The sequence below is a fragment of the Solanum verrucosum genome, unplaced genomic scaffold (genome assembly GCF_900185275.1).
Source record: "Solanum verrucosum unplaced genomic scaffold, falcon-dt-bn FXZP01000603.1, whole genome shotgun sequence".
NCBI classification, from domain to species: Eukaryota; Viridiplantae; Streptophyta; class Magnoliopsida; order Solanales; family Solanaceae; genus Solanum; species Solanum verrucosum.
The window spans coordinates 1-69,368 of NW_026020644.1; the positions used below are offsets into that span (position 1 = coordinate 1).

At 31.8% G+C, this 69,368-nt stretch overlaps 2 protein-coding genes and 1 pseudogene across 2 annotated transcripts in view; 2 read left to right on the forward strand and 1 right to left on the reverse strand.

Moving 5' to 3' along the window:
- Nucleotides 1-3,200: 3,200 nt before the first annotated feature.
- On the forward strand, nt 3,201-30,522 carry LOC125812069 (putative late blight resistance protein homolog R1A-3; annotated as a pseudogene).
- Nucleotides 30,523-31,320: 798 nt separating this feature from the next.
- On the reverse strand, nt 31,321-34,039 carry LOC125812108 (zinc finger protein 4-like). Its single transcript, XM_049491602.1, has 2 exons — nt 33,921-34,039; nt 31,321-32,120 (listed from the first exon to the last, which is right to left on the reverse strand). The coding sequence occupies exon 2, from the start codon at nt 32,027-32,029 to the stop codon at nt 31,322-31,324; it is 708 nt and encodes a 235-aa protein (XP_049347559.1). The 5' UTR covers nt 32,030-32,120; nt 33,921-34,039; the 3' UTR covers nt 31,321.
- A 29,650-nt stretch (nt 34,040-63,689) lies between these two features.
- The window catches only part of LOC125812123 (histidine kinase 4), an 8,390-nt gene continuing 2,711 nt past the window's right edge, over nt 63,690-69,368 (forward strand). Inside the window, 9 exon segments of the mRNA XM_049491617.1 lie at nt 63,690-64,474; nt 65,124-65,357; nt 65,453-65,622; nt 66,081-66,299; nt 66,395-66,581; nt 66,673-66,724; nt 66,830-67,059; nt 67,260-67,358; nt 67,702-68,409. Coding sequence (XP_049347574.1) covers nt 64,142-64,474; nt 65,124-65,357; nt 65,453-65,622; nt 66,081-66,299; nt 66,395-66,581; nt 66,673-66,724; nt 66,830-67,059; nt 67,260-67,358; nt 67,702-68,409 — 2,232 coding nt within the window. The 5' untranslated portion in view covers nt 63,690-64,141.

A 69,368-nucleotide genomic window follows, 5' to 3' on the forward strand; every position in this document is an offset into this window, starting at 1 on the left:
AATTGTTGGTGCATCAACATCATAGCTTTTATTATTATTATTTTATAATAATAAATAAAATAATGTAATATTAAAATGCCATTTTTTTCTAGTCAACTTGCTTGATTAGGACCGTCGGAAATTATATAGGAAGACTTGGCTTTAATAATTCAAATTAAACAGAGGGAGTAGTAAACTTAAATTATCTATTAATTTCAGATCTAGACTTTGATAAACTAACCGAAAGTTCACATTTGCAGATCTAACAATAAGTGAATTAGGTTCTTCAACATTTGCTGCTTGCTTTTTGCTCACTCAATTTTCTCAATAAAAGTGTTGTAAATCTGCAACAAGGCAAACTACCATTTGAGAGGAATTATTAGCTTGGAAGGAAGTAAACAAAAAGGTATAATATAATTTTTTCTAGTTTTCATTTTACATGTATTTTTTATTTGAAAGAAACATACATAATAAGAATTAGAAAAATGATTTATACTTTTTACTTGATAATTATAGAATATATAGAATGATTTGATAATTTAAGATCGGTCTCCAACCCTCTTCCCTTCCCTTTTTACACTGTTTTTCATTCAATTTTCTCATGTTTAGTAAGTACGAAAGTCGAAATCCTTTGTACCAACCACACCCATATAGGGTCCAAGCTTGTAAAGGAAGATTAAGGTCACTAATCATGATATGAAGAAGACCTTTTAACGTAGTTTATGTAGATTTTACATTTAAGATCTTAATATATCATGATACGGGAAACACTTTAATATAATGTGTGTTCAGGAGGAAATATTTATATTTTTTTAATGTTTTCATGTTTGATTACTTAAATATTTTAGAAAATATATCAAACCACATAAAAACTAAAATAACAAACTCACCTAGTAGTTAAAAAAAACATTTTAAGAAATATTCTTTCATACCAAACCACTCATGGTTTGTGTAAATTTAGATTTCGTCTCTCTAGTACTTCCTCCATTTCATATTAAGTAAAAAAAATTAGATTTTTTTCATTGTTCAGAATAATTGAATTGTTAGTTTAAAATGGATGTTTGAAATTTTTCTATATTTACCCCTTTCATTTATTGGATTTTTATATTTTCTATGAGATAAATTACACTATTACAAAGTTATATTTATGATTTCTTAAAAGACAATAGTGAAAGTTATGTTCTTAAATGTTTTTCTTAATATCTATGTGTGCATTGTGTCACAAATTCAGTTAATATGGAATAGAGGAAGTATATATTATGGTCCAAATTCTTGAAATTTATTAGTGTGTGCCACTCTGAGTAACCTACCAAGTCTAATGAACGGAAAAATATATATATTTTGACATGCTATTTGTTACTTTCACCAATTCATGTATTTACTTAAAAAAGTAAATTATATTCTAGGTATAATTATAATTCAAAACCTATAAACTTAATAATTAACATTCTTAACTCTTGATTCTTGGCATTTCCCTTTACTTGTGCATGGATTACTATATTCTAATTTTTATCCTAATTAAATATGCATGTGATCATAAGTTGAAAAATCAATTCTTTAGAAATTGAAGGCTGGTTCGAGGTTGGAGATTCAATGGAAAAAGAAGGAAAGCCATCGGTATGTCTATCAATACAAATTTTACATGCTCCAAATTAGTAGTAATTAAGTTTTACATATAAATTATACTTATTTTTCTAGCAATTATTAGTTTTACATATTTTTGTAACAATTATTTTGAGAATGTGTGTTGCATGTTTGGCCCCAATTACGTATTAAGATTATTTTTAAAAAAAATTACTTATGCTAAAATCTTTAAACAACATTCAATAATCATATATAGTAACAAATTAAAACAATGATAACATCATATGATATGTTAAAATTGTCTAAGGGGTAGATAATATACTTGAGCTGATAAAATCCCATAAAATAACAAACTAATGATTACTATGTGTGTATATATATATATATGAATAATTGGACAGTACAATAAAAAACTTGTATCCAATAGTACATGTTCTATTAATTTATAAAAAATGACAAACTTAAAATAAAAAAATCATAAAAATTGAAATATAGAATGAGAGTTAAAGGGAAACATTTTACAATCAAGTCAATTAAAAAAAAAATACAATATATTTGTCGTCATATCATACAAAATGAATATATTAATAAGAAAAAAAGTGGCCAATGTATTAAAACTCATTAAGAAGTGGGAATTGGTAAGTCATATTTGACTTTTCGATTGATTGTGTACATAATTTCGATTGATTGTGTACCCCAAAAGTATCGTGGATCATGATGAGGTTATATGTACTGCTCCTCCCAACTTATTACAGAGGGTCCCGTAAATGTTTTTTTTTAAAATCGTCGGGAAACCATATCACCAAATTATTCATGGGTTAACACACGAAAAATTGAGAAAATTGCATAATTCCTATTAAGTGGCTCATAATTGTTTAACAATGTCGTGGATAATGATGAGGCTATATGTACGGCTCCCTCAACTCATTACGGAAGGTTCCATAAAGTTTTCTAAAAAAAATATCTCCCGGAAGCCATATCAGCAAAATACTCATGAGCTAACAAACATGAAAAACTCGGAAAATCGTCTAATTCCTGTTAAATAGCTCCTAAATGCCCTATAAGGTCATGGATCATGGTGAGACTATACATACTTCTCCCCCAACTCATTACGTAGGGTCCCATAAATATCGTCCGAATGTCGTATCAACAAAATATTAATGGACTAACATACATGAAAAACTAACAAAATCGCATAATTCTTGTTAAATGGCTCATAAATGCCAAAAGATATCTTTAATCATGGTGAGACTATACGTACTACACTCTCGACTCATAATGAGGGTCCTTCAAAAAATCACTCAGAAATCATATCACCAAAATATTTATGGGCTTAAGACACGAAAAAACTAAGAAAATGGTTTAATTCTTGTTAAATGGTTTCTAAATGCCAAAAAATGTTGTGGATCATAGTGAGACTATGAGTACTATTCCCACAACTCATTACGGAAGGTCCGAGAAGTTTTTTTTAAAAAAAAATATGGTATGAAAACCATATCACCAAAATATTGATGGGCTAACACACGAAAAACTAAGAATTAGGTATTTGGGCTAATTCAATTTGTCCAAGTACTCTTACTAAATTTTCATTTATTTACTTATTGAAACAACAACAATAATATTATGTTATAATTTAGGAGCTGCGACTTGAGGAAAAAAGAAGAAGAATCAGGAATCTTGTTGATGATTTCTTGAATGGGTTGAAGAAAATAAAGAATGAAGAAGAAGTATTCATTTATTCAAATTGGAAAGTCATTAAAAAGCTAAGAATGGAAGTGAGATCATTAAGAACATTTGTCCTGTTTGGGGATTCAAGTTTGGACGATGAATTTTATTACAGGATGTCCAAGAAAATAAACAAGTTCTGTCAAGATAATGATGAAGTAATTCTATGGAAATACAACATGGATAGTCTTATCCCTCCGCTGCTGGAAGAGATGCAAAGTTATTTGAGTTTGAAGAATGATAATTATGTAGCAATGACCACAGAGGAGAAAATGTTTGAATACCTCTTCACAACCCTTCATTATCTACCAAACAATATTTCTTATTTTATTTCACGATGTCCAAGAAAATAAACATTCTTTGCCAAGTATTCCGTCGTCTGACAGATTTCTATCCTATCCTCCTCGCCAACAAAACAACTACTACTCAATATCTCTTTCCTCGCTTCCAATTCATTGCTCAGACAGTTATGCAATTCTATTTTCGTATTTGGAATGGAGCCTCTCATTGCTCTTCCAAGATCACTTCTCTACTCATCGACATAATCCCTCTTGAGCTGGAGGTTTTATACATTTCTACTTCTAAGCTCATCAAAGAATCAACGTCAAGAGAACTAAAACAGTTTGTCAAGCAAATCGTAAAAGCATCTCCAAGGATTATTCAAAATCATCTCATTCATCTCCAAGGACGCATGGCTGGTGCTGTCAATTATGCCCCAACTCAAAGCATTAATGTCATGATCGAGTTCCTATTGATCTTTCTCACAGATATACCAAAGCGCTTTATCCATCCTGACAAATTGAACGATATGTTGGCACATGTCGCACTACTTACAAGGAAGATATCTATTCTGATGAAGGAGAGCTCTGAGAATAATATCAATGAAGCGGACTTTTCAGCTCCAGACTTGTTGCAAGAAATTGAACAAATGAAGGGAGATATCAAACAGAATTTTTTGAAATCCCCGGATGAGTCATCTCAACTTCGCTTTCCTATGGACGATGGTTTCCTCTTCACGAATCTTCTACTCAGACATTTAAATGATTTGCTCATTTCCGATGCTTATTCAGTTTCTCTCATAAAGAAAGAAATTGGGATGGTAAAAGAAAGCCTTGAATTCATAAGATCATCTTTCAAGAAAGTCAGGCAAACATTGGATGACAGTACTAGTGGAGTAGTTAAAGATTGTTGGTTGCGTGCTTTAGATGTGGCATATGAGGCAGAACATGTCATTAATTCCATTCTTGTCAGAGATAAAGCTCTCTCACATCTCCTCTTCTCACTTCCGAATGTCACTAATAAGATCAAGCTTATCGTGGCAGAAGTCACATGTTTACAGCTGGAAGATAAGAATGGGGATGACCCCCTTGATGCAAAGTCTTCCTACGAGCCAATTGAGTCAACCTCGTCATCTTTTGTTGAGGTAACAGTTGGTCATGAAGAAGATGAATTCAAGATGATTGACCAGCTCCTTCATAAACATGAATCTGAGCTTGATGTCATTTCCATTGTCGGAATGCCAGGACTCGGTAAAACTACTCTGGCCAAAAAAGTGTTTAACAATACATTAGTTGCTAGTCATTTCAATGTCCGTGCTTGGTGCACTGTTTCCCAAAAGTATAACAAGTCAAAGGTGTTGTGGGAGATTCTTCAGCAAGTTACTGCCTCGGAAAAAAAAAAAGTGAGGATGACCTTGCTAAAAAACAACGAAGAGTAGTAGAAAGTGAGGAAGACCTTGCTGAAAATCTACGAGTAGCACTGTACGATAAAAGGTACCTCATCGTTTTGGATGATGTGTGGGATATTGCAACAGGGGAGATGTTAATAGCATGTTTTCCAAAGATTGAGAGAGGAAATAGAGTTATCTTAACTAGCGAAAGTAGTGAGGTAGGTTTGAAAGTTAAATGCCGTAGTGATCTTCTCCGCCTTCAACTTTTAACACCTGGAAAAAGTTGGGAGTTATTCGAAAAAAGGGTATTTGGAAATGGAAGCTGCCCTGCTGAACTGTCGGATGTTGGACACCAAATAGTTGAGAAATGTCAAGGGCTTCCTTTGACTGTTGTTTTGATTGCTGGAGTAATTGTTAGAGGAAAGAAAAAGGAAAAGGATTTGTGGCTTAAAATTCAACATAATCTGGATTCCTTTGTTTCTGCCAACAACAATTTAGAGATTATGCAATTAAGTTATGACCGTTTACCAGACCACCTAAAGCCGTTGTTGCTTTACTTTGCAAGATCTCGAAAGAGCAAACGAACTCCAGTCTCTAAGTTGATGCAGTTGTGGATGGCTGAAGGGTTGGTGGATCATGATATCGGTTCGAAGAGTAGTTTAGAGGAAGCAACTCAAAGTTACTTGGATGCTTTAATTTCCAGTAGCCTGATAATGGTGGATCATATGCTCGCCGAGAAGAGTAAGCCTTTTTCTGTTATGATCAAGGTTTGCTATGTGCATGATGTTGTGCACGATTTTTGTTCAGTAAAAGCAAAAAAGGAAAAGTTTCTCAAGTTAATCAATCCAGGTGCTCGATTCCATGCTTCTGATTTCCTACACCATCGTCTAACCATTCATGCTGAGGCGGGCGAACTCCACAAAAAATCTGTTTTGTTCAATTCTAAAAATTGGTCAGTTGGTAGTAAGCATCTCATATCTTTGAAAGTTAGCGGTTCGTTTCTTAACTCCAGGTATGTGTTTTACACAAGACCCTTTGGACTTGTTAGAGTGTTGCAACTGAATAGCATTGTTTTGGAAGATTCTTTAATGGAAGAAATAGGGTCCCTATTTCATTTGAGGTTCTTAAGGATTCATACTCGAGGTGTAAAAGCTATCCCAGTGTCGTGGTTGAACCTCCAGAATCTGGAATATCTGTTGATCGGAACGGAATATCCCATCATCGTACTACTGCCCAGATTATTCAAACTGTCAAAGCTGAAACATGTGAAAATTGACAGGAGTAGTTTATTTGAAGAGGAAGAAGATGCAGACAATATTATGAATCAACCAATGTTAGAAGACTTGACAACTTTATCCCATGTTTATATCTCATATTTTGAAGGCACGAATGATGCTCTGAAGAAGTTCCCAAATCTTCAACACCTTGAGTGCATCATCAGGATACCCAAGGATCCTCTTACACACGATGATTGGTTTCCCAAGTTTGATGTCCTTAACAAACTTGAATCACTCTTTGTAGAATTCCCATGGAAAGATTATGTTTATCCCAATGAATATCACTTCCCTACCAGCTTGAAAGAGTTGCGGTTGTATAAGTTTCTCGTGAGACCTGCTTTGTTGTCAGCAATCGCGGAATTGCCTCAGCTTGAAATTCTGGAGTTTATGGAGTCTAATTTCGTTGAGGATAAGTGGGATGCAAGTGAGGACATGTATCCAAGTCTTAAGACTTTGACTTTGCGAGAGGTCAACCTTTCAGAATGGGAAGTTGATAGGGAAACTTTTCCCAAGCTTGAGGAATTAATAGTAGAATGTTGTTACGAGCTTACAGAGATCCCTTCTGTATTTGGGGATATAGACACTTTAAAGTCCATTCGTTTAATGTATATGAAGCGTGAGATTGGAGATTCATCCATTGAGATTAAGGAAGATGTGGCAGCTTACACAGGAGAGGACAGACTTCAACTCCATATATCAGATGTGTTGTATGAATTAGAAGCTGAAGAAGAGGATGAAACAGAGGTAATTAATTTATTACACCTTTACCCCTACATACATATATACTTCATTTAATTTAAATCATACTATATATAATTTGCAGAATGCCCAAAGGACACAAGGATAGAACAACAATGAAGAAAGAAATAGAGCGTTTGCATTTGCAGTCTCGGTTCATCTGTGTGGTTCTGGAGATGTTCAAAATTAATGTTTTGAGAGTTTTCTTTCATGTTTTTTGTTAGTTATGAATCTTATTTCGTATCTAATCTCTGATATAAGATTCTAGTTTTTTGTTTAACCTGAAAGATTGTGACTTTTGTGAAGAGTTGTGATTTTAATGAAAAATAAGGTTGTGATTTTTACGAAGGGTTATGACTTTTCACTTTTCTTAAAAGGATTGTGACTTTTTGATAAGGCACTATAAACACATGTCACACTATCATTTGTTGTCTATAAATAGAGAGGTTTACTTTTTTTTTAAAACAACGATTTTCTAGACTTCTTTTTCTACTAATAAATTCTAGTGTTCTAAATATATTTTACTGTTGTTGAGTGGTTCGATGACAGTTTTAGATATCGATACACCGGTACCTAAATCAAAGGAAGTTAAAAGTTTTCATAAATATTATGATGGAATGTATGAGTCCACTAGCTACAACAGGACCAAGTCCTTCAAACAGTCAAGATGCACAAAAGTAAATGCTGAAAGTAAAATGAACACACAATACTTTACGTGGAAACCTCATGGCTCATGGCTCATGGGAGTAAAATCACGACCTGTCTCACAGGATTTTCAAACTGTTTTCACTAATCTTCTCAAGCAAAAGTGAAACACAGTTTACAACCTCACAATGATATTAACCTCCTAATCTCAACGCTAAGTAATACAACCTATTACTTACTGAGCCTAAGCAATGCATTCATTGCCCACTATACTAACCTTCACTGATTAATATAGACTTTTGACCGTAAAACACAAAGTTACCCTTAACTATGTTCTTACAATGACTCACACAAAGTTTTGAAACGTTTCTAACAAGAGTGAAACTAATCCTACAAGTTAAACACAAATACAAACAATCAAAATAACAACAGGTTCAGGAAGCAATTCTTCAGTCAATGAGGTCCCTTGTTGTTTTGTTTGAAGCTTGAATTTTCTTTCTTTGAATGAATGAATTAATTTGTTGTTTGTCATGTTGATTATATCAACCAAAAAGAGTTATTGTCCATTAGACAAACAACCTCATCCATTCTGATTGGACGACCTCACCAACCACTGACAAAACAACTTTCCAGTTGTATAGCACATTGTCCTGGACGAGAATAATCTGCAGAGTACCAAGTCCCTACACTTGTGAGGATCATCAAAACATCTGAAAGCTTTATCATATTACAAAGACCAAATCCAACCTCCTAATAATTATCACTTCCATACAACAAGCTTCAAAGAGTTCTCTAATACCTGCTTTGTTGTCGGCAATCGTGGCATTGTCTGAGCTTGAATTTCTGGAGTTTATCGGCTATGATTTTCAAAGAGAATAAGTGGGATGCAAGCAGAGGCGAATCTAGGATTTCAAGAAGACGGGTGCACCATTATCAGGGACAGCTTTGCCCCTTTAAGAAAAAGGCAACTATTTTAGGCTTTCAAATTTGAAGGACCTCACTTATTTTAGCAACAACAAATATAGATTTTTCATAAGAAAAATATTAAATACGATCTGCAAAAAAAAAAAATTATATTAAGAGAAAAAGTTATTAGTAGAAATTTGATATACCTAGAGTACTATGTCACAAGAAAGATTAAATGCATTGGTTATATGAATTATTGATTAAAAAATAATTATTAAAAGAATTCGATTATAAAAAAAGATACAATTTTGCATCTCAAGAAATTTTAAAAGTAGATTTTATAAAAAGAATATTATTTTTTCTCAAAAGTTTAAGGCCTTAGTTTGATTTTGTTTCAGACCACTTGTGCGTTTGAGCCGCCGCTGATCATTGCACGTAAGATAAGATCTAAAATATTATAATTGATTTTGCTAGTTTGCTTACTAAGAATGGTGATTTCAGTTGAAAGAACGAAAAAGAAGGAAGAAAATAGGTTTTTTCAGCTGTGAAGTTAGAGGAAAAGAAGGTAAAAATAGGTTTTTTCAGTTGGGAAATTCGAGCGCTGCTTTGTGTTTTTTGTGAAATAAAATGCTTGCAATGGAACCTACTTTTAGATTATTATTTTTTTGTAAAAATAAGAAGTAAAAAGCAATGCTGTATTTTTAATTTAAAATAGGCCGACTGCAGTTCTTTTTTATAAAATGCTTGCAATGGAACCTACTTTTAGATTATTTTTTTGTAAAAATAAGAAGTAAAAAGCTATATTTTTTATGACTGGCTTTTAAAAAATTTTAAAAATAAATGATGCAATTGGGAATCGATCTGTAACATCCGACAAATTAAAATGAATATGAAGAAGCTTGAAATTGGAAGTAGTCATTTTTTTGGAAAAATTCAGAATCTGGAAAATTTGGCTAAGTGTGGAAATCAGTGAGTTTTTGGCCAACTTTGAGTAGTCGTAACTCCTACCTCAGGATGAGTTAAGAGTAGTTCCAGTTATTTTTGGAAAGCCCTTGGAACGATCTTTCCAACGCCACCGAGTTTGCTCGATTCCGAGTTTGTATGAGCGAGTTATGCCCTTTGAAAGTTGGGCAGTTGGCAGGGAGTCCGTCCGGAAATTTAAGGGCATTTTGGTCTTTTCACAAATCAATTGTTTTGGTTATATTAAAGTGTTAGACTGATTTTAGATCAGTTTGTCTCAATTTTTTTAAAGAGTAAAGAGTTAGGGTTCTTGAGAGTGAAGAAGAGAAAGAAGATAAGGAAGAGGAGAAAGAGAAGAGCAATCAAGGAGATCATAGTGGATTTTCGTCGGGGGTGATCCCTATCAAGGTATGTGAGTTCTTTGTGTGGGTTAATCCTTTCCCCCACACACCAAGCTCATTTTATGATTGAGAAAAGATTGGATTTGTTGTTGAAGTTGTTGAAGTTGTTAGTTGTTGTTGATGTTGTTAGTTGTTGTTGATGTTGTTAGTTGTGTTGTTGAAGTTATTGTTGGTTGTGGGACATGATTGGGTTGTGTATTTGAGTTGTAATCTATTGTATATTGAGGGATTTTATGATCCTTAGTGTTGGTTGGTTCATACCCAGAGGCGTATCCAGGATCTCAAGAACATGGGGGCACCATTATCTTCAAAATAGACAATTAATTCAATTATATAAATTTTACGGTGAGAACAAGTTGACGAGCAAGTAGGTAGTAGCAATCTTTATATAGTAATATATTAGCAAAAAACATCATTCACTTACATATGTACTTCATTGATGAGAATGCTCTTTCCATGCTTGCGGTAGCAACAGGAATAATCAAAGTTAGCTTCACAAGTAGATACACAAGTGACCAAGTTTGATCTAGTTTTGTCTCTATCATCACTTTTGCTAGATCCTTGATTCCCTTCAAGTTGAGAAACTTGCTATCACACTTTTGAGCATAGACAATAAAATCATCAAGTTGAAAATTGAGTTTCCGAAGCTCTTTATCACCAAACTCACTTGGGTAGTACTCGGCTAGTTTCATTATCCTATCCTTGTGAAAATTAGCAAATGAATCAACCGGACTCAAACTAGCCATACCGAGGAGCAAGTCACTAGTCACCATATCAAAACGATTATTGAGTTCTTGAAATGCCAAATCAATGACGGTATAAAATACTTCCACACGAAAGTGATGCAAATATGAAATATTGGACCTCTGACGCTTGGACTTCCCATTAGAGTAGTCTTCATTCATTTTGGGAATTGAAATACTATGCTTACCACAAAATAAGCTAACCTCATCCATCATAGAGTCCCATTCATCCTCTCTCATCATTTGCAATCGTTTCTTTGAAAGGTCAAGCAATCCCATAGCATTAACGATATCTTGATCTTTCTTTTGTAAAACTTTATTCAACTCATTCGTCAATAGCAACACCTTAAACATCAAGTGCAACATAAAGACAAATTCAAATTCACGAATCTTGCTCAAAAGATTTTCCGCCGCAAATCTATCAAGATGATATGGAAAATCACGTTTCATATCCTTAAGCACATTAACAATTGAAGAAAAAAGAATCATGAAATTGTCCAAGGTTTTAAAATGAGACCCCCAACGAGTATCACCCGGTCGTTGGAGGCCACGTTCTTGATTCAAACCTTGCCCTGTATGAACTTCTCCAAATTTAAGCAACTCTTCCAACTTATCTTCTTGATGTTGTCGAAGTGAATCTTTGCGTTTAAATGAAGCTCCAATAGTATTCAAAATATTAGTGAGAACATAAAAAAATTTATCCACATCCGAATTCTTTTTGGAAAGACCTACAAGTGCGAATTGCAATTGGTGAGCAAAACAGTGAATAGAATATGCAGATGACGTATCTTGTAAAATCAAAGACTTGAGACCATTTATTTCCCCTTGCATATTACTAGCCCCATCATAACCTTGACCATGTATTTTGGATGTACATAATGAGTGATCCAAAAGCAAAGAATAAATTGCCTTTTTTAATGATTGAGAAGATGTATCATTTACGTGGACAATACCCAAGAATCGCTCTATCACCATTCCACTTTTGTTGACATATCTCAAAATTAGAGTCATTTGCTCCTTATGAGAAACATCCTTTGATTCATCAGCTAATATTCCAAAATAATCACCGTCCAAGTCTTCAATGATAGCCTTAGTTGTTTCTTTAGCACAAGCCTCCACAATATCTTTTTGAATTGTCGGACAAATCATCATATCATTTTGTGGAGCATTACCTAATATTACTCTTCCCACATCAAAACTTCTATCCCCATACCATTTCAAAAGTTCAAGAAAAACACCCTTATATTCGGAACCTTCACTTTCATCATGTCCACGAAATGGAAATCCCGATGTCAAGAGAAATCTTGCTACATCAATTGAGGCATTTAAACACATCCGATAATCACTTCTTGCCTTTTCACTTTGCTTGTCAAAAGAAGATTGGATCGATTGTCGTTGGTTTTTCAAATCTTGCATCCTATTGAAACATTTATGATGGATACTATTTACCTTACCAACATGTTTTTTGAATCTTTCTAAAGCTTTGTTCCAACACCTAAAATCATCTCTTGTAAATGAATCTCCGGCATTTTCACGACTTTCAAGTTCATTCTTGAACAAATAACAACACAAACAAAATGTTGTTTTTGCTTTAATGCTATATTTCAACCATTGAGATCTTCTCTTAAACCAAGTTGGTCGAAATTGACGCATTTTATCTCCAAACTTAGTTTTAGGGAAGATATGATCAACAGGTTGACATGGCTTTTTTTGAATGTAATACCTCCTTACCGCATCTCGAATATTAGGACAATAAGATGAAATAGGCATTCGATCTTTGGGATCTGCTTCCAGAGATTTAAAATCAAGCATATTATCATATTTGAAAGTGGAAAAGAATTTGTATGTCTTTGAACTTCCGGAGCAACTTGTGAACTCACAAATGGTTGATTAGAGCTAGAACTTGGTTGGCCATCTTTTGGCTTTGGTAACTTGATGAGAAACTTATTCATTTGTGATTTGATGAATTGATTGTAAAAATTATTTTACCTACAAAATTAAATATTCACACTTCTATTCAATCTTATAAAAACAAAATAATTTTTAAAAAATATTAGCACAAATAACAAGTTTACTAATAAAAGAATCACAATTATTAGATAACTATTTAGAAATCAAGAAATTCTTATAAATTTAAATATTCAAGCAATCAAATAATGGAACCACTTCATAAATCAAGAAAAACATATAAAACAAATGAAGTGCATTAATAAATAATTTATTTTTTTAGATAACATACCTTGTTACTTATTCTCAAATCTCACTCTACTTCACCATGAACAACAAAGTGGAAATGTGGAATGAAGCCAAAAGAAAGAACAATATGATGTCTTTACTCCTTTTTACCTTTTAGTTTAGGGCTTTGAAAAGTCAAAAGAAAAAGTTAAAAAAAATAATAAGAAAAATGTCTAAATAAAGAAGGAAAGGAGAAAAAGAAAGTAAAAAATATAATTTGACTTTATTGACACTTCTAGCTTAAGGTCTAGACATAGCTAATGCAACCTAAAAATATGGGTATTTGAACCTCTTTTTATTTATAAATTATTAAAAAGATCTATGAAAAGTGGCACATTTTGTTATATTAATTAAAAATTAAAAATAGTAATGTGGATAGAAAAATTTGAACCACAAATCTATAAGTTATGCACCTCCTATTTGTACTTACTTATCAATATACTAGAGTATTCTTTTTAACCTTGGGTTCACCAATACAAATTAAAAAGATAATTAGAAAAATAGTAGTATTATATAGGGGTTAGGAAGGGGAGGATGGGTGAATGTGAACCCCCTCCCCTTCATGTACATACGCCCCTGTTCATACCCCCACACACCAACTCGTTTTTAATTCCAAGAAAAGATTTATTTTGGTTGTTGAAGTTGTTGGTTGTGTTGTTGAAGTTCTTGCTGATTTGGGACAGGATCTGGTTGCGTTTTTTAGTGGAATCCACTGTATGTTGAGGGGTTTATGACCCCAAGTGTTTGGGAAAAGAGAGGTTGAGAGGGTTTAGAGTTGGCAACATGAAAGAGAAAAGTTGGGCAGCTTGCCTGAAGCAAGTCTGCGTCACAGATTTGTTCCCTCTGTGAACAGAATCTATTCTGTTTTCAGAATTAAATTTCGAAATTTTTCTTAAGTCTAGCTGTCCTAAATTATTCCTAATCATCATGGGGTCCTTCCAAACACAAATCATTACCCTTGAGTTCATAATCCAATTCAAGGAGAGTTAGTTCCAAGTCAAGTAAAGTTAGAAGTCAAGTGATGTTAAGAGTTAAGCTTAGAAGTGAAGTAAGTCAAAGCAAGTTTTTAAAGTTGTTCAAGAGTCTTTAGTGAATGTTTTAGCTTCATTTTTTAAGACTCGAGTTTCAAGTCAAGTCAAAAGTATTGAGTTTCAAGTCAAGTCAAAAGTTAAGAGTTTCATGTTAAGTTAAGAGTTTCACATCAAGCCAAGAGTTCAAGTAAAGTAAAGAGTTTAAAGTTGAGTTCATTTCTCAAAGTTATTAGGGAACTATGTATTCTCAAAGAAGTTTTAAAGAAATGTCTTTACATTTAAACAAGGTTGGAAACTGAGATTTCCAAAAAAGCCTTCGGGCTAGTTTTTGAGTAATTATCTCATATTAGCAGGAATAAATATGTTTTAAAAACATAAGAGCCAGTACATTTTTTGGAGTAGTATCGAGCACCGAATTGGGGGAGCGTTCAAAGAACCCACAGCCCCCATAGAACCATGTTAGCCACCATGGGTAGAAAAAGGATCATACTTTTTAGATGAATCCTTTTTAGATTAGACTAGTGGATCCATTAGGCAGTTCAAGTCTTATACCTTTGGCCAGGTATAAGATGCTCTGGCAGCGTGAGGTCGATCGTTGTATCATCACTATAGCTCTCATGTTATGGTTGTCGGTTAGAGAAACTCCCACAGCAGTTATTGTATTTTTATACACAAAAATTATTGTATTTTATATACATCAGTTCAATTGTATTTCTATATACATCTCAGGCTTATTGTATCCTTGTATACACACAGAGTTTATAGCATGTTTTAAACAGTCTTTCTTTATATCGCACTTGTTTTAAATTGCCTTATATTGAAAGAAGTCAGTCAGGTTGAGTTGAGTTGAGCAAGGTAAACTTTTCAGTTTCTTCCAAATTTCCTTCTAGCCTATGTTGCTTAGTTTTCCAGCTCGCATACTCGTACATTCCATGTACTGATGCCAGTTGGCCTGCATCATCTTATGATGCAGATACAAGTACCCCAGATCAGCATCCTGCACGTCGTTGATCTAGCTGAGCACTCCAGAGTCAGCGGTGAGCCTCCTTGCATTCCGGAGGACTCAATTATTTTGTGTTCTTAGTTTTTGTTTTATTAGGGTGTTGCGGGGTCTGTCCCAACATCCATCTCAGTAGTTTAGAGGCTTCATAGACAGTCAGTCAGCTAGTTTTGAGTCTCTTATCTATGTATATATGTAGATACTCTATTTTGAGACCCGAGGTGCCTTTATGGCCAGATTTGTATCAGTTAAGTTGTCTTATGACTTTACTTTGCATTGAGTTATTCTGTTGAGTTAGGTTTCCGCTGAATTAAGAAAGTCAGGCCAAGGGTTCGCTTGGGGCCAAAAATGGTCTCCGGGTGCCGGTCCCGCCCAGGGTGTAGGCTCGGGGCGTGACACAATCTATTAACCTCCCCGTGGAAAACAACCACCCAAACCAGTGAGCCATCTAGTCATTTGTGAACATGGGTTCCTTCAGTTGCTATTTGTTATATTTTACGAATTATACAAGTAGATATATCTAATTTTACCGGATGACCACGGGTTCCGGTGACCCATTTTTTTAACTTAAATTCGCCCCTAAATGCAAGTGAGGACACCTGTCAAAGTCTTGAGACTTTGTGTTTGAAAAAATTCATATATATATATATAGATAACTGATAAAATCATAATATATTTAATTGTACACCCTTAAAACAAAAACTCGCTTGGGTGCACTGGTCGATGTTGCCATTTTGGATTGCAACTGCGCAAGTTCGAATCTTTCAATGAATGATATTCGTGTAACCATCTTTACGAGACGATAACTCTATCATTGAGCAAAAATTAAAGAGCAGCATAAAATAAGGATAAAAGTACAAATGACCCAATAGTACTTCTTGTAGAATATGTAATGTTTGATTTATGTTTGCAGCCTTAACGTGAACATTCAATTAGTCTAATCAAAGTCTAAACCTAAAATTGATTAATTTAAGTTTATAATTATTTTGAATTATTATTTAAAACCAAGTCTTTCTACTCGAAAATCGAAATGATAGATGATAGTCTCCATAAATATATTTGCAAGTGAATAACAGAATAAGCATTTATCAGTTGACATTTCCCGGGTTAATTTTGGAGGCATTTCATCATAGATTTACACTAATATATAAGGGATAAGACATATGTATCTCGTGGACATAATCGAAATTTCAGAGACGTACTTTAATTAAATTAAGATCTTATTACTCTCCTGAACCCATTTTTTTTAATTTTGTACACCATTTCGGCTTACGTGGAATCCAAACATCTCCCACGCGCCTCAACTACGTGGAGTCACGAAGTGTGCCACATAAGCCAAAAGGTGTATAAAATTAACAAAATAAAGAGTTCAGGGGTAATAGAACCTTAGTTTGGTTAAAGTGTATCTCAAAGATTTCGATCATAGTCTAGGAGATAGTTGTGACTTGTCCCAATATTTAAATAAAATAAAAAAATTATTTCAAAATAAACAAATAATTTTAATTACCAAATGGATCCTTTATTTTATTGGCAGATCCATAGTCTGTTTAGTTGACTAAATGGAGATATTTTAGGAATGTGGGACTGCTTCATCCTTATTAATCAGAGGTCTCGAATTCGAGTCCTGGTATGGAGAAAATTTTATTGGGAGTGTCATCTCCGAATGAGTCCTACAGTGCACGATCCGGATTTAGTTAGGGCTCCAACATGGACTTCGAACACATGATGGGAAACAAAAAAAAAGAGAGATTTTTAGGAATGTGGACAATTTTCATCAAAAAAATCTTGATAGAACTAACTATTAGTAAGTCGTATTTTATTTTATTTTGTAGATATTAATTCTTATTATCACTTAAACTAAATAGAAAAAAAAGTTGACTATTTCAAAAAATTTAATATAAATATAATATTGTAAGAACATGGTATTGTGAGCTATTGACCAACTTAACCTTTTGTCATTTTTTTCTTATTGTATGGCTATATAGATTCAAGGTAGTCTTAATTAGCATTTAAGTTTTATTGTAAGCTCTCTCAGAATATATTACATTCATCATTTCCTTGTTAATTTTCATGGTTTTAACAGCTTGGAAGTAAAGAAAAAGGTAAAATATTTTTCTTTCTATTTCATATTTTTACAAGTAATATTTGAATTCGAAGGCAGAGAGAGTACTACCTCCTTTTTATTTTTATTTGTGGATTACATACATACTAAGAACCAGAAAAATGGTTTATAGTTTTTACTTGATAATTATAGAATGTATATGTTGGATATATAGAATAATATGTAGGAGCTTTTACCATTTTTTGCTTACCATCTTAAGGTTGAAGGAGTGAATGTTTATTATCCGAGTAATCTCCTTTTGTCGATAATTAAGCATCAATATAAGATTGGTCTCCGACCTCTTCTCTTCCCTCTCTAAACTGTTTTTCAATTTTCTCATTTTGGTTAGTCAAAAATATTAGTTAGAGAACATTTTCTCTATAGAAATACCATATATTTATTCAGAATTATTATTTACTACATATATTTTTAATAATTCAAAACCTATAAATTTAATAAGTAGTTTACATTCACAATTCTTGCTTGTTGCCGTTCTTTTTACTTGTATTTCTATTTTTTATCCTTATTAAATGTGCATGTGATTAGTTGAAACATCAAATCTCTAGAAATTGAAGGCTGGTTCGAGGTTAGAGATTAAATGGAAAAAGGAAAGTCTACGGTATGTCTACTAAAACTTTTACATGTTCTAAAGTCCAAACTAATACTCTCTGTAACAATAGTTAAACATTTTTTATTCGGCACACATTTTAAAAAAGATAATAAGGATAATATTATTATTTTATTATTTAACTTTATTAAATTTAATGTTTTGAATTCGCGAAATGTGTTAGATGATAAATAATATTTAGTAGCTTGGGTAAAATAGACACAAAAGGTATATTATTTTTTGATTTTTTAAATCGGTCTAGTATTGTTGGACAACTAGTTTTAGTATAGTGGATGACTATTGTTGGACAGAGAGAGTATTTCCTCCGTTCTTTTTTAGTTGTTATGTTGCGCTTTTCGAGAGTCAATTTAACTAATTTTCATAGTTGAATTAGATTATATTCATTCGATATTATAAAATAAATTTTCGATAATAAAAAATTATATCATGAAAGTACTACAAATTGGAATTTTTTCATAAAAATATATCTTAAAATATTAGTCAAAATTCATATAGTTTAACTCTTAAAAAGAAAACTATGACAACTAAAAAAGAATGGAGGGAGTAGTAATTAAGTTGGTCACTTTTCTAGCAATTATTAGTTTTATTTTACATATTTTTGTAACAATATTATTAGTATGTTTTAGATGGCAATGTTAACGCTTATTCGAATACTACTTGTGGAAACGTGTCTTACACATTTGACCTCTTATTTATTTATAGAAAACATGTGTAATATCTACCCAATTAAATTTAAAAAAAAAATATACATGTCATCATCATATGCATATATACAAAATGAAAAAGGTTAAACAAAACAATATATTAATTCAAATAAGAAAGAATAACAGATAAATAAAAAATTTCATAAGAAAGTCTAATGGACTAACATTTTATGTCCAATTTATAAAGGAATAACTATGTACATCAAAAGTTGTGAGTGAATGTGAAAGTAAAAGAGAAAAAGATAAATTTTACCTGATTTTGTAGATGAATATGATTGTATTGACGAAATGGAACAAAAAATTGTTAATAAATTTACCTCCTATTTTTCGCTAATAGATGAAGAATGAAGAATGAGAAATGAAGAACATAAAGAGTTATATTATAGAAATGTATTTAAAAAATTAAAAGAAAAGACATCAATAAAAGAGGAAATCAACTCAAATGAATATAAAAGAATGATATGCCTTTTCATCTATTGCGGCTATACAACTCCCATTTTTCTATTGATTTGTATTTACTTTTTTTTATTTATCATGTTTATAAAATGCATATTTATATTTTTTAAACGTAAATGCTCTTGATATAATATTTACTTGAAAGACAAAAGATTATTCAATATTTTATGGGCTTCAAAGCTAAAAGGACTAACTATTAAACCTCATTAAAAAGTGGAAAATGATAAGTTTTAACATCTAATCATGTATTTGGCCTAGTTTGATTGTCATTATTTATTTGATTTTAAAAGCTTGCAAGGTATTATTTTTATTAAAGAATTAATGAAGGGGATTTTCTGTCCAACTTTGAACTTAAAATCTAAGAGATATTGCATAATATTTGCTTGAAAGACTAAAGAATTATTATATAATATATAATAATATGATATATGATGATATAGAGGCATATACAATCATTTTGCTGCCAGTCAAGTATATTCCGCAAGTAATATTCAGTGACTTCTTTGATTAATGTCATGTGGATCATAAAATAATTTATGATTGAGATACATGTCAAATATGACACTTAACAGAAAAGTCAAAAATAGTAAAAGTAAAGCTAACGGTATTCATTAAAATATTTGTGACCATTGACTCTTGAAAAGGTTTGTCAGCAAAATGTAAATAAATTTAAACTCAATAATCAAATATTTATATATTTTTTTGAAATCATCTAATTAAGATAAACATAATCATAAGAAATTAAACTATCTAATTCTACAAACTTCATATGAGTATAAGAAATATGATTTACTTTTGTCACGTTAACAATATGAGCTAAAGCATGCCTATATTTGTTAATCTTGTGCACAATGGATACATTGTTATTTTCATGTTCATTCACTTTAATTAACAAAATATATATCACATTTTATGAGTTTAAGTAGAATGTCACGACCCAAAATTGGTTGTAATGGCACTCATCTTATTCCACCAAGACAAACCAGCTTAAAACTCAAACATTACGATAAAATGCAAAAACAAGGTATAAATAAAAGTTTAATAACAAATAATAATATGAATAATATGTCAACTTAACTAAATTTCCAAAACATGATTGTCACGTGCACAAGTCTCTAATGTATTACAATAGATTTGAAAGAAAACAAAAGCCTCAAATGATATTGTCTCTAAAGCAGAATAAAATCATAAATAGGAGTAAAAAGGTTTGCTGAGATGACAAATAGCCACCTCACAAATCTCCATAGGAAGCCTCAGACAAGAAGAGGATAGAGAGTATCACGAAGAGTCGAGCTTGTAACCTACACAAATGTAGAAGCAAGGGATGAGTACCAAACCACATGGTACTCAACAAGCAAACTCCTAAACACAAATCTAAGAATATAGAACACGGGTACTCCTTACACTCCAACCAAACTTCCACAACTACAACCTGCATAAAATCAGTCCAACCTAACAGTTTACAATTTACATAGCTCATAGCTCAATGAAAACACTCCGACAATTTCAGATCAACAATACACGTGATAATGTTCATCAATTACAAGTTCCATAGAAAAACACTCACAAGTTCACAATGATAAAGATATGTGGATACAATGAGATGCAATGTCGAGTATGGTGATACATGCATGTATGATCTAATGATACACACCCGTTTCTCTTAGTTCAGGACCCAAGGGGGACATGTTTGTTCATGCATCTGTCACGGCGTGCGACACATCCCCCGATAATAGAAACCATTGTGGCATACGACACGTCCCTCGAATTATAATATTTATCCTGGCGCGCGACACATTCCTCGAAATGATACATCCTCTTTAATTCCTTATTCTCCATCAATTCACATAACACTTGTCACAATCATGTCTCAGAACCATATGCATTAAGCCTTTGAAAATGATGCTATATTTCCTTGGATAAATATTGAGAGTGTCATGTAACTTCAATTTATGAATACCCAACAAAACTGAGATATTTGTCTTGACATAATAGTCTGAAATTGAATGACAAGGAAAAAAATTCAATTCATATTCAACATGATGTCGAAGTCTATCATATTCAAAGTAATGAAGTCTATCCAAATATCTTGTTCTATCAGATCAATAACTTGAGATCGATGTAATCGCCACTAAGAATCATCTTAGGGTGTCGAGATACGTACAAATATAGAGAAGAGTCACATAATATATCCAAATCTGAAAGAAGATACATAAAACGAAGTAGATCCATGATCAAAATAAAACTATAGAAGATCGAGAGCATACTAAACAATACTTAAGACAATCTTGGTTACTTTAATAGAGTTAGTTATTTGTCGATATAATATTTCCAACCACCACAACTTAGTCCATAAATTGTAGGCCAATCCTTTACCATTATACACATGTCTCTATGAATATTCTCACATAGTTTTATACAAGTATCTTTGCCCAAAATCAAATCATGTTTTCCATTAATTTCAACTAATATTGTTGTTCCTCAATTCAACTTCCGAAAGACATCTCACAGGTTGAATATGTGAATATCTACCATTTAATCATTAAGTGTTCTAGTATATTGACACTTAACTTAGCTTCATAATCTCATACAATTTTATACTTAGTCTTTATTGTGGCTCCCATCATAACAAATTTTACCATTGTGATTATCGTATAATTCAACTCGAACTATTTGAATTCTTCTTAGTATACCTCCACTTCAAAGGTAAGAAAGAAAGTCATTCATACATATCTTATAACAAGTCCTACCATCTAATGCTTCATCATAAATGATCACACTCATATTTTTGTTATTCCTCAACTTTTCATCATAGTCTAATCATGATCATTATGCTCTTATCTAATCAATTGTTCCTTCCAAGATTACAGTTGTATTCATAGCATCCATATTATACCCTTTCAATATTGAATTGTTCACTTATCATAAGTACCATTGTGTCATAAGGTTGTCGCAATAAATTGTAAAAAATTAAAACATCCTTGTTCAAATCACACCTCAAACGAACTATCCATACTATGTCAACATCCTCAATATATTATCAAGTCATTTTGCTAACCAAATCATAACGCCTCGAACCACACCATGTAACATCATCTCTCATAACTTGCGAACAAATTGGAGACATATCCTCACAATGGGTGAAGAGAATAAAATTTAAAAAATTAGATATTAAAGTGAACCACATACGTACGATAAGGAATGAAAGTTTCCTAAAGTCCTATAGCCTCTCAAAGATAAGTAATGAAGATCTACTCACTGATCCGCAAGACTCTACTAGACTCTGCTATTGTACTTAATGGGACATATGAACCATGCTCTGATACCATGTTGTCACAATCCAAAATTTCATTAATTCGTGAGGGCACCTACCATCCCCGTAGGCAAACCTGATCCCTCTATTAATCATTTAACAATGCAAAATTTGTATAGATAAGTTAAAATAAAATATTCCTAGACATGGTGACACTAGTACAATGGCATCACTAATACGAAACAAACATGAAAACAAACACATTTGTTTAGAAGGAAATAAGACAAAAAGAAGAGAAATCAATTCACCCTAAATTTCAACAAACATCAATCTCAGTCGCAGTAACAAATCAAATACCGCTAGTACCTGACTCAGTTCCTGCTTGAAAAAGGTGTAACAAGTATAGAGTGATCCATACGGAAAATACGTGTATTCAACAAGTTTTGATTACTAACTCTTCTAAGAAGCAATAACGAGGTATGTTCTAAAAGTTTCTTTTTCTAAAAGTATAATTACATCATAAAATAAATCACCTCAACATAACAATAAATATATATTTTTCCCAAACAGTCAATTACACCATCAATGATATCACAAGATGTCTCAAATGTATCAAATCAAATCAGTTCACAATCATTTCAACAACTCAACGCCAAATTTATATGAAATGCAATATAGATGAAATGTAATGCCATGCACTGACCAAGAAATGGTATACACCGCTTCTTCTGTCAGATAGTCGTGGACTCAAAAGATCTGTTTAACTGCAGGAATCATTTCTCATCGGCACAATAACATTTGCCAGAACCATTTCTCATTGGTACAATACCTTTCGCCGAAATTACTTTCTATTGGCTTTGCATGATATCACTTGTTGGAACAATTTCTCATCGGCATGATAAGAATACGAATCTTACAAATAGTTGAATAAATAATATCAACCAATAATTATCATACAACAATAAGAGTGGTACAAATATGTATGAAAAAACATATGATATGAGTTCATTAATCGACCCTACAATTAAGGATCATTAATCACAATCAAATTTACATAATTTACTAGTTTCAATGACTCAATCATATCACAACTTACGGATACTATCAAGCAATAATTAATTTCATGTAAATTTTCCCATATTATAACATTTGTACCCGCATAAATGTTCGTTATCTCATTTTGTCACGATCCAACCCACCGGGCCGTGTGGGCACCCACTCTAACACCTAAGTAGGAGAACCTTCATACCCCAATAGTTAAACATGCGGAAAGTTAAAAGAAAACAGAGATAAATATAATAATATGATTTTTTGTACAATAACTTTAGGCACTCTTTTTTATTAAACTTGTAAAGTAATTAACAACTCTCAAGGATCTAGTCTAAATAGTTACAAGAGCTACTAAGAGTACATCTGGACAAGATAAACAAAAGACACAGCTCCCACCATACGGAAGGAAGATAGATGCTGCTAGAGAATTTCTTCGTCTTCACCTAATGAAACGTCACCAACCTGCATCCAGATTATGTCAAAAGACATAGCAAGAGTAGTATCAGTACAAAACACACGTATTGGTAGGCATCATCAGTCAACCCGACGCCCACCACATAACATAAGGACCAACTAGTAAGATCATGACATAAACCACTCGTTTCTCCACCTCTACCCTTTTCTTGAAGTACCTCCAAATTTCACTAGTACTCTGACTACTAACTACCTTCTCAACCAACTTACTTACCGGTTACTTGATCATGGCCTAACCATTCTAACACATTAAGCGTTCCCCCAAAAACCACCACGTTGTATTTCAACTAACCTTGCTTTTGAAAGGGCTACTTTCTTCGGCATGGGGTTGCCGGGCTCGCCTCAAGACCAAAAAGACAGCATCTATCTCATTTTCAAGGATGAGCTAGATGAGCTTGATCTACGCCATACCCTTACTTCCTTGTCACATTACCCAACCATGGTCACATAGTACATTATATCAAGTTTTCTTACCACTAAACCCAATCTCTTTCCCCAGGGTGAAATCCACCTAAGCATATTTCATCACATACTCTGCCTCTACTTCTCGCCATTACAACACACGAACAACCCTTGCTATCCATTATTCGCCCCTTGGACACCTTGCCCTTTCACTATACCTAAACAGCTCGCTCAACACAAGAACTATCAAATCTAAGTAATCGTAACATGTACCTACTGAGTGCAACATATATAAGTCAATACAACAACATACTCACATGTGCATATCAAATATATGCAATATCAACGACACTTATGAACAACTTCACATTTCTCAAGATACACAATTTTTTCACATCATTGGTCCTCTAATGGAACTCTAACCCAAACAGTTAGCATACCGAAACGTGGTACCCGATCCCATAATTATGTCGGAACGTGGCAACCGATCCTATAGCTATGCCGAAATGTGGCAACCGATCCCAGTTAGTTATGGTGGAACGTGGCAACTGATCCTAGTAAGTTATGTCGAAACGTGGCAATCGATCCTAGTTAGTTATGCCGGAATATGGCAATTGATCCATTCAACATATCACAATTACAATCACACGTATATCCTCATAATCATGTAAAACAATTCATGACTCATAGCGTTCATCATTCACATCTCCTTATTTACAACAAGTGTGATCAACAATGCAACATTCGTATACCTACACGTTTCACAATGAAGCAAGAACAACATACATCACTAAATCATGGAATCACCACCCTCACAACGGATTGTTCATCAACACACCTAATGCAACCCTAATTCGACCATTCTCAGCCCTAATTCATCGTCTAAGGCTTTTTACTAGGGTTTAAATCAATAATCATTCGGTGCACGAAGGCCTACGCATAAATCCTACCATTGATTCACATATATTACGTAGTAAACACGGATTTAAACTACTCAATTCATAAAACCTACCTGGGCGCCAAGTAGTTGCACGGAGTTATTGACTTCGATTCTTGTTTTCCGGGCTTCGTGACGGTGATTTTGGCCAAGAATCCGCAAGATATCATCATCCTCACACTAGAAATCTCTCTCTCCCTTCTTCCCAAGCTTGCAACAACTTTTTGGGAGTTTCTAAGTGTTTTACGACTTATTTAGGTATTTTAGGAAGAAGGAGGAAAATAGGATTTCGCATAATTTACGTTCTGCCTCGCCTATCCCGCCCTGGCGTTAGCTTACCCCGCCTTGGCGCCGCCCTAGCGGCATCTGGCCCATATGGCGGGACAATGGCTCAGATTTTCCTGAATTTTTATTTCTCCTAAATAACGACGGTTCAGATTGTTACACATTTATACGGGACCCTCTTATTATTCGTTATCATTATATTTATATATTTCATAAAACTAACACCCCAAAGAAAGGAAGGAATTTCTACTTGCCTCAAACTGAAGTTCAAACGTTAAATTACCAATCGTCCTTTGTAATGCTTTTGAATGGTCAAAATCTGTTCAGATATATAATTCTCGTAAGAATGCGAATCGAATGACAGCCATATTATTATATTTATTTTTTTGGCTCAAAATCGGGTGAAAAAAGTCACCCTGAGCCTTCGAATTCAAATTTGAAATTTTCTTTTGGATTATTTTCACTCATAATAAAATAAACTCGCATGATTAATTTTAGTTAAAACGGATAGTTATTCGACCCTCAAATCAAGATTTTGTTCTAAAAATCCTAGAATTATATTTTTCTCAATTAGGCATAAATTCTACACTTTCTATCCTAAATATCTGTTCATAATCATATAAAAAATTTGTGAAAAGAACAAGAATCACTTTCAGATAAAAATTCCACTTTTTCCTCTTTTATTTTCTCCTCTTATTTTCTCTTTCTTTCCTTTTCTTCTACTGCGTTTGTTGAACTGTTGTTGTTTTTTCGTTTATGTTGTTTGACGTTTCACGTCTTTCAACTCTTCTTTTTTTTCTTTTGTCTATTGGGCAGTTGCCCTTTTTTCCTTTCCTTTTTATTTATTTAATTAATTGGGCACTTTGCCCTTTTTTATTTTCTTTTTCTTCTTTTTTTTCTATTCCCTCGATCCACTTTTAATTGTCATTGTTTTCTTTTTAGAATCAAATTATAAGAATTTTGGCTAACATTTTATGATGTATTTTTCATCATATTGATATGCAAAAAATTGCAATTTATAGTACTTTTACTATATTTTTTGAATATCTAAATTTTTTGTTTAAAATATCGAATTAATTAATCTAATTTAATTTTTAAAATTAATCAAATTGACTTTCGAAAAGCGCATATCAAATAAAAGTCGACGGAGGTAGTATTATTAGCAATAAAAAAAATTTCATTATTTAATTTAAAAATTATATCACCCATTCTCATAAGTAATAAATTATCTATAGAAGCTACTAAAAAAAGTTTAATATAAAAAAAAATGTTAAAATTCACTAAAAAGAATCTTACATCCCTAAACTTTATATTACATCACATCAAAAAACTACTTGCTACACTTGTGTAACTAAATAACAAAATCTGTCGCTAATATATCCCGACTAATGACTGGTTTTTAATTTAGCAGCTTCCATTTGAGGAAGAAAGAAGAAGAATCAGCAATCAATTGATGATTTCTTAAATGGCTTGAAGAAAATAAAGAATGAAAAAATAATTGCTTCATCAAAATTGGATGTCATTGAAATGCTAAGAATGGAATTGAGATTCCTAAGAACATTTGTTCTGTTTGGGAATTCGAGTTTGGATTACTTTTATTCCAGCATGTCCGAGAAAATAGACAAGTTCTATGAACTTAGTTGCTCACTTTTCTATCAAGATGAAGATGATAAATTAATCCTAGCGAAATGCAACATGGAATGTCTTGCCCCTCTGCTGCTGGAAGAGATGAAAAGTTTTTTTTTGAGTTTGGAGAATGATAAGTATGTAGCCATGACGACTGACGAGAAAATGTTTGAATATCTCTTCAGACACCTTCATGATCAACCAAACTATCGTGCTAATTTGCTTAGTGACTTCAAGATTCTTCAGCAAGTATTCCAACATCTGAGAGATTTCTATCCTATCCTCAAGGCCAACAAAGCGAACACTGAATATCTCTACCCTTGGCTCCAATTGACTGCTGATAGAGTAACACAATTCTGTTTTGATCTTTGGACTGAATATTATTATGATGGTTACGAGGTGTGTGACAACGTCTCTCAATGCTCTTCCAAGATTGCTTCTCTACTGATAGACATAATCCCTCTTGAGCAGGAGGTTTTATGCATTTGTACTTCTAAGCTCATGAAAGAATCAAGGTCAACTGAACTAGAACGGTTTGTTAAGCAAATCCGAAAAGCATCACCAAGGATTCTTCAAAATTATCTGATTCTTCTCCATGGACGCATGGCAGGTGCAGTAGCTGTCAATTACGCTCCAACTCAAAGCATTAATATCATGATAGAGTTCCTATTGATCTTTCTCACTGATATACCAAAGCGATTTATCCATCATGACAAATTGAATGATATGTTGGCACATGTTGGGCTACTTGCTAGGAAGATATCTATTCTGGTGGAGGAGAGCTCTGAGAATAATATCAATGAAGCAGACTTTTCAGCTTCAGACTTGTTGCAAGAAATTGAACAAATGAAGCGAGATATTAGACAGATTTTTTTGAAAGCTCCAGAGTTATCTCAACTTTGCTTTCCTATGGATGATGGTTTCCTCTTCATGAATCTTCTACTCAGACATTTAAATGATTTGCTCATTTCCAATGTCTATTCAGTTTCTCTCATAAAAAATGAAATTGGGATGATGAAAGAAAGCCTTCAATTCCTAACATCATCTTTCAGGCAAACATTGGATGACAGTACTAGTGGAGTAGTTAAAGATTGTTGGGTGCGTGCATTAGATGTGGTATACGAGGCAGAACATGTCATTAATTCCATTCTTGTCAGAGATAAAGCTCTCTCCCATTTAATCTTCTCACTTCCGAGGGTCACTGATAAGATCAAGCTTATCGTGGCAGAAGTCACCGGTTTACGGCTGGAGGATAAGAATGGAGATCACCCCCTTGATGCAAAGTCTTCCATCGAGCCAATTGAGTTAACCTCATCACCTTTTGTTGAGGTAACAGTAGTTCATGAGAAAGAATCCCAGATCATTGACCAGCTCCTTGATGAACATGAATCCGAGCTTGATGTCATTTCTATTGTCGGAATGGCAGGACTTGGTAAAACTACTCTGGCCAACAAAGTGTATAACAATACATTAGTTGCTAGTCATTTCAAGATTCGTGCTTGGTGCACTGTTTCCCAAAAGTATAACAAGTCAAAGGTGTTGCGGGAGATTCTTCAGCAAGTTACTGGCTCTGAAGTAAAAGGAAGTGAGGATGACCTTGCTGAAAAGCTACGAAGAGCACTGTACGATAAAAGGTACCTCATCGTCTTGGATGATGTGTGGGATATTGCAACAGGGGAGATGTTAATAGCATGTTTTCCAAAGCTTAAGAGAGGAGATAGAGTTATTTTAACTAGCCGAATTAGTAAGGTAGGCTCGCAAGTTAAATGTCGTACTGATCCTATCAACCTCCAAGTTTTAACACCTGAAAAAAGTTGGGAACTATTCGAAAAAAGGGTATTTGGAGAAGGAAGCTGCCCTGCTGAACTGTCAAATGTTGGACACCAAATAGTTAAGAAATGTAAAGGACTTCCCTTGGCTATTGTTTTGATTGCTGGAGTAATTGTTAGAGGAAAGAAAAAGGAAAAGAATTTGTGGCTTAAGATTCAACATAATTTGGATTCCTTTATTTCTGCAAACATCAATTTGCAGATGATGAAGGATATGCAATTAAGTTATGACCATTTACCATGCCACCTGAAGCCGTTGTTGCTTTACTTCGCAAGATCTCAAAAGAACAAACGAACTCCGGTCTCTAAGTTAAAGCAATTGTGGATGGCCGAAGGGTTTGTGGATCATGATATCCGATCCAAGAGTAGTTTAGAGGAAGTAACTCAAAGTTACTTGGATGCTTTAGTTTCCAGTAGCCTGATAATGGTGGATCAAATCCCCTCCAAGAAGAGTATGCCTTTTTCTGTTAGGATCAAGGTTTGCTATGTGCATGATGTTGTGCACGATTTTTGTTCAGAAAAATCTGAAAAGGCAAAGTTTTTCAAGTTAATGAATCCAGGTGCTCGATTTCATGCTTTGGATTTCCTACATCATCGTCTAACAAAAAATGTGGTTTGTTCAATTCTAATAAGTGTTCAGCTGGTAGTAAGCATCTCATATCTTTGAAAGTTAGCGGTTCACTTCATAACTCCAGCTATATCTGCCATACAAGACCCTTTGGACTTGCTAGAGTGTTGCAACTGGATAGCATTATTCTGGAAGATTCTTTAATGGAAGAAATAGGCTCCCTATTTCATTTGAGGTTCTTAAAGCTTTGGACTCTTGATGTAAAAGCTATCCCAGTGTCGTGGTTGAACCTCCAGAATCTGGAAACTCTGTTGATCAATACACAATATTCCACCATAGTATTACTGCCCATAATATTCAAACTGTCAAAGCTGAAACATGTGAAAATTGACAGGAGTTCTTTCTTTGAAGAGGAAGAGGAAATGGATGCGGACGATATTATGCATGAACCAAGTAGAATATTGGAAGCTGAGAATTCAAAGTTAGAAGACTTGACAACTTTATCCAAAGTTGATATCTCATATACTGAAGCCACGAGTGATGTTCTGGAGAAGTTCCCAAATCTTCAGCACCTTCATTGCTACATCAAGGAACCGATAGATCCTCCTACACACCGCGATTGGTTTCCCAAGTTTGATGTCCTTAATAAACTTGAATCACTCATTGCAATGTACGAGAATGCCGGATATCCTGATAAAATCCGGCAACCCAATGAATATTACTTCCCTAACAGCTTGAAAGAGTTACGGTTGAATGGTTTTCCCCTGAGACCTGATTTGTTGTCAGTAATCGCGGCATTGTCTGAGCTTGAAATTCTGGAGTTTATTGACTGTGAATTCGTAGAGGACAAGTGGGACGCAAGTGAGGACATCTATCAAAGTCTTAAGACTTTGTCTATGCGAATGGTCAATCATTCAGAATGGCAAGTTGATATGGAAACCTTTCCCAAGCTTGAGGAATTAAGACTAGAACATTGTTACAAGCTTACGGAGATCCCTTCTGCATTTATAGATATACACACTTTAAAGTCCATTCATTTAACTAATAATAAGCGTGAGCTTGGAGATTCAGCCATTGAGATTAAGAAACAAGTAGAAGCTTTCACAGGAGAGGACAGACCTCAAGTCCATATAGAAGATGTGTATGAAGAAGAAGATGAAGAAGAGGCTGAAGAAGAAGCTGAAGAAGAAGATGAAGAAGAGGCTGAAGAAGAGGTAATTAATTCTTATATCGTTACCCCTACATACATATATACTTCATTTAATTTAAATCGTACTATATATGATTTGCAGAATGCCCAAAGCACTCAAGGATAGAACAACAATGAAGAAAGAAACAACGCGATGCTTCCATCTGATTTCATCTGATTACTGCTTCCAATAAACAAACTTGTTACTGGTTTTTTTCATTGCTGGTTCTGGACATATTTTAATTTAATGTGTTGTGTGTGTTTTTGTTTTTCCTGTTTTTTGTTAGTTATGAATCTTATTTCGTTTGTAATCTCTCATATAAGATTCTAGTTTTTCAATTGGAAGGTTTCAATGCCAAATTGTGAATCAATATATGTCCCATTTGGCCTGAATCTGATGATAAACAGTCATCAATGGGCAAGTCTCTTTTTTTTTTAAGAACGTGAAAAAGGCAACTATCCCTTTTTTTTTAAGAATATGGACAGTTAGATAACTACTGCCAACAAGCATTGTGGTGGAGTGGTAGTACTCTTTGATCCTTAATCAAAAGTCTCGCGTTCGAGCCCTACTGGATTTAGAGTCGCCTTTTTTACGGAATGTATGTCTTACCCAATGTGAGACTTTCTGAAGTGAATCTAGCGAATAATTATAAACAGGGTTAAAATGGGAGGAAGTTAAAGGTTTCCATAGACTAAATAACACCACCACTGTCCCAAATCTGTACTTATGTAATAATATCATATAATTGTACAATAAGATCGTCAACTAAACAAATTTGGGAATGAAAAAGTTTCAAAATTGAAAGCTCAAGACAGTCTCAAATATTCACCTCCTGTACAAATAGAGCACTAATGTAATACCACAATTATGAAAATTCTGATACAAAAAAGTAGAATAGAATGCAAAAAAAAAAAAAAAGAGATCATCAAAGTTTCAAATTAAGATCAGGCAATGTTGGATCTGTCCTAGTTTGAGGAGCTACAGCTACAAAATTTATGCTTGAACTTTGCCCTGAATTATACCCCATATTACCACCAATTCCCTCTATTTGCCGGAAGCTACCGGGCCAGAACATCTCCACTTCATCATCCTCCACGAATACTGGCATCCCGAAATAGCCTTGTTCAAATCTCGCCCCGCTTCTAACTGCATGAATAGGCGTTTCTTGGTGCGAGATGCGTTGGTGTGCGGAAGCATGAGCTTCAACGCCAAGAGATCGAAATGCAGCCCCGTGAAGGGGCAATGATGCTAAGCTAGCGTACCTGTCCGATAACATTCCCATCCGCATTGCTCTCTTAGCTAAAGTCCTCTCCCTCTTATGTGCGTTCTGGTGTCCGCCCAATGCCTGGGAGCTGTAAAACTTGCGCCTGCAGAAATTGCACGAGAAAACTCTGGATAATGCTGCCGTTGGAGGATGGGGTACTACTTCGTCACTCGCCTCTCCGTTGGCTTTCAACTCGGAGTCACTGCTGTTGAAGCCAAGAATCAAGTCAAGAGTAACAGGAACTGATTCCTGCTGAAGATTACGGGAAGGACCAGGATGAATTTCTTGGACGGATATGTTTGAACCCACTTGGCAGTTGCTGACCTCGGACTCGTCTTCTGATTCAAGATAGAAATTTGGAGACTTCATGTTGCTTGGAGATAAGTCGGGTCCGGATTTAGATTTTGGTAAAACAACAGGGAGTGTTAAATCAATGGATGGTCGTCGATAGTTGATTCACCTGCATATGTACAGCAAAGTACATGATTTTTCGAACAAGAGAAAATAATCTTTCATGCTGGGACAGTACTTTCAAGATCAATTGACCAACGATGAATATCAATTTATTAAGCTATACATTAATCATTTCCCTCGAATTCTAAACCAAGTCACACAGAAACCAAAATGAATAACATCGAAGTATCGGTTTTGATTTGCTTTCCACTCTGTAGGTACAATTAACCCCAATGGTTTATAACATTACGGAGAAAGAGATTATAACCAAGGGACATCGTTTGAGAAGTATCGGACAGGACAAGTTCAGTACCTCTATGGAAACAGCTTTGAAATTCCCAGATCAGTAAAATAGATACCACACGAACGAGTAGGAATTCTACATTCTCAAATCAGTACCAGTGCATCAAATAAAAGTACATCATTTGTTCACATACGGGAAAAGATCTACCTGCTTACAACCTCAAACACCAGGCTCATGTTGAAGCTTAATTATGACTGGTTGTTATCGTAGTACTGACTCAAAGGTCGGTTAAATCGTGTAGGAGAAAGCTTAGTTCAACAAGATAGTGCTAAAATGGTTAGTTAATTAAAGGTTGAAATGAGAAATACAATACCTACGGAGTTTCAGTTTTATTGCACTTCGACAAATAATCAGAAGAACTCCAAATCTTCTTGAACTGTAGCAAAATTCAACTTTTTGGAAGAACCTGGGAAACAAAAGGCATCATCAGGAAAGTTTTGAGAAACGGGAAAACATCAAGGAAGCAAATGAACACAATCACGGGTGAGCTAGAAGCCAAACTCAGTAGCTTAAGTTCAAACCCTTATATTTGTATTAAGAAATTCACTAAACATGTACAAATATTAAATTCAGAACACATTTACTAACACCTGATGTTGCTATCTTAGAACTTAGAACTCATAAAGTTCAAATCTTGGTTCCACTTGGCACACAATTTCACTAGAGGTATCTTAACACCTAACATAAATCTTCATCAAACCAAAAAATCAGTAGAAAAATACACTTATTTTCCATGTAATCATGAGCTCATCAAGCTTACTATGCTTTGAACTACAAAATTTCAAGAACAATTTAACATCTTTCACAAATTTTCACAGACGAAAACTTCGATAAATTAGTTCAGTTTCACAAGTTGAAACCAAGTTTGTCACTCTTCCCTTTAGTGGAATCTATCCCTATCCATATTTACACCTCAAATAGGTCATAAATTAGTACCAAAAAAGACACAAAATCAAGTTTCTTCATTTTCACATATAGTGGAATTTTGTCCATAAGACAATTTCAACTTAAAGTACAGAATCTTGATAGCTAGCTCCGTTAGTTGACTACCTGAACATTCACCTTATTAGGCAGGATACGATTACCACCTTATAATCCCCTCCTCCGTTTCCCCTTCCCCTACCCTTGATATATTAATAATAAATAAGAAAAACTTAAATTAACATCATATATCTAAATTACAACATGAAAATTGCAAAACACCATAGTCCACTAAGACCTCAAATACACCACAAGACCAAAATTCAAGCTACTCATAGTAGATCAAGAAAAGAACCCAAAGTCACCAAATTTACAAAGGTCACAACAACAATTCAAGAATCATAATCATAGTAACTAACAACAACTAATATAAGTAGAAGTAGAATTTATTAGTAATTACCATAATAATGATTATAACATAAACAATCACAAAAAATACTAACAACCCATAAAATTTCAAGAAAAGCTCAAGATGTTATCATTAACAAACAGAGAAAAAGGGGGCAAAAAAGCATAGAGTACCTTTTTTTTAATTTCAAGAAAGTTGTAGCAGAGAATAAGAAGTGACATGACAGAAACTGTTTTTCTGCTTTGTGGGTATTCTTAATTTTTACTAAAAATGTTGAAGAAGATGAAAGAAAGAGAAAAATAAGTTATAACATGAAATAAATGGAGATAAGATCATTGGAGAGAGAGTAAAGAAAAAAAAAAGTAGCACACTTGTTTAAAAGTTGTATTTTTTGTAGTTGTTATTTTTGGGGCTTTTTGTTTAGATGAAAAAAGGCAAAGCATTAAAACAGTGACAAAGAGAGGATAAAGAGACATAGGAAAAAACAAATTAGTACTAGTGAGTTTAAAAGAGAAGTGTGTGTGTGTGTAAGGCCCCACCAAAGACAAGGATATTGGATCCTCTTCATACACCAAGTTGAAAATTTTGTAAACTGAAGTTTCAAGATTCTTCTTTTCTCTATTTCTTTCTTTTTAACTTGTTGTTTGGAGGTTTGTTACTTACTACCTCCGTTTCAAAAAGATTGATCAACTTTTTTTTTGAAACTGTTTTTAAAAAAATGTTTTTTTTCATTTTTTGAGAATATTTTAATTCAAGTTTTCCACGTGGCATATTAAAGATCATAAGATTAAAAGATATTTTTATACATTTGACATAAGTTTAATTTAGGATCATATTATTGAAAAATCTTCTTTATTTTCTTATAATTCGTATTAGGTGCTCATTCTTTTTTTAAATAGATGGAGTATTATATTGTATTGTATATATCTTTTTGTTTCCCATTTGTTATTTGGTAATAGTATTGAAACTTGACCAATCTAAATTCATACTGAGTAGGGTTTATTCAGAGGTAATATTCCCTATTAAAGTTTTTTTTTCATATTTGGAGTTTGAAATTGAGATCTCTGAATAAGGAAGGAGCAATCTCATTCAGTGCATCACATCATTTGTTATTTAAATTTATTGTGTCAAATAATTAAATCTATTGTTATGTAATGATAAAAAAATCTTATTTATGTTATGATGATCCTATTTTATTTTTATTTTAGAGTTAAGGGTCAAAACACATCTAAATAATCTCATATTATTGAGTGTTCTACTTGAACTATTCAAAGTGTGAGTTTCCTACATGAACTATCATCTAATAGTTAGCAAAATACACTTCAATTAATTTATGATGATGTGTTTGCACTCTCTCCTATTTTAAAAAGCTCTACCACGTGGAAAAATAGGTCTACCGTGTCAAAATTAAGTAATTGATATTAAGTTAAAAATCAAGGTTAAAGGTTAAAATTATCACTGTATAAATTAGTTTATTTCAACCGTGAAATTCACCATCTTCTTTTCCACCTTCTTAGTCGTGGTTGTATCTCTTTCGTGGCATTGATATCCCTTACAGTACAAGGGAGAGTTTAGGATTTTCAAGAAGTCAATTAAAAATATATTTGAAAAATTAATATGTTAGCTAATATATAGAGTCGCCATATATGTCGGATGGATGAAGATTTTATGAATAAACACGCCTAGAAGCATTTTTAGACAAATATTTTATCTAGTCGACGTCTAGACTGTTTCACTAACCATCAGAAAATTCACACTCCCAATAACCATGTATGAAACTCAATACAGTGAAATAATTCAAATGTGGCCCTTGACTTTTTATTTTATCTTTTTATAATAATTTTATCTCGTATCTTATTTCTCTTGTACGATTATTATTTAAGTTATTGATCTATAGCATTATATAACATAATCTATATAAATATTATATTTATTAAAGAATAAAATATAATATAATACAATGCAACATAATATAATACATTGTGAAATGTTATAACAAAGTGTTAAAGTTTTACAGCAAACATTTTCAGCCTTTTTCTTCTCCCTCTTGCATGGAAACCCATAACATACCCATTCCTATCTACATTGTCCTTTAGTTATTTACATAATTTTGGGTTTTCTTGTATCTTTTGTTTTGTTTCCTCATATCTTTTCTGTTTTGGAAGTCATTGGAGGGAATAGTAGGAAAATAAGTACTTTCTTTTTTTTATTTATTTGTGCTATTTTGATTTATAATAATAATAATAATAATAATAATAATAATAATAATCTTGTGATTTCAATTAAAGATATGTGGAATGTGTTAAAATATTTTTAAACTTTATGGTCTGAAACGTGTTATACGGAAAGTTGAAAATAAAGAATTGTCAAAAAGGAAAAGAGTTATCTTCTTTTTTTAATACACTAAAAAAAATAAGATAAACAAATTGAATCGGAGAGAGTAGAAAACAAAGGAGCTTAGAGTGATGTTTGGTATAAAGATGTTTTTCTAGAAGATATTTCTTTTTTAGAATAAACAAGTGGTTTTTTTACTTATATTTTGATATTTGACAAGTAAATTAAAAATAATAGTAGTAGAAGATGTTTTTATACAGAAGCTAAAAACAATATATATTTTTCACCAAAAAAAGTGTTTTATTTTTATTTTTTATGAGTGATTACCAATATCAAATTTTCTATTCTCCAAATACTTTTTAAGAATATTAGTCAGATAAAAGCATTTATCAAATAATTAGTCAAACACAAACTATTTCTCTCGAGACGAAGCATTTTACAAGTTGATTTCAAACCAAACAAATAGTCAATTTCAAATAATTATTTTTATTAAATTTCATTATCAAACTCATGAGTGGAGGAGGGTGTTTGGTGGTATCTCAACTCCAACTTATTTTTGTGAAATGACATGAACATTAGGTATTTGTATAGCCCAAAGACAACATATCACATTAAATGCCATTAGGCAGACCAGACAACAACATGGACCACAAATTTGTGTGACATCTCCTCGTGATAATTATGCTATTTGTACACAACAAATGTTCTTACATATTCTCCAACAACAAAAATTCAATGGTCATGCCACATGACTAGAAATATCTAAAACCTAATCTATTCCTATTTTGAGTGAAACGCATGAGATCTACTCATTCTTTGATTTCAGTTGAATTTTAAACGACTATGAAATAAACATTTCACGGTTTGGTTGAGTTTGGAAGTGTGATCATTTAGTATGATATTGATATCAAGGTTTAATTCAATTAAGTTTGTAGCTTCTATCGATTTTTGTTATTTTTAAGTTTAAATTTTATCTTTAATTAGAGATCTCAGATAGAATTTTGAAAATATAAAAGAAAATATCTAGAGGGGACTAATATAGTTGAAAAAAATTCAACATTTACATTTTGGATACTGTTATTTATTTGTGCTTTTTTTTTGTGGCTATAGACTTCAAAACTTCTTCAAATATGTGATATCTAAAGTTACATGTATATGATTGTAACTTTAGATATTTATGTTTGAAGTTCAAGAAAACTACTGAATTTCAGTCGTATATACATATGGACTTCAGATAAATAGAAGTTCAAGTAAAAATGATGGATTAAGTCATGTCATATGCGTCTAAGATTAAGCAAATGTGAGTGAACTTTTATCATATATGCATGAAAATTAATCATGTAACGTTGAACAGCATATGTGTGAAGTTGTTATTAAATGAGTTGACTTGCCAACTTTTATGCACTACTAATATGATTTTTGAAATTAGGTATCTTTACACTTTAGCCGTGAATTTCTTCCATCTTATGCAATATAAATTCAAATTAATTGAGACTTTAAAGCAACATTGGAACATCGAATAAAAATTTAAAATATAATTGCCATGGGAAAAATAGTAATGAATACTTGTCATATCAAATACCATATTAAATGACACTCTTTTTTATTTTGTATTGTTCTAAAGTATTTGATAACCGATCCATTTGTATATGACTTTAATTTAATTTTCTTAATTTTAGATTCATTAGATTATTTAAAATATTAAATATGATTTATGACACTTCTCTATCAAAATAACTTTTCAACCACTATTTTGTATGGTCTCTCTCACTATCATTAATATATAAATATATAAGTTAAATCCATCTCAGACACTCTTTATCAAGTTAAAAAATTATCATATAAAATAAAATGAATAAAATATTTATTAGCTTAGTTAGTTGAACCTTATTGACGAGGGTTTAACTCTCCATAATTCCCTTCTTTTACCCTGATTTTGAAAATAAAAATAATACTTTGTTAAAGAACACACCCTTTTACTAAGCCTGCCACATTCAAGAGAAAACTAAAAAGATATTAAAATAATAGAAAAAACGTAAATAGCGCTTTTTAAATTTAGATTTATCATACATATGCACATAAATAATAGTGAATACGCTATATATTCACGCGCATATAATATTTCTGCAACAAAATATATCATATATATCTACACATATAATAATTATGAAATACAATATATCTATACGCTTAAAAAACGTATCCACGCATATCTGCCGTAAAACCTCAAACTATCATTGTATAGTGTAAGTATTTAAAATTAACACTATTTTGATTAAGGCCTTAATTTATCATGTCACATAATTTTTCCATAAAATAATGTAGACTATTATGTTTATGTATTCTTAAAAGTCTTGATTGTTTTTTGTCTAGCTTGCTTCCACTGGTGGCGGGCGGGCGAAGGGTCCAAAGGACACATAGTCGGGGGCGAGTCCAAAATCCAATTGTTTCATTGTTGTATCGAATGAAGATGCAAGAGCTAGATTCTAATACTAAAAAGGGATAAGGTGGGCGTCACCCTTTTGAAAGCTTAGTAGTTGCAAGACCTATCAAGTTCCCTCTTGATCCTGCAAGTCTATAGTCTATACTTCTTGCTTTGATGGATCCACGTGTATTATGGAGTAACTAGGAATACTTCTCTAGTAGACTTGACCCACTCAAGGTTAAATGCAATTGGATGCTTTCCAACTAGAAGTACACTAACAATTATATGCCAAACTAGCATAAGTTTCAATATGTAATGGAGATATCATAATGTCCCTACTCAAGATCTTTTTTTCTTTTTTCAACAATATTTCATGTGACCATTGTCTCAATTTTGGCTCCACCTTTCCATAATGCAAGTTTTAATAATTCTTTTAGAAACAATTAGTATAATATTTGAATTTTTAGGTTGAGCTTTATTCCAACTTGATTAGAAAGTTTAAATATTGTGGAATGAACCAAACGCTTTTAGGTCAAAAGTCACATAGCGAACTAGAAATTTCTATTTGATACAAATACAAAGGTATATACATATTTAACATAAAATTGCACGGTTTGTCCTTAGTATTGGTTGATTTTTAATTTTAAAAAGATTTCCCTCAAATGAATTGCCCTTTAGCAATCCAACTTATGCCTAGTGGGCATAAATTCTTTAAATAACTGAAATCATACCCTAGCATAAATTGTATAGTATTATGATACAACCATGTAAATGTTGGGTTTTAAAAAGTGTGAATGGAAAATGAAGAGTTGCGACTTTTATGAAGAGTTGTGACTTTTATGAAGAGTTGTGACTTTTATGAAAAGTTGCGACTTTGATGAAGAGTTGTGACTTTTATGAAAAGTTGCGACTTTTATGAAAAGTTGTGACTTTTATGAAAGGTTGTTACTTTTATGAAAGGTTGTGACCTATCCAAAAGATTGTGACTTTTTCAAAGGTTTGTGACCTTTCCGGTAAGGCACAATAAGAACATTTTCATACTACCTTTTGTTTTCTATAAATTGAGGGATTTCCTCTCATTTTAGTTTTTAAAAAAATCTGGACTTCTTCTACTACTACTAAATCTAGTATTCTAAGTGTACTTTACTGCCGTTGAGTGGTTCGCTGACACCGTGGTTTTAGGTACCAATACACCGGTGAGTAAGATCGTTCTATCCTGGGAGGATATATTTCATTAACCTCGGGTACTTGAGGGGAATAATTTCCTTAAAGGGACACTGTGCATTCAATGGGCTCGATTTTCTTCTTTAAGAAAAATATTCCGTATATTGTTTCTAATCTGTTTTTAATTCTATTTTCTCTACTAGTTATAATTTTCTAGTTTTGTAAATGCTCTTTAAACTTTGTTGTTTCTTATCAAGTTCTTCAAAGTTTTTGTTCTAAGTATCTTAGGGATACAAGATGAACAACAATCTTAAGGAAATTATTATTCTGTTGGTATTTCTTGTATTCTACTGATTGAGAGAAACAGATCATGGAAGTAGAAGATTAATGCATTACTTCTCCAAAATTTGGTGCTTTGTTTAGCAAGGTCAAAGTGAGAATGTGCTAGAAGAATTGGTGGTATTTCGGTTGAGGATTACACCAGGTAACCTTCTTATTATTTATCTAAGGAGGAAAATAGTTTCTAAAAGTTAACAGTTTTGATATTTATCATGTATGTCTTTGGAAAAAGATATGCAAATCATATGCTTTTTTGAATGAATTTTATGTTGCCTTTAAAATTCTTTAGTTTGCAGAATGAGAGATGCACATTTTTGTTTGATAAAATAGTATGTCAAAATGTTTTAGTTGGAAGGAAATTCGAAAAGAAAAGCATATCTATGTGATAATCTATGAATATGTTCAATTCTATTTGGAGACGTGTATGATTTTTGTAGACTAAAAACTTTTGTAGTTTTCTACTCTGGATAAATTAGACTATGCAATTGGTTTGAAGAATATGAAAACTTCACATAATAAGTCAATGTTGTACTTTTGATTTTCTATAAACTTCACTGTTATATAGAAACAAATTGTACAAAAAAAAAATTGTCTTTATTGTTAGTATTTTAAATACTAAGTGGTATGTCTATTTGTGATAGAGGAAAAATACCAGTGACTTAGAGTTTGTGATTTTGTGCCTCTATGGAGTGAACTTTGACATTGTGTAAAAATTGTCAAATGGAATTGAAGCACTATAATTCTTTTGTAGAATAATATTTTCAAAAGTGGTTTCATGTTGCCAATGACACTTTGATAGCATGAGGGGAAAAAAATATGTGGAAAAACTATTTTCAAATACTTGAAAAATATTTTTGAGATCATATTTAAAATGTGGAAGGGGGGGGGGGTTCATTGCTTATGACAAAGATAAAATTAAGACTTAGTGTCTAATTTAAATTTGGAGCACAAGATATGAAATTCGATGATACTTTTGTATTATGTTAGACCCACAAAATTCTTGGAGTATATTTGATATTGTGGTCATTAAGTTTCTCGTTTACTAGTATAAGGTATGACTAGTATGAAACTACCAAATTATATGTATACTTGTTCAAAATGATTGAGTTCTTTTATGAAAAAAAATGTCACTTAAAATGATGTGATTTTTAATGAAAAGATGTCTATTAAATATAACTATTTGTCTAGACATGAATATTGATGAATAGTCATTTGTCATGTTTTGTAAAAGAAGCATTTGGACTATATTGCCTTTATTGGACCCGATGAAACTTTGTTCATGTGTAGTTCTATAACAAATCAAATTGAAAGTTATGAAAAGGTCCTTTCGAAAAGGACATTTGACAAGGTGATGACTCTAAACAGTGTTTGCGACTCTAAACAGTGTTTGTATCACACAAAATTGTAAGAAAGAGGAACAAAATATTTGTGAGAAAAAGCTACCTCGGAGAGCTTTTCAAACTCAATACTTTTATTTGTTCTTACTTGCTTGAGTCAAACTGTTTGTGACATGAACACTTGGGGCATGTCAATTACAAAACCTTGTAAGGAAAACTGATCAACTTAAAAGTTTTGTCTAACTTTAAGTGCAATAAATAAAAATGTAAAATTTGTGTGGAATCTAAGTATGCTGAGCATTCTTATAAATCTGTTGAAAGGAATTCTAATTCCTTAGAGTTGATTTGCACTGATATTTGTAATATGAAGTCAACACCATCTCGTGGTAGAAAAATGTATCTCATAACTGTCATTGACAATTGCATTAGAAACGACTATGTCTATTTGCTGAATGGTAAGGATGAAATAATAGACATGTCTAGACAATATAATATTGAAGTTGAAAATCAGTTGGGAAAAAGATAAGAAGTGATAGGGATGGAGAATATAAATCTCATTTTGCAGAAATATGTTTGGAAAGTGGATTCATCCATCAAACTACTGCCCTATTCACCTCAATCTAATGGAATTGTAGAATGGAAAAAAAAAATCAAACTTTGGAGAAAATGATGGCTACATTACTTATAAGTTCAGGTTTACCACAAAACTTGTGTGGAGAAGCTATCCTTACAGCAAAAGGGAACAACAAAAAATTGTCTTTTCAGAAAGAAAGCAACAAAAAGTTTTGTTTGTTCAGGACACAATCTATTCCGTATGAGAAATTGAAAGGAAGGAAATCCAACTTGAAATATTTCAAAGTGTGTGGGTGTCTATCCAAATTCCAAGTTCCTATTCCTAAAAGGATTAAAATAGGACCTACTACTACGGACTGTAAAATTAGACTTAAGTAGTCTAATGAAGGATCTAAAAGACCTAGGAAAGAAAAAAGGAGAATGTACATAATAAAGAGATTCAGAGGCGTAGTAAATGCCAATAGACATCAACTTCCTACGAATATGATTTTGTAACATTTCTTATGTCTTTTGTAGACTCATCCTTTTGGAAAGATGGTGTCAATAGGGAGATTGATTCAATCTTGAGCAAACATATTTGAAGTTAATTGATTTTCTTCCAGAAAATAAACTTTTTAAGTTCAAAGTGAATCTTCAGAAGGAAAATGAAAGTCGATGGAACTATTGACAAATACAAAGCAAGACTTTTTGTCAAAGGTTGTAGACAAAAATAAGATTTTGATTTTGTCGACACATACTCGCCAGTAACTAGAATTACATTCATTCGGATGTTAATTGCATTAGCTGTGGTATATGACCTCCAAATTCATCAAATGAATGTGAAAACAATTTTCATAAATAGAGAATTGGAGGAAGACATTTACATGGAACAGCCCGAGGGTTTTGTGGTTCCTGGTAAAGAAAAAAAAGTGTGCGAACTTGTTAAGTCACTTTATGGACTAAAACAAGCACTCAAACAATGGCATAAGAAATTTAACCAAACCATGTTGGCAAATGGATTTAAGAATGATGAAAGTGATAAATGTGTTTGCATTAAAATCACACAGTCATTGTTTGTTTGCATATTGATGACATGTTGATCATCAGTAGAGACACTAATGACATAAATGCTACTAAATGTATGTTAGAAATCAAGTTTGATATGAAAGATCTTGGAGTTGCTGATGCGATCTTAGGTATAAGAATCCTTAGAACTCCATAATGTTTAGCATTGTCACGGTTTCATCGCTTCGAAAAAGGTACTTGACTAGTTCAAATATTTGGATTTCAATATTGTCAAGACTCCAATAAATGTGAGCTTTGTATTTCAAATGAGTGAAGGCGAAAGTGACTCACAATTGGATTGTGCTAGAGTATTAGGAAGTATGATGTATATCAAGAAGTGTACATGATCATATATAGTATGTGCTATTAGTAAACTGAGTCGGTTCACGAGTAATCCCAATCAAACTCATTGGATGACAATGAAAAGAGTTTTGGGGTATTTAAAACATACTCAAAACTATGTCTTGCATTATAACAATATCCAACATTATTGAAAGGATATAGTGATGCAAATTGGATCATCAGGATCAAATGAAGTAAAATCCACGAATGTATTTACTCTTGGTGGAGAAGCATTCTCTTGGAAATCTTCCAAAAAGATATGTATCGCTAGCTCTACAATGATATCTGAGCTAGGTGCTCTAGATAAGGCCGGTGAATAAGTTGAAAGACTCTAAAATTTCTTAATAGGTATTCTTCTTTGGTCCAAACCTTTGGCATCAGTATGCATACACTTTGATAGTCAAGATGCAATATGTAGGGCATGGAGCATGATGTATAACGGAAAGTCTCATCATATAAGACATAGACATGATACCGTTAGAAAACTACTCTCTAGTGAAATTATCACAATTGACTATGTAAAGTCCAAAGATAATGTGTCGGATCCACTTACAAAAAGGCCTAACTAGAGAGAAAGTAGAAAGATCATCTAAGGGAATGGGTTTACGGCTTAGGACAAGTCATCATAGTGGTAACTCTATCTAGCAGACTGGAGATCCCAAGAGGTAGATTCAAGAAGAAAAACAAAGTTGTGACTGACGGCTCGGCATTGTCAACCAACTCAATTCATTCCCATGATGAAGACAATGCTCAGGAACAAAGATACAACATTAAGGCTTATATGAGTTAATAAAGCTTAAAGTTTTTAATGATTTGTTAAGTTTGGCAGATTTGACCAAATAGTGTATATACGCGATAACACGTTTAGAAATCACCTATATGAGTGTGAAGTGTAAGCCGTTTCAAAGAGGATGATTGTTAAAAACCCATCTCTCTATACACTCATGAAACCAGGAGGTGTTCATGGTTGAAACGAACACAACCGTAAGAACCATAAACGGTAAAGGCTTAATTGTGTGACATATGATTGTCTAGGTATACACCAAAGCTCGACGGTTCAAAGATATCGCATCTACCGATTGACCGAGTATATCCGACATATGTTCACTACGGAAAGTCCAAGGGGAAACCTACTTATCCAAATGCAATTAATTATTGCTTGTAAAGTACACATACTTGTCCGTTTCTTTGTCTTGGAGTCATTCCCCATTCATGCGGGGGATTGTTGGATTTTAAAATGTGTGAATGGAAAATGAAGAGTTGCGACTTTTATATATGGAGAGTTGTGACTTTTATGAAAAGTTGCGACTTTGATGAAGAGTTGTGACTTTTAGGAAAAATTGCGACTTTTATGAAAAGTTGTGACTTTTATGAAAAGTTGTTACTTTTATGAAAGGTTGTGACCTATCCAAAAGATTATGACTTTTTCAAAGGTTTGTGACCTTTCCGGTAAGTCACAATAAGAACCTTTTCACACTACCCTTTGTTTTCTATAAATTGAGGGATTTTCTCTCATTTTAGTTATAAAAAAATATATGGACTTCTTCTACTACTACTAAATCTAGTATTCTAAGTGTACTTTACTGCCATTGAATGGTTCGCTGACACCGTGATTTTAGGTACCAATACACCAGTGAGTAAGATCATTCTATCATGGGAGGATATATTCCATTAACCTCGGGTACTTGAGGGGAATAATTTCCTTAAAGGGACACTGTGCATTCAATGGGCTCGATTTTCTTCTTTTAGAAAAATATTTCGTATATTGTTTCTAATCTGTTTCTAATTCTAGTTTCTCTACTAGTTATAATTTTCTAGTTTTCAAAATGCTCTTTAAACTTTGTTGTTTCTTTCAAGTTCTTCAAAGTTTTTGTTCTAAGTAGCTTAGGGATACAAGATGAACAACAATAAATTCACGCCCTGCAAAAATTTGTTTGTTACAAGGGCATAAATATTAAAGACTAGCCATCATGAAATAGCAAGAGGCGAAAGTACAAATGTTAAGAAGTCTCACATAGAGGAGTGAGAAATTAGTTTCCGTATATGAATTTGAATAAATATCCTCTTATGAGCTAGCTTTTGAGTTTGAGTTTGACTCAGGTGTCATATCTTTACAACTCCATACGTGATTATTTCTTCGATTATAAAGGTTGAAAAATGGCTATTTGTAAATTTTATATTATTTATTAATGATGTCTCATGAAGAAATGGTTTTAATTTTTTTATAAGTTTCTTCCCCCCTTGGTCTAAATATGCTCACCAAATAATTCTTGGTTGTATTTAAGCCCACATGGAACTCAATTTTTTGATCAATGGGACACATTGATCAAATCAGCATACCCTAGTTCTACTAAAGTAACATTGATAATTGGTTATCATGTTTACAATTGGCCAACACTAACCTCTATTTTTGTTTCCCCCTCTAGTTTGCCATTTAGAGCTTATTGTTACTCTCACTCTCAAACTCCACCAACGTACCTTGCAGTTTATAGTAGTAATTCATCGGAAAAAATCTAGCATTAATGATCGGGAAGTAGCGGAAATTACAGTGAACGATATTCTCAGAAAATTTAGGTTTCTTATTCTTGATGAGTCATTTGAATTCTTGGTGAAAATCCTGAATATAAGAATTATATTACAAGTTCTAAAATATGAAATTATGCCAAATTTTAGTTTTGGAATAATAACCTTATACATCATTAGAGTTGGATTACATATTTTAATACTAATTTACTTTGTGCACAAATGAAACTAATTATATCACTATCAATATCTATAATATAATAATTTGATAAGATTTACTCTGACGAAATCAAGATTCTGAGATGATCACATGACTAGTATTATTTCTATTATTTATTTAGTTTTCAGTATCCCTTAATTTAATTAATTAACTCAAACTAATTACCTAAGGCCTAGTGGGACAAATGTTCATTTGCATTGAGCCCCTAAACCTATGAACTTCTATTGGTTTATTACTTCTTTAATTCTTGATTATTTAATTACTATGCTTGTTTAAATATTTCTAAATATTTTTTAGTATTATTTTTGCATGCAACCAACAAGACAAGGAAGATTTTAACTATTTTATTGGGGCAAGTTTACCCCTTCAAGAATTAGCACTACAACAACAGCAATAAATATACACATTAACAAAGAGTGTTAACATTTTTATCAGTATCAATTAATTGTCATTGGATTCAATATCGATATAGGTTTTAGGGACATTTACAAAGAGTGTTATATTGCTGCTAAATATACATATTTAATGGCAATTAAGCTATTATCGTAATTAATTACCGTTAAAGATCATTTTAATGTAGCGCCAAACGACTTCAAAGGTCGGAAGAAGATTTTTAGGGGTCGTTTGGTCGAGTGTATTAGGAAAAATAATGCATGCAGTAGCCTTATATATTACTAGTACCTTGTTTGGCATACTCTTTTTCAATCTATGTATAACTAATGCATTAGTTATACACTCTATTGTGTGTTAAGGTGTGTATTGCGAATATCATGGATTTCTAGGTATTAGCATTTAGCAATGCAATGCTTTAATGCATGCATTAGCATGATTAAAGACCCAATTTCCCCTCAAAATCACTTTTTCCATCTTTTCCACCATAATAGTGGAGGATATCTTTGTAAATAATTTTTTTTATGCAATACATGTTATTTTTAATGCATCAAACTAAACAATTCATAAAAATAATTTATGTATAATTAATATAAGCATAACTAATATATGCATTGCTAATACAAGCATTACTAATACACTATGTTTAACATTATTCTTATACACTCTACCAAACGATCACGTCAATCTTTATGAAAAGAGGTATGAGGGACAAGTAGGGCATATAGTTTATAAAGAGATAGAATTCCTTCATTGCTTCATCCATATGTATACCTATTGAGTGAGGATTACATGTGTGTTTATATGTATAGTTAAAAGAATTCTAGGAGAAGTACATTTCTAGTACTAAATTTTTATTCATTATCACAATGAACAACTCATTGACTTCAAATTCTGAATTTTTCGTCTTCGATATTCTTCTTCTTTTCAATAGTAACATTATTTTTCATTACTACTGAAGAAAACATGTAAATACTCAAAAAATTGCACCCGATTCTCCTTTTGAAGTCTGATATTTAATTTGTTCCCGATCTTTATTTTGGAAAAAAAATTCACAAATATAAGATCAAGCGCGTAACTTTGAATAAGTTATGTCTCACCCCGAACATTGAATAACCCATGTCCCGCTAACTTAATTCTTACAAAACTTACTTATGATACAAAATTTAAAAGTTGTCTGAAACAATCTTTATATTAGGAGTGGGCATATCTATCGGAAAATTGGAAAACCGAACCGAACCGATCCAAAAGTTTATAGGTTACAAATCTATCCACTAGTCCCTCTATGCTTAATATCTATTGAACAGTGGGCCTTTGATCCATACAGCCCCCTGCCCCATTGGGCCTAGAAATTCATTTGTCATCTTCTCTCGAACAAGATTTGACTAAAACCAAACAAGCAAAACTACACATCAAACATCCATTATTTCCTGAAACAGTTTTAAGAAGTGGAAACAAAGTGGAAAGTTGAAGACATGCCACCTTGAGATATAGTTTTTGACAAAAATGTCACATTTCAAACATCCACTTTTACTACACAATGTTACATAAATTGTGGGGGAAAAGACATGGTGTGGCCATTACAAATTTAAATAGCTCAACTTTGATCTATATACCCCTATATACACTTTAGGCCAAAAATAAATAGTTCAACTTTTGATCTAAATAATGTGTATATATATAGTATAACAGGTGTGTATGAAATATCTACGGATAAAAACGTCTTTAATGTGTATATATATGGTATGAAAAGGGAATATGAAGTGCTTATGTAAAGTCTATTGATAAAAATGTATATATATTGTATACAAAGTAAATATGCTATACAGTCTGTTGAACAAGTGCATATTGCTTCGTGTAATTGTAAGCATTTATACATCGAAATTAAATGAATGCGGTAGCATACAACTATTAGAGCAAATAAATACAAATGATACAAATTAATAACAAATACGACTATGTTCATGGATACAAATCTATAACTTGTAAACTAATGTAATAGATTTGTTCGAACCGGACAAATAGCACTAAGGATGTGAAATATCGTTTAGAGATCTTTAAATACTTAATTAAGATTATAAATATCACTATTAGATAATAATCAATTTACTATATAGTATCAGTTAATATCAATCAATTTTAGACTTGAAGAAGCGGAATATTCTTAATGTTTAGTGTATATTATATGTATATTTTTATAGTAATTTTGATATATTTTATTTGAGCTGAGAATCTACATAAATAATTTTGGTATCTTTATAAAGGCAAAAAAGACCATGTACAGATTATATTTTTAAACCTCATTTATGAATTTACACTAAATATGTTATTGTTACTCCCTTCGTTTCTTCTGCTGAAAGTGGTCCAAGACCACTGATTTATTAAAGACAAAACAAAAGAATGATACAATGCCAAAATTGGCCGAATAAGCAAAATAAAATGAGTAAATTTTAGGTTTAGCAAATATAAAAATCATATTAGTATGTTAGCTATAGTTTGTATAATTGCGCTTCATAACAAATTTTATGTTTGCTATGGCTATTAATCTGTATATTTCGGTATACATATACATAAAAATCTGTATTTATATATTTCGGTATACAAACTAAAACATAGTAATTGTATATAAACAAAATTACTACATATATACATAAAGAGACTATACAAACATGTCTTGTTATGTATAACTATGAAAATATACAAACAACAAATTGAATTTGTATAAACAAACTAAAAAATATTATATATATAAACAAAATTACTACATATATACATAAAGAGATTAGACAAGTCTTGTTATGTATAACTATGACACATATACAAACAAATGGTATACTAATATATACAATTAATTTTTATACAACACCTATGTATACCGAATGGGTCCTGCATATGTATACCAAATGAGTCCTGCATATGTATACCGAATGGGTCCTTCCAGATGGCAAAAAACATGAAATGTTTGCTGCGAATTACACATAAAAGAAATTATGGCTATATCATTTACTTTGAATTAATAATTTGCTATTTTCATACAATTTTCCCAAACAAAATCGACTCACAAAGGCCCAAATCCCATAAAAACAAAAAACAAAAAAATCGTTGAGACAACCAGTTATATAGCTCCCTTCATATACTTAGTTAGAGATCTTTAATTAAGATTATAAAGTATCTGGATTAAATATATATGATCATATATACCCTCATACATGGATGTTTTTTTAAAAAAAATTATTTAAAATTATTGTTTTCACTTTTGTTAGGTGAAAAAAAGGTATACGTGAGCCATTTTTTTAACAATAGGAATATATGTGGACCCCTTTTGTAAGGATATATGTGAATTACTTTTGTAACAAGGATATATCAACTCTAAATCTCAAAGTTGAGGAGTACATCAAACTTTTTTCCCTTATAACTTTCACATGATCACATTTAAGATCACAAAATTAAAAAAATATCTTAATATATAAACATATATTTAATTTAAGATGACAAAGTTCAAAACACTTTTTTATTTTTTAAAACTCTATATTAAATTAAAATCGAACAAACAAACTAAAAGAGGAAAAAATATTTAGTACAATGTTGAAGCATATCTTTCCATGTGAGGAAATAATTATCATTAAATGAACAAAGACTTGTGCAAGTAAAGTTAATGTATAGCTTGACTAAGCCAAACATGGCCGACAAAAAAATAGATAAAATACACTTTGAGTGGTAGAAGAAAAATTATATAATATAATTTTCATAGTTGGAGGAGCATGCTCTATAAGCTATTAACAAGACAAACAACCCTACATGTAACACAATTTGCTTTTTGAGTACTATATTTTTAGCTTTCATTTCATGTATTATATATTATTATACATAAAATATAATGTGGCCCCCATTATCTGAATCAAATCTTCTCAACAAAAAAAGATATCACTTTTTCAAGAAAACAACAATCTAACTTTATATCATTGTCCCCCCTTCAACATCCCAATATTTTGTTGGTCCTTCAACATCTTGACAAGATAATTAAAACTAATCAAGTTCATGTGTGTAACTAATGAAGTTTTTCTTGTAAGTAGTGATGAGGTCAAAAATCTTTAAAAGAAAGTTCAAATTTTTTATTTTTTTTTAAAACATATAATAAGATTGATTTTTTTAATATATAGAAAATAACTAAATGTACGGATTTGTTGATCTATGAGTGATACCACTAAGATACTCAGGTGGTCAGCAACTCGACTATTTAACAGAATAGTACGAATTTGCTCTTTGACTTAGTAAAGGAAAAATTGATTTTCTTTGCATTTCACTGGACACTAAAAACTTAATCTTATTTATACAATATGATTTAATCCTCTTTGTGCCTCTAGCTTTGCACATGCTTGATGTTTGTGAAGAGAGAGGAGTAAGGGAGAAGAGTACAATTGAATTCTCAAGATAATTTAAACTAATCTTGAGGGTTGTGTTTAATTAATCAATGTCTTTTATGTGAAGGGAGAGGGGATTAGTTTAACAAATCATAAAATTTAACCCTCCCCACCTTCAAAACAAAGTTTTTTTTAGTTTATTTGATCTATCGAAGTTACTGATAATCTCAAGGGTACCATGAGATTTATGTGATCTTAAAAGCTATACATATATGGTTTAGAAAAAAACGATACGAGTATTATCTCAAAAGAGTATACCATATCTTGGTATACATTCACCAATACCCCCACAGTATATATACTAGGTAGTTGAAAAAAACAAATGTATCAATTTCAAGTCATGATAATGAAAAGGGCGATCAATGTGAAGGCTAAAGTCTCCAAGATTGTTAGGTCAAATAATAAATTAACTAATTAAGAAAATAGGTCAAAATCTCCAATTTAGTTACTTGGATCTCATGATCCAATAGTTAAAAATCCATCAAATTCAAGTATAATTATCATACGATGTTAAAGAATCACTATCTCAATAGTATTCTAGATAGAAATCACTTTATTAATTCTTGAGATCTCCATCAAAATCATCCTCGCAAATTGCAAATAGTATTATAAACTTATCCAAATGCTCAAAATTTAACTTGAGATACATATATATGAATAATAAAGAATTGAATCGTGTCGTTTATGTTTCTTCCAATCAAACCTTTTCTAGACATGCGTGTGAAAATTGAAGCAAAACTCTTTGTAAAAAATTGACTTATAAAGCAACTTAAATTGTGGTTAATCACATTGTAGATATTGAAATTTTGCGGACTCTACAAGACATGTTCAATTCGAATTGGGACTCTAGAAAGTGTCTTCAGTTTCAATTAGAATTCTTGGAGGCTATTCAACCCTAAATCCTAGTTTATGCCTATATAAATGGTACTGAATTCCCTTAAAAGACATCTCAAAATATCCCATAAATCTTGGATATTTTTAAAGATCAATATTCCACAAAAGTCATGGAATATTCATATAGAGGTCAAATCTAAATCATCTTATTTCGAGAAATACGTCATTAACGTCCCTCGAATCATGGATAAATCTTAGGAGAGTAGAATCAAGGGAGAAACAGAATTGCACCCGCATATTTATCAATAAAGTTATGTTTATTCATATTTTATTTGTGTGATTGATTTATTTTCCATATGTTTAAAATATGTTACAAACACACATACTAAACGACAAATTAGGTTGGATAATCCCTTTAAGTGAAAAGTTTAACAAATTTTGAGAATTAGACAGAGAAATTAATTTATTGAACACGTCACTAACTTTGGATACTTTTCATGTTATCATGGCAATAAATACCTAAATAAGTTAAAAATCATAACTATGATTATATATAACAATAAATATTCATTAATTAAATTAAAGTTGTCAATTCATGTAATTTCCCGATGACTAGTCCGTGGGTTGTGAAATTTGATGGGTCGGGTCGACCCATTACTGTGATGGACCATAAAATAGCCAGGCCCAGCAACCCTACACGTGTTGCGGGTCGAGTCAGGCCAATCCAGTTTTTCTTAAAATAATATTCTTTAAAAAATTGAATTCTAATATAACCATGTTCACATAAATATTACTAGAGCTGTCAATATGGGTTAGCCTACCCCATCCGGGCTAATCCATACAGGCTTTGACATTTTACGGGTCAGGTCGGGCTAACCCATTTTTGGTGTGGGCCAAAAAACAATCGGCCCAACCCACGAGTACGTAGGCTACAGGCTTGCCGGGCCAGCCCACTTTTTTTAAAATTATATTTCTTTTATAATTATTAAAATAAATTATAAATTATAATTTAAAAATATTATCATAAATATCGACAAAACAATATTACATCATGTTAATGTTACTACTTGTTAATCAAATCCACAAATAAAATTATCTTTATAATATTTATTAAGGTTTTTTCAAATAAAAGTATAAATATATAAATAGAATTATTAACCTAATTGTTTTGTCACATTAAAACACAAAAAATGTGACAATATTCCAACCATAAAAAAGTTAAAAATAAACTCCTTAAAAAAATCATGAAACTTATGGCGTATCTAACACATCATGAAATCTATGGCGTATCCAACACTTCATGATCAACTTCATCAAGCATATCTGAATCAGCTTGTGGCAAGGTTGTCTTAACATCTTCATTTTCATCTACAATTTATATGCGGTTTCAATTAGTTAAATATTAAATAGATTTTGAGTTTGGATTCTCTTTAATTTTAAATTTTAATATTATATTATATTTTTTTAATTATTTTTATTTGGCCCACGAGCCGGCCCTACCTATATTTCTCAAGCCCCACAAATCAACAGGCTTATTCAGGCCGGGCTAAAAAGTCATTTCCTTAAATGGGCTCCAAAAATCTTAGCGCAGCCCTATTAAATTCCGAGTTAAGCCAGGCTGGCCCAACAGGTCTAGTCCATATTGACGACTCTAAATATTACTGCAAGATAATACTACATGATGTTGCTACTTCCTAGTCAAAGTCTCAAATCCTCAATAAGATAATTCTAATAATATTTATTAAGTACTAATTATCAAAAACTTTTGATTGTTAATAGTGCACATTACATTGAGAATTTTCATGTTGGTTTGGTGATTTTAGTATAATTTAAGTGATTTAAATTCAAGTTTGACTGAAATCTCCTACTATTTTAGGAAAATATTTTAGGGACAACTTTACAAGAAAATGATTTTGTTAAATATAAGGCTTTTGCAAAATTGAATAACTTTTTGACATTGTTAACATATTAATAACATATATCATTTGAATGAATAGAGATATTAGTAAGAAAACTAAACAATCAATCGATAGCAATATAACTTGCTAATTATGAATACAACCTAACTTTGTTCTAATCTTACGATAAAACACACAAAAAAAACATGATATTATTCTATCCATTACAAATAAATTTTGAGTATGGGCTCCTCTTACTGTTTCCATACTCTATTTCCTTTTATTTATTTTTCTAATTGATTTTTGTTCATTTAACCCACGGTTTAATTTGATATGGTCAATCTTGCTCAACTATTCTAGCTTCACAGGTCAACAGATTCACTTGGACTTGATTAAGAAATCTTGTTCTAATCTCTTAAAATAAGTTCAGGAAAACTTAATTCAGTTCTCTTAAATTATAAATTGGGTTGAATCAATTTAATGAGTCAGGTCTAAATTGATAACTCCATTTTTTATGTTTAAAATAACATGTATTTAAATAAATGGTTTGACAAATTAAGTCTTTTTTCATTTTTTCTTTCGATTCACTTATTTTCAAGTATAACAATAGTAGAGGAATGATAAAAATATTATTCAAAGGAAGGTCACTAATGAAAAGTTAATTATTCATAATCATAAAAGATGGCTCAATCTTTGAGAAGTAATCCAACAATGATTTCAGAACATTATAAAAATCACCATAATAATATTGAAAAGACAACTCAAAATAATTAAAGAAACACTCATGACTCTACACTAGTTACTGGTTAATAGTTAATACTCCTAATTATAAAGTTAAAATGACCTTTATTGACAAAAAAAAATTTAGAAAATCTTGTAAATGACCATTTACCTTTGCTGATAAACATTTGAGGGGTTTTATTTTATATAATATTAAATTGAGATGAGTTTAAATGTAACGATATGGATAATGATTTTTTAATAATTAACTTGTTTAGAATTGAAACGCAATTAATAAATAATTTTCGAGGATTCCTCCTTTCTCATACATGATGTGGATAACTTCTTTTTCTTTTTACCTCTTAAATATATATATATATATATATATGTATATGCATTTTTGAAACAATTTAATATCATCGTATAGACATACTATTCAAACACCTAAATAACCATTCTCCTTTTTAAATTTAAAATATCTCTTCCTATTTCATCTTTTATTAATTTCATCAATTGTCGTAGGAAACTATTTTTAAAAATAAATAAACATATGCAACACTCTAGAATTGCTTTCTAAAAAGCTCAATATATAGTTATTAAAGTATGGGGAAATCTTGATAAATCTGAGAGGATTGATGTTTCATTTTCTAACAAAATTCAAGGGGCCATGAGGTAAATATTCTTATATTGCGAAGAAAACTTAATAAGTTATAAATATTTTTTGTATGAAATTAATTAGTCTAGATTTTAAAATAATAATAATGAGTTAAAGACTATCATTGATGAATTCTCAAATTGCTTCAATGATGTTAAAGGCTATCATTGATGAATGTCTCAAATTGCTTCAATGATGTTTACGGCGAAGGAAGATGAAAATAATGAAGATGAAGAAAGCGGTGAAAAATCCTTTGTATTTTCGGTAAACCAAATAAAAATTCTAAACAAACTCCTATTAATAATTTAGAGTTCAAGTTACCATATAATTCTCTTTTTATTATTTTATTTAAATATTAATAATATTTGAATATATTAAGAGAAATAAGTATTTCTAAAAATGAATGTAATTTTCTTGTCCACTATCAGTGAAAAATAGTTAATCTTGTATACTAAAGATGATTTAAGTTTGTTCTCCTTTCATTTATTGGATTTTAATTGCTCTTAACGTTAATTTAGTACTAAAATGTTCTTGTTTCTACTTATTAGACCATAATGGTCTGTAACTGGGGGTGTGCACTATTTGGATTAGACCGAATAACCAAATCAAATCAAATCAAATATTTATTTGGATTGTTTTTTTGGTTTTTCGGATTGGTTTTGGATTAATAAATTACTTTGTTTGGTTTTTTGGTTTGATTTCGGGTTTTTTTTTTTAAATCAAAAAAAAAAAAAAAACGAATTATATATATATATAAAATGTTTAAGTTTAGAATTAAGTTGGAGTTAACCACTTTTGTCCCTTTTTGGTTATTGTCTTTCATGATGATTGCGTTTATATTTTATGTATGAATTACATCGATAATAGGTATACTTATAAGTATTGGGTTTAAGTTTTACTTATGATTTATATTATAAAGTATATTTAAGGGATTAAATATTATTACTTTGGTTATGTTATTAATTATAGACATAACCGAATAATCAAATCGAAAAAAGCCGAACCGAATAGGAAAAACCAAACCAAACCAAATTTATTTTGGATCGGATTGAGTAACACTTTTACAAAACCAAAAACCGAAAAATCCAAATCGAATAGTGCAAAACCAAACCGAAAAACCGAATGAACACCCTATCTCACAATTATTTTGTGAGAAATATATATATATATATATATATATATATATATATATATATATATATATATATATATATATATATCTTGTCTATCTATCCTTGATTCTCTCAAGTCCAATTTTTTGGTTCCCCGGAGCTGTAACTTTATTTTTTAGTTAAAAATACCCCTTGTTTAATAAAACTATGAAACGACACATTTAATGCCTAAATTAGTGAGTTAAATTGGTCCATGTAGCCATGGGTGGATTTAAGTGAATCAAAGATGATTCAGATCGAGAAATTACATTATATATATGGTTAATTTTTTATTTTTTGTAAATATATTAGATGTTTGTGAACTCAGTTACTTGACACAGATTATAAGCTTAATTAAACAGTAAAAATTATTTAAATTTCTCTAACACGCCTCATCTTCACTCATCTATATGATACGCGCAGGGGCGGCTCAACAGATCTCGTGGCCTAAGGCAAAATCATATTAAGAGGCCCTTAAATTTATTTTATAAAATTTATTTTCTACACAATAGATTAATCATTTAAGACAAAACATAACAAGTTTCACACACAAAAAAAAAAAAAAAAAAAAAAGGAAGAAGAGAAAAAAAAATAAAGTGATGGATTATCGATGTTAAGCTTCAAACCTCAAATTGAAATTTTAATTTGGCTATCATCACAAATAAGAAAAAGAAAAAAACCACTACATCAAAAATGATCTTTAGCGGTAATTAATTAACGATAATAGCTCAATTGCCGCTAAATGTGTATTTTTAGCGGCAATTAACACTCTTTGTATATGTCCCTAAAGCCTTTGGCGACATTGAATCTAATGACACTTAACTAATGCCGGTAAAAACTTTAGCATTCTTTATTAATGTGTTTATTTATCGTCGCTAAAAGATGTTTTTGTTGTAGTGAACATTAACTTAATAGTTAAGGTTTTGAGTATGGATAGTAAGAAAAATATATACACCTTCTTATCAAATTTATGATCAATTTAAATGATATAATTCATTCCATTAAGTAGCACTCATTGATGAATATCTAAAATAAATTGTAAAACTTTCCTATAATATATTAAATTAAAATGAAAAGGAAACTTGTGCATGAGTGTTTTTGTGTTCACGCAGTTTAAGAAAAGATTGAAACAAAAATTCATTATGTTATCACATATATAACTTAGTTCCTATATAAAAAAGGTAAAATTTAAAATCAGAAGTCAAAACAAAGATATCAAATAATGAGGTGAAAAGATTATGAGATTTTATGAATTCATTGGTAAAAAATATTCTCAAACAAATAATAATAAAAAATATACCATAACAATTTTATTTATATAAATTATATTAATATATAATAAAATCAATAACAATAATTTAAATAATTTGGGGCCTTCAAATTTTTGAGGCCTCAGGCAATGGCCTCACTGGCCAAGCCTTAGAGCCGCCCCTGGATACGCGCCTACTTTCCATCCCCACCTCTCATCATATTTATTTAAATTATTATATACAAATATTATAACGATAATAGTTTTTGCTTATCTATCATATACAAAAAGTAAATAAAATATTTATTTATTTTTAAAAAAGTGGTATTTTTTATGAAAAATATTTTTCCATTGTGAACACACGCTGAGTAAATATTTGTTTCTTTTCGAAAATGTAGTTTTGACTATGACTATTTACATGTTTTAAACCAGCTTTGGTGATTGGACCAGCATATTCTGTAAAACAATCAGAATAAAATGAAATGATTATTTTATCGACTAAAATAATATTTTCTTGAAATGATAACAGAATAGTACAAATCAAACAAAAATAGTCAAAACTTTTATGACTGCCAATTTGAATATGAGCAACCAGATTGGCCTCTGAAATTCGATTTTCTGGCCACAATTATTTTTGTTTTGTTTTGTAAGGTATTTAAATTTATAAATTAAATATTATACTTGCTAAGCTTATTCTATCTTCTTCTTCATGTTCGATACTCATATGTCGTATTGAATGAATGACTAATCTAATTTTACGTTGCATAAGAGTCATTTAAAAGAAATGACTTTTAAATATGATTTTTTTTAATATTCAAAATTCAAATCGAAATCTTAAAATGTGGATGTATTCTATATGATTAACTTACTAAGGTAGGACACAAGGAAGGGAGAATTAATTTTTAATTTTAAATATATTTTATTTATATATAGCTAGAGTATGGTGCACACTTCTTTTTGTTCTTATAAAATCTTGTTAAATATTTCTACTCGTGTATTTGTTGGCGTTTTGTGTGGTCATATTTAAAAAAATATATTAGTGTTACTTTTAAGAATAAGAAATTAAATTAAATATAAAAATTAGGAACCAGTACTATAGTGATGAAATTCAATATATAGGGTAGGACTCGGACATGATTAAATCTTTACTTTAAAAAATAATAAAGAATAGATAAGTCATAAGTGAATTTAGAAATTTACTAATGGGGCAACTACTTTGGAATATTGATTAAACATATTATATGCTGAGTCAAATTTCTAACTTATTCAACTTAGGTCAAATAAATATTCCTCGTTATCATACATAGGAATAAGTTTTTAATGTCATATTAACTTAGCGTATGTTTTCCCAATTATCAAGATAAAAAAAAGAATATTATAGGGGTGAATACACAGAAAAAGAATGAAAAATAATAGATGATAATTTAACCTATATAAGAGATATGTGCTTTTTGTTAAACACCTTATATATTGAATCAAATCTCTAACTTAGTCAATTAAGATCATATAGAGATTCCTTCTTATCATACATAGGAAGAATTTGTTTAATGTCATATCACCTTTCCATTTCTATTTATCTTCCTTTTCGTACGTGAATGTTATCTCTTATATAACTCTGATCAATCAATAAACAATTAGACTTCCTAATGTGATAGCTAATCAAAATTATAACTAATTACAATATAATATACATTGTAATGTAATGAGACATTTAGTTCAATTATCAAGATGTCACATCTGTTATAGAGTTAAAAGAATATATATTATAAAACTCACGTACTAAAATTCGTTTAAAAAGAAGAGATAGACAATATAACTTGCATAAAGTAGACATGAAATGCCAATCTATTTGGATTTTCCTGCTAAGTCAAATTAAAAATCTTCTTAATATATGCATGCATCCAAATTCAGTATGAAAGGAACTTCTCTTATAATTTGAACACAAAGTTTGACTTTAAGAGGCAGAAAATTCAATCTAGTAATGAAATAATTGATTCCAAATTCAACTAATTATCTTTGACCTTCTATAGTTGTGTGAATAGTTTTGGTATGACCTCCTTAATTTTATTTTTATTTTAAACATAAAAGAAAGAGAATATAAAAAAAGAATATACTTTGTTCACTTTAGAGACATGTTAGACCACCTTTGTTAAGCTTGGATTCATATTTATTTATAGAGAAGTATTGAGATTTTTTTTGAATGTGGGATAAATTATTAGTTTTGTTTTGATTTATTGATAATTTTAAAAACATTATTTTATTTAACTAACTAAACTGGATACACTTTCGATTTACCACATGACATAACAAGAGATCTCAAATCCTTGTATGAACATGAGACTCTTAATAAAAAGTTGAGAGAAGTGTTGAAAACACACCTAAATTGACAAGAATTAATGGGTGTGTTTCACTCATGTTGCAAGATTGAGAGTGTATTTAAGTTTAGTTAGTTAAGTAAAAAGTGTTTTTAAAACTGTCAATAGTTCGGAAATGAAACTAATAATTTATGCTGAATTTAGGGATATTTAAATACTTCTCTTTTATTTATATATACCGTAACTTACTTATCCGAACTTTACTTGCCACTTCATCTGATTATTTCTTTTTTTGTTTCTCGCTCAATATTCGAATCTCAAAATTTTAATTTACTATATCTAGTTTATTAAACGAAAAAATCATTTTCTATTAAGATTTTTCATATTTAAAATTTTTGAATTTGAAAATTTTAATTAAGAGCGGAGAAATTATGTCGAGCTCATAGTAACCTTGGTACGAAACACTTCATCAGAGTTAATTTTAACTGCACCTTAAAATAAATGAGCAATTAAATTATTGTTATTATTTTAATCTTCTTAATTTGGCGTTTCAAAGCCCGAAAGTCCATCCCCTGGTTGTTACGTGTTAAAGGGGAGAAAACAAATGCATTTTTATTTTACACATACTTTTTGCCCCCAAAAAAGGGTAAAAAATTCTCCACTAAGATATAAGGTTGATTTATTTGATTTCTGACTAATTGAAATAAATCTAATAATTGAAAACTATTGGGATTTGTACTAAAATTTGGAGTTGATTTGGATTATCTTTAACGTAAAATTGTGTTGTTAAAATTTCTTTAAAACGTGTCAAAATTCTAACAGATTGCTAGGATTTCAGTTATAAAACTTGTCTTGACAATAAGTTACGGTGATCATCAAGATTTTAATCATAAAATTTAACTGATCCTCAAGATTTTTTCAATATTTATGATTTTAATTTGAATAGTTCGTTAAATTTTTTAGTGAAGATTGTGACAGCAATTCTCACATTATTTATTGTTAAGACAAGTTTCTTCAATATTTAAAAATAATTTGACGATTTGCTTGGATTTTGCTCTAGATTCAAGCAAACGAGTTAGTATTACATCATTTTTTATGAGGTATTTAATTTGTGCAAATCACTCGTATTATTTTCTATGGAAAACTACACCAATAACTTCGAAAATAAGTGATTTTGTACTTTTTGAACTCTGTTTACTCCACTAAAAAATGTTCAAAGTCATAAGTCAAACAATATTCATTATCCATAAAGCAAAACTTATTCAACTTAAAGTATTATCCATCTAGCAAATGGAATAAAAAATTAAATTAAAAACAATTGCTCGATCTCCATAATATACATCAATCATCATCTTCTCTAAATCACCATAAAATTATATTAAATATATTATTATTATCGTTCATCTCCAAAATGGTTCTTAATACCCATTTTTTACCCCCTTTACACACAAAAAAACAAAAAAAACAAAACTATACAAGGCAGAAAGAGAAAAAATATAAATTATAAATTTATAATAATGTTTGTTTTTTCAAAAAATAAAAATTCTGTCAAGATCATTTGGACATTGACGTAATTTAATCAGGAATAAGATCTGATCCTTGTCGCCAGTCATTTTCTCAAAGATATGTGAATGCGATTTATACCTTTTTTTTCTTTAATTAAATAATACTATATGATATGATTCTTATTAATTTTATTATTACTTCTACATTTTCCCTCAATTTTATTTTTTATTTTTCTTCTTTAAGCATCATTATCCAAACTAACTTATTCCACTAAAACTAAAATTTACTAATATATATATTAAAAAGAGCAAAATGATTTCTCCCTATGTTTGCTAATATATATATATCAATCATTCTACTATGTTTATATAATATAATATAAGATAATTTTTTGATATATAGATACTTTATTATTTTGATACACACTTTAATTGTTAACTATTAAAATTTAGTTACTTGATTTAAAATTTATTACTTAATACTTATATTGTCGATTCTAAATTGGCAAAATCACATAAAATTTTCATGTACCTTAAAATTAAATTGGGTACTTGATTTGACGAAAACACTACACACAATTAAATATTCCTTTCTCTTGTGTTTTTGGATGTACTCTAACTTTTTGTTTTAGTTTCCTATTTGATATTCGATATGCATTTTAGAATGTCAACTAGTTTAAATATGTTTTGTATAAAGTATATTATTAAAATAATACTTTATTTATAAAAAGCTTAAATTCAAATTCTCTAATTAAAGGAGACCATCCCATATTAACTTTGATGATAAAAGAAACTCTAGGCTTATGTTTGTACGTAGGAAATAAAATCACGATTTTAAATTCTAAGGAGTCGTTTGGTTTGAAAATGAGTTATGATGGAATAAGTTATGTTGGGATAAGTTATGTTGGGATTAGTTATGATGGGATAAGTTGTGTTGAGATTATTTTTTATTGAGTGTTTGGTTTGTTGTATTCAAAATAATAAATTTTAAGAACAATTTATTTGTTTACAAAAATGCCCTTTATTAATGTAAAAAGTGATATAACAAAAGGGTTTAAAGAAACATTTTTGTCATTTACCTATTTTATCCCGGGATAAGTTATTCCGGGATTACTATACCACCCAAGGAGAGGGATAACTTATCCCGGTACTATTATTAATCCCGGGATAAGTTATCCCGAACTTGCCAACCAAACAACAAAATAAGCGGTACTATAATTTAATCCCGGGACTATTTGGTATTATCCCTCACACCAAACGACCCCTAAAAACTCCCAAAAAAATATGATTGGGGATTCTAACTTATGGAAATAATTTTTTTAATTATATAAACATAACATAAAAAAGCCTCTTGCTTGACATGAATAGACTGTTATTATTGTGGTTTACTAATATATCTTTATAAAATTACATATATATTAAAATTTTGAAATCACAAATAATTTATAAAAATAAAAAATAAAAAATAATTTATCAATACAATGTCTTAAAATATTTTGATATATATATCCAAACGGACCCAAATATCCAAGTAATCATCTCCTCCTGCAGTGTTCAAACTCTGCTCTGAAACCTGATGCTTTTATTGCCCCTACAACCTGAGAAAATAACGGAAAGCCCATCACTCCATAATATATATAAAAATATATAAATAAATAAATAAATTAATTATTTAATAATAAAGTTTACTGGAGACCCATGTGGGAGTGAAAAGTCTAAGAGACAGAGAAGAAAAAAAGAAGTCTATTAGATTGTCAAAAGACTGAATTACTTTTTGTTGGATCCATATTTATTTTTTATTTTTTTGCAATTAAAAAGATAAAAAAGAAATAATGTAAGGTATTTAATGGATTGTTTGACAGGGGTGTATTAGGTAGAATAATATTGGTAGTATAATATTCTATAGTAGATTTATGTCTAATTTAATTATACATCTACTCAGTACTATTAATTATTGGGTTCATTCATATTTATATCCATTTATTATGCTAGAAATAATTTTAAAAAGTTTTTTATAATCTAAAATAAACTTTGTATAACTAAAACGTGAGCAAATTGGTATACTAAACTCTCGCTGTCTATGGGATTAATTAGAAAGAAGGATGAAATTAGAATTTTAAATTTTATAATCATAGCTTGAATTCATGATATCGTGACCACATAATAACAATTTTAGTTATTTTCATAGCTCGAATCTATAATTTCGTAAACACATAACAACAACCTTACCATTTATGCCAGGATTTCTTTACTATATAGAGCTAAACAACATTTTTTCCTTATGATAAATTTAAAAGAAAATTATATATTCTTTTAGTTCTCTGTTTCTAAATATTGAAAAGTGCTACTCTTTTCTCTTTCTTGGTTGGTATTGTTTGTATCTTTTGTTCTTTAGCTGGTTTTTACTCTCTTCTGGTTTCTTTGAGCTCAGTGTAGTAATTTTTTTAATGGTGTAATTATATAATAATGAAGAGAAAACAGTGATTTTTCATAACTTAACTTCATGTTTGAGAGCACATGTTTGGAGTGATTTTTCATTTTTTATTCCAAAAACCCCATTGACAGACACTGTGTGAGTTCTTGGAATTTGGGATTATTTTTTTCCATCTTTTTAGGACTGCAGTCAAGCCATGCTTGTTGTTCCATGAGGGGGAAAAAAATTGTTTCTTTTTCTTGGGTTTCACTTCTTTCCATCCTCATGATAGTGTGAGGAGAGAGGGGGTGGGGTGAAATGATTTGTTTGTTCATTTTCTTGGTGGGTTTTTTGCCTTTAGCATATTTTTAGTGAATTCTTTGCTTTTCCCTATGATATAAAAAAATGGGGTTTTAAGAAACTACTTGTCCTTTTGCAGAAAGCAATGATTTTTAGCTCATTTGTTTATATGGGGTTTCTTGTTTCTTTGTGGCTAGGAATATTTTGAAGAATATTGAGGAGTTTTTTTTGTTGTTGTGGTGATGGGTGAGAAGATGCAAAGCCACCATATGGTGAGTGTGAAGGGGAGTGAGCAATTTAATTCAAAGAGAAAGCATAGATTTGTACCTTCACAGGGTTATCTTCCAAAGCTTTTTGCTTTATGGATTATCTGGTGTACATTTTTCAGCATTGCTTTGTACTTTTATATGGATGCTAATCATAAGGAGAAAAGAAAAGAAGGGCTTGTGAGTATGTGTGATCAAAGGGCAAGGATGTTACAAGATCAATTCAGTGTTAGTGTGAACCATGTACATGCCCTTGCTATACTTGTATCAACTTTCCATTATGAGAAGAATCCATCAGCAATTGATCAGGTTTGTGCTCCTAAATGGTTACAATTTCTCATTTTGGACTGAAAAAAGTTGTGAAATTGGTTTAGTTTAGTGAGGGATAATTTGATTCTCTTTTAGTCTTGGTGGTATTGCTTTATCTTTTGCAATTGTGATCGAGTTTTATGTGTCTACCTGTTGTGCCATATGAATATTTTGTCTTTGCTTGGCTCAATCTTTTAACAAAGAAACAATTATGCCTCAGCTTATTGAGGACATGACTTTAAGATAGGAGGTTGGGGAGCACACGGATTAGGGGTAGAAGGTTAGTGTGTTGGAGTGCATTGTCTTGTTGTTCGTCCATACTACTACTAGTAGTATTACTCTTGTAGTTTCTTGTTCTTCAATTTTTGTAGCTATCGGTTGTTTCGTGTACTTCCATTGCTTCTTTTTTCTGGACTATTTTTTCTTGAGTGGCGGGTCTATCGGAAACAACCTCTCTACCTCTGAGGTTGGGGTAAGGTCCGTGTTCACTCTACACTACCCTCCCCCAGAGTCTACTGGGTATGTTGTTGTTGTTGTTGTAACGAGTAACGACTATGCCTCAGTTCTAAACAACTTAGTGTAAGCTGTTTGAATTGTCAATATTTGTTTTGCCCCATTTGGACTCTGATTCTCTTTACTGAAACTGCAGAATACTTTTGCTGAGTACACTGCTAGAACTGCCTTTGAGAGGCCACTATTAAGTGGGGTGGCATATGCAGAGAGAATTTTAAACTCAGAAAGGGAAGAATTTGAGAGAGAACATGGATGGACTATTAAAACAATGGAAAGAAAGCCTTCACCAATCAGAGATGAGTATTCTCCAGTTATATTTTCTCAAGAGACTGTTTCCTACATAGAATCACTTGACATGATGTCAGGAGAGGTAATGAGTTAGTTTCGAAAGTTTCATGGATTTTATCTTCTTGTTAGTTGTGCTAGCTTATTTCATTGGACTGTTCTTTTGCCTGGTTCATTCAGGAGGATCGCGAAAACATCTTAAGAGCTAGGTCCAGTGGGAAGGCGGTTCTTACGAGCCCCTTCAGGCTTCTGGGTTCTCATCACCTTGGTGTTGTTTTGACATTCCCTGTTTACAGATCCAAGCTTCCGGAAAACCCGACAGAGCATGAACGGATTGAAGCAACTGCAGGGTAAGCTTGTGTCAGTGTCGTTTTCTAATTGGAAGAATTCTTAGCGTGCTCGATGGTCTCAAGATATTTGCTTATCACTTTTTGCTTTAGAAAAGTTCAGTTCATTTGGTTTGCATGGCTGCCTAATGCCAGTCATCGTTTTAGTCTCAAACTTGGAGCATTTGTTCCTTCTGCTTCTCACTCCCGTAAGCCAGCTAATGGAAATATATGTAGCTTAGTTCAGTTTCTTAAAGATGTAGGCGTAGGCCTATTCGCCGTGCAAACCACATAAAAGGGATAAGTCATTCTATTCTTTGGGTGTTGCAAGATTCTCTCAGTAACCATTCTTCATGTGCATTTGTTTTAGTGCATAGTACTTGAAGACATGTTTTTGGTCAATTACTAGGTGATGGGGTGAGATAGGGCAGGTTCTGCTGCTATTTGGTAATAGTTACATCTAGCTCTTTAACTCAACGCAGGTTTCTTGGTGGAGCCTTTGATGTTGAGTCTCTCGTTGAGTGTCTACTCGGGCAACTTGCTGCAAATCATCCAATAATTGTAAATGTCTATGATGTTACAAACTCCTCTGATCCTTTAATCATGTACGGACACCAGAACCCCAATGGTGATGCCTCACTTAAGCATGTAAGCAAGCTTGATTTTGGTGATCCATTTCGTAAGCATGAGATGATTTGTAGGTAAGTGCTCATCCTTCTTTTACTTGGTAGCAAGTGCTCTGTGTACGAAAGCTTAAACTTTGATGTGGGACCTTGATATGTTTGTGCCATTGCAGGTATCTTTACGAAGATCCTATATCTTGGGGTGCAGTGACCACTGCAGTTTTCATTTTTACCATCTTCCTCTTAATTGGCTACACGGGTTACAAATCTGCAAGCCACATTAATAAAGTAGAGGATGATTTCCATAAAATGCAGGAGCTAAAGGTTCAAGCTGAAGCAGCTGATGTTGCCAAATCCCAGGTCTCTAGACACCTTGTCCAATTTGGGGTTCTTTATTCCATTAGATTGATCTTGAGATGTTGACATGCATTTTCTGTTTTGCTAAATCCAGTTCTTGGCTACTGTTTCACATGAAATAAGAACTCCTATGAATGGAATCCTAGGTAAGGAGCTATTCTCATATTGATTTGCAGTATTATCTCAATAGCAATTTAACTAAATGCGCTACTTCTAACTTTTAAATGCCTGCTGTATGATTGTTAATTCAGGAATGCTTGCTCTGCTTCTAGATACGGATCTGAGTTCAACTCAAAGAGATTATGCTCAAACTGCTCAAGATTGTGGAAAGTCACTGATAAGATTGATAAATGAAGTGCTTGATCGAGCTAAAATTGAAGCTGGCAAGTTAGAGCTTGAGGCAGTTCCATTTGACCTTCGCTCTATACTGGATGATGTTCTCTCTTTATTCTCTGATGAGTCAAGGCGCAAAGGTGTTGAGGTACGCCCTTGAACATTCATAAGTTCCTTTATTCTCATACACAAAAGTAATTTATTGTTGTTGTCTGTTGGTTTACGCGTTAAACTGAGCCACTATGTCTTCAACTACTAATTTCTTTCGCTTCTTCTACCTGTTACCTCTGGATTTCAATTGCTCCTGGTGCTTCTTCCTGACACGAAATGAATTATTGGGAACTGAAGTTGGCCGTCTTTGTTTCTGATAAAGTGCCTGAAATTGTTATGGGGGATCCAGGAAGATTCAGACAAGTGATAACAAATCTGGTGAACAACTCGGTCAAAGTAAGTAAAACAGGCAATCTTCTCATCCCTGAACCATAAGCACAAGTCCCTCTTTATGCTATTGGAAACTAGGAGGTAAAAAGAAAGGAAGGGATTAAAAAAAGAGGGAAATGGTGAAATAAATTTTAAAATTTTCCTTTAATTTGTGGCATGTGAAAGTTCAGAGAAATTTAAGATTTACCTTCTCTGTTCAGAAAAGAGGTAGGCTGAAGAGAAACATTCCTCTTTTTGATTTGATTTCTATTTTAATGTTACATTCAAACAAGGAAATGGTAACCTTTAGAACTTCTCTATTTGTTCTTTCTTGAATCATTATGATTACCGAAAGTTTATTCTTTGACAGTTCACTCTAAAAGGGCATATATTTGTTCAAGTTCATCTGGCAGAACAAAAAAAAGATGGGGACAAAAATGACACCTGCTTGAATGGAGGATCTGAAAGTATTATTTCTTCTAGTGCTTTTCATTTCAAGACCTTAAGTGGTTATGAAACTGCTGATAGCCAGAACACTTGGAACACATTCAAGCATATAATTGCTGACAATGGGTTGTACTATGAATCTGCAACTAAGGTGGTGAATGATGATCTCTCTCGGGATGTCACTGTAATGGTTAGTGTTGAGGATACTGGGATTGGGATCCCTTTGAAAACACAAGATCGAGTTTTTACACCATTCATGCAGGCAGACAGTTCAACTTCTAGAAAGTATGGAGGAACTGGTATTGGGTTAAGCATTAGCAAGTGTCTCGTCGAGCTGATGGGCGGTCATATAAGTTTCATTAGCCGTCCCAAGATTGGAAGCACATTTTCTTTCAGTGTTAGCTTCCTAAGATGTGAGAAACATGCTGTTGGTGATCTGAAAAAATCTCATTCTGATGATTTGCCTACTTCATTCAAAGGTCTAAATGCTATTATAGTCGATGATAAGCCTGTAAGAGCTGCTGTAACAGGATACCATCTGAAGAGACTTGGTATTCGGGCAGAAGTTGTCAGTAGCATCAAGAGAGCAGCAGCCACTCTTGGGAAAAATGGTTCTGTTGTTTCCAAGTAAGTTTTCAGCCTTTGGTGAACTATTTGCTATTTATACTCTGTCGACTGTAAGTGATTCAGAACTGGAAGCATGTATTACTTAGATTAATCTAACTTTGAGGCTTTCAAGGACACATTACTACTAATGTTATCTTAGACGAACTCTAAGCTAATGCCTTTGGCCATTGTAGGCACTCTACAGCCTTTGTTAGAGTGGGTTAGAGTCCCACATTGGTTGGGAAATGGACTGGTTTTTTTATATGGATAGGTCCAAGTGTCGTAGCTGTACATGGTATTAGAGCCAGGTTGATCCATATTTGGGCTCCCAGTCCACACTCTAGTTCGGCCTGGGTGTGAAGGGAGGTTTAGAGTGGGTTAAAGTTTCACATTGGTTGAGAAATGGACCAGTGGTTTGCTTATATGGACTTGGTCAATCCTCCCCTCATGAGCTAGTTTTTTGGGGTTGTGTTAGGCCTAAGTGCCTTATCTTTTACGGTCTTGTTTGGTGAAATGGAATTTAATCTACTTGTATTGATTGACAAGAAGAGAAAAAGGAGGTCCAAATTGCAGATAATTAATAACAGAAAACATTTGCCTAAGGATTGACTGAGGTTTGATTTTCTTTTCCATTTCAGCGATAAAAGAATTCATGTTCACCAATGTAAGTTTCCAGACATATATTTACTAGTATCGTTTCATTCTTGTATTTCTGCACATTTCACCTGCCAGCTATTATCACCTAAATATATAGTAGCAGAAGGCAACATAGAGGAAAACATTTAGGTGTAGAAATATATCCAAATCTGTCATTTATGTGACAGTGATCTTCAAAATGCCACTAGGATACCATTTTTTTCTTATTCAGTTCCCTGCATGAGGAGTTCCAGTGTTTAGCAAGATGTTCAAATGTAGCGGAGGATAGCCTAAATAAAAAATGCTGATATCCCCCTCAAAAAGGGGAAAACAACGAACAGGAATAGT

What these genes read in the sequence shown, in the direction of transcription:
- LOC125812108 (XM_049491602.1), bottom strand. Translation starts at nt 32,029, where the DNA reads ATGAAGTCTCCAAATTTCTATCTTGAATCAGAAGACGAGTCCGAGGTC.